At 46.3% G+C, this 72,089-nt stretch overlaps 3 protein-coding genes and 1 long non-coding RNA gene across 4 annotated transcripts; 3 read left to right on the top strand and 1 right to left on the bottom strand.

The window, feature by feature from the left end:
* Window positions 1–2,293: 2,293 nt before the first annotated feature.
* Window positions 2,294–4,924, top strand: LOC100283898 (uncharacterized). The gene is made up of 2 exons (NM_001156796.2): window positions 2,294–2,475; window positions 3,683–4,924. The coding sequence occupies exons 1-2, from the start codon at window positions 2,440–2,442 to the stop codon at window positions 4,589–4,591; spliced, it is 945 nt and encodes a 314-aa protein (NP_001150268.2). The 5' UTR covers window positions 2,294–2,439; the 3' UTR covers window positions 4,592–4,924.
* A 32,427-nt stretch (window positions 4,925–37,351) lies between these two features.
* LOC100280360 (putative AGC protein kinase family protein) lies at window positions 37,352–40,315 on the top strand. The gene is made up of 13 exons (NM_001361063.1): window positions 37,352–37,635; window positions 37,713–37,887; window positions 37,960–38,043; window positions 38,110–38,351; window positions 38,448–38,676; window positions 38,761–38,840; window positions 38,908–38,992; window positions 39,154–39,285; window positions 39,402–39,515; window positions 39,623–39,676; window positions 39,790–39,874; window positions 39,969–40,022; window positions 40,102–40,315. Exons 1-13 carry the CDS (start codon window positions 37,433–37,435, stop codon window positions 40,239–40,241), a joined length of 1,677 nt encoding a protein of 558 aa, NP_001347992.1. The 5' UTR covers window positions 37,352–37,432; the 3' UTR covers window positions 40,242–40,315.
* A 20,849-nt stretch (window positions 40,316–61,164) lies between these two features.
* On the bottom strand, window positions 61,165–64,738 carry LOC103643460 (uncharacterized). Its single transcript, XR_002266408.2, has 4 exons — window positions 64,436–64,738; window positions 63,562–63,603; window positions 63,332–63,483; window positions 61,165–61,441 (listed from the first exon to the last, which is right to left on the bottom strand). It is a non-coding gene; the product is annotated as an uncharacterized lncRNA (long non-coding RNA).
* Window positions 62,846–64,997, top strand: LOC100381827 (uncharacterized). The gene is made up of 8 exons (NM_001174621.1): window positions 62,846–62,908; window positions 63,111–63,174; window positions 63,257–63,341; window positions 63,427–63,553; window positions 63,659–63,735; window positions 63,840–63,900; window positions 63,985–64,127; window positions 64,439–64,997. Exons 4-8 carry the CDS (start codon window positions 63,536–63,538, stop codon window positions 64,899–64,901), a joined length of 762 nt encoding a protein of 253 aa, NP_001168092.1. The 5' UTR covers window positions 62,846–62,908; window positions 63,111–63,174; window positions 63,257–63,341; window positions 63,427–63,535; the 3' UTR covers window positions 64,902–64,997.
* Window positions 64,998–72,089: the final 7,092 nt, after the last annotated feature.

Here is a 72,089-nt window from a genome sequence, read left to right as displayed (position 1 = left end):
GCTTGGGTACGCGTCCGAGCCCCGGACCCTGATCTCGGCTCTCTGTATGGTCAAAGATGCAAATACAAGGATCAGACATCCTCCTCCCAGTTCAAGTCAACAGCAAGTACGAAGGCCGTATCGACGACTATATCGGCTGCAGAGGTTCGGACACATCTCCTCTCCCTTACGCGACAAACCATGGCGCTCCTCGGAGCCCTCCTTGAGTTGAGGCTATAAAAGGAGGAGCCCATGGCTTCATTCAGGGAGGGGAACACTTCGCGGTTTTTACCTCTACGACTGATATTGACACTTGCCTCAATCATCAACAGGAGCTTGAAAACTTCTCCCTCTCCCTACCGGCTTGTATCCCATACTACAACCACTTGTGTGCAAGTAATATAAGTCTCATTCTCCTTTGCTAGAAGGAGGAGCTTCTCTTATCCGAACCAGAATAAAGACTTGTGTCTCCTTGCATCACACATCTAGATCTAGGCACACAGTACTAATTCACTAGTTGGTTGGATCCTCGGATCGAAACGCTAACATCTCTATTGTTAATATTATATTTTACAACAGTAGACACATTGCACATGCATGAAAAATCAAGCCGGCCTGCTGCTGCTTCCTGATACAAATACCACCCGAGCGAGCTGAGCGAGCAACAGCACCCACTGTTTCAGTATATCCTAGCGCTGGTGCGCTGCCCATGGTTTTCGGCTATACGAGCAGAGAGAACTGCGCCGATCGACCGCGTTGAAAGAATGCCAGTATATAGGGGTAGGTGAATTGTTTCAGGCGAATTGAACTGCCCATGGTTTAATTCAAGCGAATTGAAGGCCCGGCGCAGGCCTTTTCAGAGAGGTAGCTCGGCTCGCACACCATCCGCCTAGCTAGCTCTCTCGGCCTCTCCATGCCTGCAGCGCCCAGTTCGCTGATGAGAGACAGGAGGAGCAGGGAGCATCAGGCACATGCGTGCATGGTCTCCTGGTCCAATGGCTACAGCCGTACAGGCTACCGAGGAAGGACGGGCCTACAGTACAATTATTATAGAGCAAGGCAGGTACAATGGCTCGGTTCGGCGCTGGATCCGGCGCCACGGCGGGCCGGCCGGCGATGGAGCCATTGGCGCCTTTGGTTGGCTGGGAGCTGGGACCACGGCGTCCGCACCAGCCATTTGATGCGCTATAAACCAACTGTGCCACGGTACTGCAACGGGTGTGGGAGGAAGGATCCATGGGGTTGGGCTGTGTGTTGCGGGAGACGATGGTGATTGGCTACCAACCATGTCGCGAACTTAACCCAAAGAAGAATGTTTCCCTTCTGATTGTTGCGTCTCTCTGAGATCTTCTTTGACGACGGGAGTGAACCAGGTTTTATAGAAGCTAAAATTAAAGAGTCATCACATATATAACCACTAATCTACTGTGAAATAAACCATCTTACAAAGCAGACCGCGGGACAGAAACAAGCGAACAAAGAAACAGAAGACAAGACGCCAGAGAGGCCTGAACCTGAAGCAACAACCAGAATCAACTACCAATAACTAGCCTACAGAACATCTTCAACATCCATGTCTTCGGCCCTTCTCCAAAACCCTTGAAGCCGCCATTTCATCGTCTTCAACTTATCATCCAAAAATCTGACATCCCACTCTCTCTCTCTCAAAAAAGTGCCATCTCTGTAAAAAAAGTGAAGATTTTATGAAAGTTTTCATTAGAACTCTTCGAAAATGTGATGCTCTATCCCTATTTTGTTTCGTACATTCCACAAACCACATAAAATAGCAGTAGCTAAAATGGAAAGTTCTATATGATAATCTCTACTCCCCATAGCAATCCTGGACTTCATCTAGATCTATCGGAACCCTATCCCGTCCTAAATAGAAAATCATTCACCATTCTCATAAAAGTACCCTTCAACAATGTCCCAACATTCTTGTCTAGACTTAGATTTTCGTCAAGCAAAACATAGGTCTTTTGAACAATCCTATCTTTTTAGCTTTATGATTAGCCTCAAAGTAGCAGCTCTCAAATGTTCCTTTAGTATCAATTCATTTAAGATTTTCTATTCTATTTGCCTCCAAACAATATCACAATCCCTCACTGAGATTCTCTCGCGCCATCTTGTGGAGTGTGCCATATAGGATCCCATCTCGGCCCATCAAGTGCTGGGCCTGGCAAGCGTCTTGCGCCAGGCGCCCAGACAGGTGGTTCGGGTGCAAAGCCCAGCCAGACGCAACAAATTAGAATGGCCCATCCATGGCACCAGCGGGCGCTACGCCATTTGCAGTGAGAGCGGAACTGAAAAGGCCATTTGTAGTGAAAAGCAAGGAGAAGGAAAAACGCGAAAGCTTTCCCCCTGCTCACCACCTGCTGGCTGCTGCTACAGTGCTACTGCCATTACGCCACCACACGAGCTTGCGCGGCGACTCGGCGGCGGTGGACGAAGCGGGACGCCATGGACTCCCGCCAGGGCCAGCAGCCCAACTACAAGGTTCGCATCGCTTCCTCTTGGGCCTCGGTTCACCGTACCGTTAGGTCGTCTGTTCGCGGCGGGTCGGAGTGCGGGTCGCGGCCAGGAGTGGGAGGACCGAGGTCCGAGGACGTCGACACCTCTCGAGGATGCGAGGGGAGCGCGTGCGGGGTGGTGTTCGCGGCCGAATTGGGGTCCCGGTTTTCATGCCCGATCGATCGCTTCTACCATGACGAGGGTTTTGGGTTTAGTTTAGCCTTGTAGGGCGGTATCCATGTTTATCCCGGTTTTCGAGACGGTTTTGGTCGCGGCGTGATACTTTCTGTAACAGAGTACTAGTGGTGAAGCAGGTTTTGTGCGTCAATGCTCTTGACGTCGTTTGCATATTGAGCCTTTTTTGTGAGGATTTTGCTCTTAGGTCTGTTTGTTTTACTTCTAAATTATATAAGTTAGATTATAGTAGAAGAGTAGGAAGATAAAATATCACTTTGGTACAACAAATAAGCTAGCAGCTTATTTGTGATACCAAAATGATATTTTAACATATTACTCTTCTATTATAATCCAACTTATATAATCTAGAGGGGTCTTAATCTGGCTGCCAGGTTTTGGGAGTTTTTTTGTCCAGGACTAAACACAAAGTCAAGGCTTTGATATAAAAAACAGGGTTTTATTTAGATATTCTTTTTTGAACAAGAGCCGTGGAAATTTAGATTACCAGAAAACAAATAGATGATTATGTGAGTCTTGAGTTAAAGGGCTCATAAGCTGGACTACAGTTACATGGTGGTCGGGAGCTTCATCTGAACACCAGGTCGTCTGACGCTGCAACTGGTTCCTCAAAGTAACTGCAGTCGGTGCTGTACAATGTGCACTTGCTCCTGTGCACTAGCATCAACCTTTACAAGTTCTTGGAAGTTATTTAGCACTAAGATTTCATCAGCATTCTTAGCATTAATTGCTATAGTATCAAAAAGGGATAGTGGTACGAGTTGGTTGGATACTAACTATTGCTATACGTTGTGAAGGAAAGTAGGTAATACCAAAAGGGATTAAGGTTTATGTGTGGTGTTTACTGGATCAGTTTTTATTATTTTCTTGTGCTTTGTACAACTACCTGCATTCTTGCTTTGATGTTCTTTTACTGCAAAGTTCGACACATTATATTTTTTATGAAAGATTGAAGATTACTTATTATTTTTTTTTGGTTCCGCTGTCCTCTCTGCAGATTTATATTAGGATGATGAAAACAGTTCTGCTTGACGTGAAGTCCACTGATACCATAGATCAGATTAAGTCTAAGATTGGTGCTTTAGAGGGGATTGACAATAGCCAGCAAGAGCTCTTTTTTGCTGGAAGTCATTTGGAGAAGGACAACAGACTTGCTGATTACAACATCATGACAAACTCTTGTGTCGACCTTTATGTAACTGATGGGATGCAGATCTCTGTCAGTATCCCCTCTGTTTGGAAGACCATCAAGCTCAATGTGATGAAATCCCAGAGTGTTGCTGATGTCAAGGCGATGATCGAACAGATGGGGGGAATTCCTCTGGATGAACAAATCCTGATGCATGGATGCCAAAAGCTTGAGGACAACAAGTTGTTGAGTCAGTGTGGCTTGAGCAATGGCCACACCCTGCATGTTTTGGTCCGCCCCACCGACAGGCTGCATATCTCCGTGGATGTTGATGGTGAAGAAACTCTGAATCTGGATGTCAAAAGCTGGTATACTGTTGCTGATGTCAAGTTGATGATCGACACCTTGGAGGGTTTACCTGCAAGAACACAGATACTCATGCACACTCAACCTGGTGGCGCTAACACAGTACTCAAAGACATTGAAACACTGCAGAATCAAGGCATCAAGAACAACGACATTGTCGCTCTGTATCATAAAGTCAACTTCTTCGTCAAGACATATGAGGGGAGGAATCTAGTGTTATCAATGAGGACTTGTGACACTGCAGAGGAAATCATGAAGGTGATTGAAGAAAAGCTTAAGGTCAACACAGGTGTTTACTACCTGCACTACAGGGGGCGTGTTCTGGCTCTTGGGGATACTCTTCGGAAGCACAAGATCGAGAACAATTGCACGGTCGATGTCCGCCTTCGGAATTCACATGTAACGAAGTGAAACAAAAGGGGGTGCCTTGGGTCTTCTGGGTGCTAGACCATGGGGCAAAACTTAAAAAGTTGCTTAGCCTCAGAGAGAACTATAGCTTTTGCCATTTTGCGGTCGTGGTTAGTTAGTGGATGTTTGTGGCTCTTGACTGGGTAAGGTCTTTTGTTACCTGTCTGGTGGTTGCACCTGCGTAACCTCTCAAGCATGCATTGCCTGTCTGATGGCTGTACTTGTGTAACCTCTCAAGAACGGTGTCTGTCTGGTGACTGGTGGTAAAAATACAGTTCTGTTATATGGTTCTAGTTCTACCCACTCCCTTTTTCTCATAGTAACCATTGATCCGAAAACCCCAGCATGATCCGAAAACCAAGCACAGCTAAAGTTTGATAAATGCGCAAATTGAGACAGGATTTGTACAACAAGGTTCCACCATTACCCTACTTTTATCACCTATCACCGCGAGAAGAGACGGGTACCAAGTAGTCCTACTTGAACTTGAAGCTGCAAGAGAACAATAATGGGATGTGTAAGTAATAATTGTTCATTGCGTCAACCATTGGTGTTTATATACACACTCCGGTTTCTAAAAGAAAGCCGTTTTAGATATGATTTTAGTATAAAAGCCCGTTTGATAGGGCTCCGGCTCCGGCTTTTGTCTAAAAAAGCCAGAGTTTTGCCAAACATCTTTTTTAAAACGGCTTATGCGAAAAGCATCTAAAAGCCAGAGCTACTTTAGTACAACGGAGAAGAAGCTATAAACAGTAAGTAGCTTTACCGGCTCTGGCTCTAAAACTTTAATACAAGGAAATGACTTCAGCTTTACCAAAAAAAAACTGTTTTTCAGGAAAAACCAGAGGTAATTTCCATCACTAACCTCTGGTAGAAGTGATCTTTTCAGTAATGTTTTTTATCATGGTTTTCAAATGGTCTGATTTATCGCGATAAATCAGTCTGGTCAGTCAGCTGTGCTGATCAGGACCACCGACCCAATTAGGTTGGCTAATCGTCCAGACGTCCGACTAATCGTCTAGTAATCGAGATTACTCGTTAGTTCATTGTGCGACTTGAAATCTGGAATGCGAAAGGTCGCCTCTGTGTTTTTTTTGGGCGTGAGGCGCCTCATTTCCATAATGGCGCCGTATTCATTACTGATTGGCAGCGTGGAGCCTCGTTTCCAAAACCATATTTACTTTCCTGTTTTCTTTTGATCTATCTGTCTCATTTCCCACATCTGTCTTCTTCCTGGTGGACGAGGCTCATCTCCGGCTGCTCCTCCTCCTGAGTCCCCGACCAACTGATGTGATTACCCTGTTTGTTTTTGGCTTCTGGCAGTTTCTGGCCACCAAAAGCTGCTGCGGACTGCCAAACGCTCAGCTTTTCAGCCAGCTTCTATAAAATTCGTTGGGGCAAAAACCATCCAAAATCGACATAAACATATAATCGGTTAAGTCGTTGTAATAGTAGGAATCCGTCACTTTCTAGATCCTGAGCCCTATGAACAACTTTATCCTCCTCCACACCTAATCGTAATGATACTCAGATTCTCCTCACAGCCAGATTCTCCCCACAGCCAGATTTTCAGAAAAGCTAGTCAGAAAAAAGCTGAACCAAACAGGCTCATCTCCAGCGACTCAAGCAGACAACACTATCGAAATTCGGTTTTTTCGACACTCGGCAAAGAAGTTTTTTACCGAGTGCCAAGCAAAAAACCCTCGGTAAAAGAAAACACTCGCCAAAGATTTTCTATATATCAAATATATAACACTCGACAAAGAGTCTCTTTGCCAAATATTTTTTTCAACACTAGGGAAAGACAATTTAAAAATCACATTTTAAAGCAGTAATTTAATTTAATTGAAAAAGTTTTTTCAAGTACAAATTTATATAACTAATCATGATGTACAATTTATATTTTGAACATTTCTTTATATTACAAAATAAAAGTAAATGTGTTCATAAAATCTATATCTCTCGTAGTTTATGAAACTACAAGAGAGATATATAAGATTTGTACATATTGTTAAAATCAACATGTGAGATAAACAAATGACCAAACAACAAAAATAAACTTGGTTGATCTTAACAAGTTATAGAATTTTGTAGTTGATAACTTTTTTTATTTTAAGTCATCTTGTCAATTAAAACTACGTCTGAATTTAAAAAATTTAAATTTAAGTTTTGAAAACAATCTCGAAAGGAAAAACAACCAACATGAAAATTGTAGGTATTGAAGAGTTATGAAACTTTGTAGTTGACAATGTTTTGGTTTAAAATCATTTTGTCATGCAAAACTATGTTTGAATTTTAAAATTTGAATTTTTTAAACTACCTCGGATGGAAAAATCACCAAAATAAAAGTTGTAGGTCTTGAAATGTAATGAAACTTTGTAATTGACATCTTTTTATTTGAAATCATCTTATCATTGAAAAATTCGTGTGGAGTTTTCAAATTTGAAATTCAAATTTTGTAAACGGTCTCGGATATAGAAACTATCAAAATAGAACTTGTAGATCTTGAAAAGTTATGCAATTTTATAGTTGGTCACATTTTAAAATGAATTCATTTAGTGCCTCAAATAATAAAATTACTCTCGGTTTGTTATAGTACACGAGGAATGAAAACATAATATAGACCTAATTGATGTAGTAGTGTAGTGGTAGAGGAGGATATGCGTGAGAGAGAGGTTGCGACGAATCTCAGCATTCACAAAACATGTAAATTTGATTCAAATTAATAGTGAAAAATGATAGGGCGATGAGTATGGTAATGGGTAGTGGTTGGAGAGTTGTTTCCATAATTAAAAAATTGTTTTGCTATTTGGGGGGGGGGGGTTTGCGATTCTTAATTTGTCGAGTAGCCGAGTGTCCGAAAAAAATACTCGACAAAAAACTCTTTGCTAATAAAATGTTTGCCGAGTGTAACACTCGACAAAGGCTTTGTTGAGTGTAAAATAGCATTTGTCGAGTGTTTTAGACACTCGACAAAGAACGTGAGTCCGGTAGTGCAAGAAGATGAGTACCTCATCTGAAGGTACCGTGATCAAGACATCAAGTTTCAGTTTGGTTTGGTACCTTGTTCAGTTAGTCTAGTTCATCCTTGTCCAATTTGGACTTTGTAGCTTGTTCATTTTCAATTGCAGTTTGGTACCTTGTCCATCCTTACTCATTTTTCAAAAACTTTTCTCCTTGTTCATCTTGCGCAGTTATCAATGTTGAAGTCCTTTTACCTGGATCACAATACCAAACAAATGAGCAAGAGCAGCCAAAGCATGTCTTCTCTGCTGTGGACATTACGAATCCAGTTAGTTCAACATCCTCGGCTGCTCCTCCTGACTCTGCATTGTTGGCTGAGAAGGCCATATCAGCGCTGCCTCCCGACCTAGCTGCTCAAGCTGTTGATGTGAAGATGAGGACAAGTCATATGACCCTGGCTAGAAATATGGATGGTGGCAAGATCTCGCGAAAAAGAATTATGTCCAGTGTATTTTCTGCATGAAGGTGATTCCTGCCGGTATTAGCCAATTGAAACAACACCTTAGTGGGGGATTCGATGATACGACCGAGTGTGCGAGGAGATTCAGATCAGCAAAAATCCCCACCCAAGTTATGGGACCAAATACATGCAGGCGAAGAAGAAAGCTACTCAGGCTGCCATGAGCTCATTTGTAGTTTTTGCACCGATAAAACAACTACCTAGAAGCAGTGAAAATCAGTGAGTGGTATGCTTTCCAAGACACCAGAGGAAGTTGTTGCTGGGAGGCACAAAGGTAAAGCATCTCAGTCGACTCTTGAACACTGCACGAATAAAGGAAATGAAACCAAACAAATAGTTGATGATCATGTTGCCGACTTCCTTTATGAGAATAAGATACCATTATACGCTGTCAACTCAAGGAGTTGGGAGGTAATGTTGGAGTCCATTGGCCAATATGGACTTGGATACCGAGGATCTTCATACCATGAGGTCATGGTTCCTTGGCTTGAGAAGGTTGTAACTAGGACATCAGAATTAAGGAAGAAGCATGAGCTGGCTTGGAAGGAATATGGGTACTCACTTATGTCAGATGGGTGGACCGACATGAGGCAACACCATTTGATAAACTTTTAGTCAGCAGCCCAGCAGGGACTTACTTCTTATCCTTTGTTGACGCTTTGAGTGAGACAACAAGTGCTACTATGTTGGCTGATTTGTTGGAGAAGAAGATTGAAAAGATTGGGAAATAAAATATAGTGCAGGTGGTAACAGACAATGGGGCCAACTTCAAAGCAGCGGGAAGGATACTTATGGATAGTATTCTCCATTTGTTCTAGACACCATGTGCTGCCCACTGCTTGGACTTGCAACTAGAAGACATTGGGAAGATCAAGAAATTTAACTCTTGCATCAACATGGCCAAAAAGGTGTCGAGGTTTATCTACAAGCATGGTAGAGTTCACCACCTAATGAGAGAGAAGCTAGGCGGGGATCTTGTGAGCCTAGGTGTGACTCGCTTTGCAACTTCATTTCTCACTCTGGCAAGCATTCACATGCACAAGAATGGTTTGAAGCACTCAAGAAGGGAAACAAGTTGGGAAGATTGTCCTTTCTGTCCCCTTTTGGCAAGATTTGGAGTTTTGTTTGAGGACTTCACAGCCAATACTCGTATCTCTTAGGATTGCTGATGGAGATGAGACACCAGCAGCTCCAGAGATCATGGCTGCTATGGACGTTACAAAAAACAACATCAAGGAGGCTTTGAAAGCTAAGCCAAAGTTATTGACAGAGGTGCTAGCATGTTTTGAGAAGATATGGGAACACCAAATGGAGCAAAAAATGTATGGGACAACACTATTCTTGAATTTAGGGAACTTCTTTGCCTTGAGGGAAAAGGATAAGAGGCAAACTTCAAGGCTGAGATCCATGTTCAACGATGTATTATGGAAGATGGCCGTTGATGATGAGGAACAGAGTATTAGCAAGCAGGCTGATGACTACGAGAGGTCCAAAGGTGAATGCTTCTCAAAACTAGGAGCAATAAGAGATGGAGAGAGGAAGAATCCTAGTAAGTTTTTATTGCATTTGTATTAGCCTTTCCAGTTATGATTTTATGATTTTTGAAGTAACAAACTAACAAAATCTGTATTAAAGGCACCAACGGGAGATCACCAAATTTTTTACACACTTGACAACCTTTGTAGTACTTAAAACAATCGCCTATCATGTCAGGCCAATAGTAACTAGATCTTCTTAGAAGCCACTTCACCTTAGGAGGCGATTGGTGGGTACTACAAACGCCTTCATGTACTTCGGCCATAACTAATGTAGCACCATCAGGGACCAATCACTTAAGAAAAGTATCACTAGGAGTTCGGTGATACAATTCATCATCGATAATAACATACTTAAAGGTCGTCCGTCGAACACCCCTATCTGTCTTGACACTTGGATCACGCAGGTACATACTTAAAGGTGTTCTCCAATCCATTCACCTTATTGTACTCTTCCCTGCATAGAGAAGCAAGTAGTACCGTAGTGTCTTGGGAGTTGCAATGAGTGATTTCCTCTACCTCCACCGGATTGTATGTTTCATTATCGCTATCGAGAATGTGCATTCCTGTTTCAACAATGTCCCAAATACTTGGGTGGAGTGAGTATAGATGATTCCACCAAGAATAATCCTCACCATTAAAGTGAGGTGGTTTACCAAGAGGAACATAAAGTAATTCAGCATGTGAATTACAAGGAATGTGAGAATAATTAAAATACATTTTAGAATAATTATGTTTAACTGTGTTTTGTTGATGGCGATGCTTGGAGGTGGATTCTCCTTTGCTCGATGTGGATGACGATGTAGAATAACCAATGTCATAGTAGACGATCTTCTCGATCCTCTTCTTCTTGCCATCTTTTTCTTTTGATGCGAGTCGGTGGGATTTTTGTCCTTTGTCTTATCGATCTCCACCTCTCCTTGGTTGTCCATCACCTTCTCCTTGTTCTTGTGGGTATATTCACCCGACATTGCTTCGAGTTGTTAGACTCGTAAATGAAGCGTCGAGATTCGATACCAATTGATAGTCACCTATAGGGGGTGAATAGGTGACACCTAAAAATTCCTAACTCAATAATCTTGGATCCAAAATTAGTGATTAGTTAAAAAACTAGAACTAAGAGAGTGAGAGAGGAGAGAAGTTCTTGCACTTGATGCCCAACTTGATTTTGAAATTAGATCAAGGGAAATATCACAAGTGAAGAATATAGCAAGAACATAGGGTGAGGGAAAGGAAGAACAAAGTGCAACAAAGATAAAGCACCCAAGTCATGATGATTTTTTATCAAGGTTCAACTTCGAAGAGTCTACTCCCTGTTGTGGTGTCCTAAAGGACGAGAGTTACACTCAACCCTTCCAAAGTGATCGAATGATCAACTTGAGGCCACAGATCTTCATTATAATATTCTCCTCACAAGGATCTCCACGGATTGAAGTCTTTTGTAGCCATACACAATTACATGGGAGCAACAACTCCAATAGAAGCATGAGGGAGGAGGAGAAACACACGCAACCAATAGATCAAGAACACGAGTGCAAAAACCGAATCCGAGTTCTCCTTTGCGAATACTAGCGCTAAGATCACTTTGGCGTGTACTATGGATGCTTGGAGTGTAGCCTATGCTCTTGGGTGAATTGGGGGCTGGTTTGGGGTCTATTTATAGCCCTAAGCCCTCAAGTAGCTGTTGGAAGGAGCATGCACAGATCTACCTCTCGCCGGCGCATCGGACTGGTCTGGTGCACCACCAGACCCCAACAGTAATGCCTTGTCCGGGATCCTAACTAGGACTTTCCATCAGGAGATGGCACCAGACCAATTCGACGCTCCATCAGACCGCCATTTGTCAGCCGACCGTTGAGGTAGCTGTTGGAGACAAAGTAGTCGTTAGACTCCAAGGTCCGGTGCACCACCGGACCAAGTGTTAGGGCGAAGGCGAAGACGCTACCCTTTGCTCGATGCCTTCGTCGCCTCGCTACACCAACGAAGATCGTGCCCGAGCGAGCCGAGAGCGCCGGTCGAATGAGGACCGGCGCGGTTGCCCTTCGTCCTCTCCATTGTAATATGAAGGCAAGACTCCGACGAAGTCTGCTAGTCCCACGTCCTCATTGCGTCCGGAGGCCCATGTGGGATTCGGCCCACTATAACGGTCCCCGCGCGGATAAGCATCTTACGGGCCTCATCTGTAATAGCCTTTTCTGTAATGACGGACTGTAACCTCCACTTGTGGGAATATTCTGAGGATAGTATGGGTACCCGAGGGCATAAACGTCCTTGCCAGAGAACGGTGGGCACTCGGGTGCCTATAAATACCCCCGAACAGTGCCCTTGAGAGGCCAGATTAATAGAGCTATTGACATTCCCCGTTGAACTTTGCGAACACTCTCTCCACTCTCCCGTTGGATCTACTTGCCCAGAAAGACAAGTACCAACATTTGGCGCCTACCGTTCGTGCTACGAACAATCAACCCGTGATGGCACCCAAGCGAGCTAGTTCGAAGGCAGCCCCATCCATCGACGAAGCAGCGAAGGCAGCGCTGCTGGCTGAGAAAAAAGGCAAGGCCCTCGCTGACAACACCCCCCAAGAAGCCTCCAAAGACGAAGCTGTCAGCAAAAGACAGCGTCAAGAGCACCCCACCCCCGAAGGCACCCTACGCACTTGCAGCTCTGGAGGACTACCGCAAGTACCGCCTCCAGGCTTCGCTCCACAAGAGGGCGAAGACGCAATAGAAGACGACGAAGTCATCAGCATCTCAGCCGAGGAACAGCTACAACTGCGGGCCCTGCGCATCAAGAACCACAACCTCCAAAAGCAAAAAGACATCCTCGAGGCCAAGCGCCAACATGTCACCGTGCAGGCCAAGGTGCGCCAGATGATACGAGACGAGGAGCAGAGAGCTCGGGAGCTCGAGCAAGAAATCGCGCTCATGCAGAGCGAAGGCCAGCATGATCTGCAGCACGGATCGCCCCTCCAGCAGTGCGTCCCAGCCGGAGACCTATTCATACCTCAGCGCGGGCCCTTCATCCCGCATGTCACAGCTTTCCAAGGGATCAACTACCTTGATGAGCGAAGCCCCCTGGCTCCGCAACTCCAAGCGTCACCTTGGCCCGCCAACTTTAGGGCAGGGACCTACCCCAAGTACAACGACAGCACTGACCCAACACAATACATCATGAGCTACCAAGTCGCCGTCGCATCATCCAGAGGGGATGACTCCACAATGGCCAAATCTTTTATCATCGCGCTTGAGGGTCCGGCCTTGACCTGGTACACCAGGTTGCCGCCACTGTCCATCGACTCCTTGAAAGGACTCCGGGACAAGTTCCTGCTCAACATCTAAGGGTACCGACCCGATACTGACGCCTTGGTCGAGCTATCACTCTGCAAGCAGCAAGAGAAGGAAACCCTTCGGGAGTACTACCACAAGTTCCTGACTCTCAAGTCACAACTGCCATCGGTCGACGACCACATCACGATCCATTACGCCATCAGTGGCCTTTAGGCTGGCGTCCTATATAGTCACTGCATCAGGGACCCACCCAAAAACCTCCAAGAGCTATATCAGCTATTCGAGAAGTACGCCAGATCCGAAGAACTACATCAGCGAAAGGTCGAATCTCAGAGAAAGCCTAAGGACCCTCCGCAGTCCAGCAGAACCTGGACCAGGCCTTCGCAGCCAGACTCCGGACGAGACAGCCGCAGTCAGCAGCAGGTGCACAACATAGCCAACCAGCACCCCGCCGGTGAGGCCGCTCGCTGTCAGAAATATCCCCCTAGGGCCGCGGTAATGACACGAGAGGGTGGGGCCAGGGACAGACGCAACAACCACGCAGATTTTACTGCCTGTTTCATGGCGAGGATTGCGCACACCCAACAAGAGATTGCCCGGAAAAGAAGGCCACCAGGGACAGGATGTCTCGAGCACAGCTAGCCGACAACCAGAGAGTCGTCGCGCACACATACCACCACCACCAACAACAACCATACAACAACGACCACGTCCAGCATCCACCCAACCACGCATACCAGCACCATCAGGAAGTACAAGTTGTTCCACCCCCGCATCCGCCTCCGCATCACCCAAACCCACACCACCAAAATCACCCCCAAGCACCAAAGCAGGAAGACTTCGCCGAGCAGCCATATCGCGGAGTCATCCACATGATCACCGGAGGGTCCAGCGTCAACTTCGAAACGAAGCGGCAGAAGAGGGATCATTACCGAAGCGTTAACCACGTCGCTCTCACCGGCCTAGCGGTGCAAACAAGGTGGTCAAATGTGCCACTAACCTTCAACGCCAGAGATGTTGATCTGCGCAGCGCACCTCACGTCGACGCCATGGTGATCAACTGCAGCGTAGCAGGCTGGGACCTACACAAAGTCCTGGTTGACAACGACAGCCAAGCTGACATCATCTTCCTGCACGCCTTCGACCGCATGGGTATCAGCCACAGTTTACTCAAGCCTTCGGACAACCCCCTATATGGCTTCGGCGGCAAGGGCACCTTTCCCGTCGGCAAGATAGAATTACCCCTGTCATTCGGCGTAGCACCCAATGCGCGGAGTGAGCAGGTCACCTTCGACATCGTTGACATGGTTTACCCGTACAACGCTTTAATGGGCCGGGGCTCCATCAATAAATTTGAAGCGGCCATTCACGGACTTTACCTCTGCATGAAAATTCCGGGTCCGCAAGGCGTGATAACAGTTTATGGTAACTAGCAGACTGCACGCAATATTGAAAGAGACTTCGTTCCAGGCCAACGGAACGTACACTGCCTCACAGCACAAAACGAAGTCTTGGAAGGGACCCGCCCAGTCACCGACGAAAAAGTAAAGGCACAGCTACAGAGCAACGACGGAACGAAGGCGGTACACCTCGATCCGGCGACGCCCAAGCAAACGGTCGTAATAAGCGAAGACCTGACCTCGCAAGACGAGGAGAAACTCATCTCTTGTCTTTCCCGAAACAAGGACGTCTTCGCTTGGTCCGCCCTCGACCTAGTCGGAGTCAGTCGCACCATCATTGAGCACGGTCTGAGCATCGACCCTTCGGTGCGCCCAAAAAAGCAGCGGATGCGCAAAATGTCCGACGAAAAGACCGAAGCCACCAAAGTCGAGGTGCACCACCTGTTGGAAGCCAACTTCATTGAACCAATCGCTTATCCTACATGGCTTGCCAACGTGAACATGGTACAAAAGAAAAGTGGCAAGTGGCGCGTGTGCATCAACTTCACCAGCCTCAATAAGGCCTGTCCCAAAGACAATTTTCCACTGCCACGGATCGACAAAATAGTCGATAGCGCAGCCGGATGCGAAGTCATGTCCCTCCTCGATTACTTCTCCGGCTACCACCAGATATACATGAAAGAGGAAGACAAGGCCAGCACTAGCTTCATCACACCCTTCGGCACATACTGCTTCATCAGGATGCCAGAGGGACTCAAGAACGCCGGGTCAACCTTCTCTCGCCTCACCAAGAGGGTGCTTGAAAGCCAAGTGGGCCGCAACATTTTCACATACGTGGACGACATCATCGTCGCGAGCAAAAACAAAGAAGATCACCTGGCCAACCCCGCAGAGACATTCGCTAATATGCGAGACGCACGACTTCGTCTCAACCCCGAGAAGTGCGTCTTCGGAGTTCGCCAGGGAAAAATACTTGGCTACCTGGTGTCGCATCTAGGGATCGAGGCAAACCCAACCAAGATCCAAGCAATCATCAACATAACACCCCCGCAGTCAGCCAGGGATGTCCAGCGACTGACAGGCAGACTGACCACCTTGAACAGATTCATTTCCAAATCCGCAGAGCAAAGTCTACCCTTTCTCAAGACACTGCGCGGCGCAAAAGACTTTGCGTGGGGACTAGAGCAGGTGACAACCTTCGAGTCACTCAAGCAACACCTGTCAGACTTAGCAACTCTTGCCAGCCCCGACCCCTCGTTGCCTCTACTACTCTACATTGCAGCCTTGCCATGTGCAGTCAGCGCAGCGCTAGTCCAGGAGCAAGACAGAGAGGGCACGACCCGGCAATGCCCAGTCTACTACGTCTCCAAGGTCCTCATGGCCTCTAAGTGCAACATGACTGAACTAGAGAAAATTTCATACGCAGTTGTCATGGCATCGCGCAAGTTGCGCCACTACTTCGAAGCGTTCAAGGTGCGGGTCACTTCGGACAGGGGTCTGGGGGAACTGTTTAGAAACCTGGAGGCGTCCGTCCGAATCACCAAATGGGCAGCCGAACTCTCCGGGTACTACATCACCTTCGAACCTAGGACAACGATCAAGTCGCAGGTCCTGACAGACTTCATCGTTGACTGGACAGGGCCAACATGGCAACAAGAAGAGTCTCTAGAGAAAGTGTGGACCATCCACTGTGACGGCGTGTGGTGCCATGCGGGGGCAGGCGTAGCGACAATTATCACGTCACCCACAGGCGTCAAGTACAGATACGCGACGCGCCTTAGCTTCGCCTTGGAGTCTGACAGATGCACCAACAATATAGCAGAATATGAAGCCATCATCCTAGGTCTTCGCAAACTGCGAGCACTCGGTGTCACCACATGCATAGTTAGAACAGATTCCAAAGTAGTTGCCGGCCAGGTCGAAAAAGAATACTCAGCAAAAGACCCCGCGCTCATGCAATATCTCACAGCTGTCCGCAATCTCGAGAAACAATTCAAGGGCTTCACCCTACAGCATGTGGACCTCACCAAGAATGAAGAGGCCGACGCGTTGGCTAAGGCAGCGGCCAAAGGTGAGGCGGCCTTTCCCTCCGACGTGTTCTACCACGTCATCGACACACCAGCTGTCCGCAAACCAGAAGGCTTACAAACAACTAATGACGCCGAAGGCCATCGCATTGTCAATCTCATCATGGCTGAAGATTGGCGGGCCCCAATAACTTTGTATCTGCAAGGCCATTACCATCCAAGTGATATCAATGAGGCCAAATGCCTCAAACACTGAAGCCGGGACTTCACACTACTCGGGGGCCAGCTATACAAGAAGGGGATCAGTCAGCCCATGCTAAAGTGCGTGACTGAAACCGAAGGCATTCAAATCCTTCACGAAGTCCACAGCGAAACTTGCGGCTCCCACTCAGGACCTAGGGCCCTCACTGCCAAGGTGATCCGTTAAGGATTCTACTGGCCCACAATAATCTGTACTACGAATCGAGTCGCGAGGTCTTGTGAAGCATGCCAAAAGTTTTCCCCTCGCTCAAGCAACCCTTCGCAATTCACCAAACTAATCGCCCATACATGGCCACTTCAACGCTGGGGGCTGGATATTATCGGACCTCTGCCTACGGCTCAAGGGAACCTCAAATTCACCTTCGTCGTCGTTGAATACCTCACCAAGTGGATCGAGGCCAGAGCAGTATCCACAGTAACGTCGAAGACCACCCAAAAGTTCTTCTGGCAAAACATTGTCTGCCGCTTCGGAGTCCCGTCCGAACTCACAGTCGACAACGGCAAAAAGTTTGACAGCCAAGACTTCAAGGATTTCTGTTTCTTCATCGGCACCAAGCCTGTCTTTGCCTCGGTATACCACCCGCAATCCAATGGCGTCGTTGAGCGCGCCAACGACAAGATTTTCACCGCCATCAAGAAAAGTCTTCTCGACGACAAAAAGGGCAAATGGGCCGACCAACTACCTGAAGTGGTATGGGCCCTAAACACGACAGAATGTTGGGCAACCGGATTCACACTAGTTCGTCTATTGTATGGATCGGAGGCCATGACGCCGCAAGATATAAAGCATGGGTCACCCCGAACAAGCACATCAACAGTCCCTGATGTCGACGAACCAACGTCCAAAGATCTCATCGACGGAGACCGCGTCCTCGCCCTACAGGCCCTCAACAAATATCAGGCTCAAACCAAGGCCTGGCGTGACAACGCGGTTGTCCCAAGAGAGTTCAACAAAGGAGACCTCGTACTCGTCCGGACCACCCAGACAGAATCATGGGGCAAGCTGGAGCCGAAATGGGAGGGTCCATTCATCATCAAGTCGAAGGCATCCCCCAGCACGTATAGGCTAGTAACGCCTTCTGGCGAAGACTTAGAGCACTCCTGGAACATTGACAACCTCCGAATTTTTTTTGTTTAACCCTCAGGGCCCACACGCCCTTGTAATTCAGCAAACAATGTTATTCCGGCCCGCACTCTTTTCCTCCCGGGGGGTGAGGTTTTTGACGAGGCGAAGCCATGTAATATACCAGCAAAAGCCCTCGCAAAAACAAAAACTCAGGTGCAACATGTCGAAAAAGACCGCTTCGACGGTCTTCGGCATTTGACCAATTCGAAGTCACCGCGACAGGTAGCGTAGACTACCCTCGCATGCGACACACTCTGTCACACCCGGTTTTAGAAGGCAAACCGAATGCGAACCATGTACGTGCCAGGATCAGTTATTCACGTACACAACAGTTATATAACATGGACATCATCACACAGTGCTCAAAATAGTATTAAAAAGGGAAATAATAGTCAATTACATCATACGTCTGAGACGTCCATATAGTCCTTACAATAAATCAAAGTGCGAAAAAGAAACGTAGGTAAACGCGGCCTTCACAGGCAGCCGACTGGGGGTTGCTGCTAACCCACGCCTAGAACTCGTCGTAGTCTTGGAACTTCTGGAAGTCTCCTTCCACGGCTTCATCTTCTCCTGAGCAGTGGTTGCAATGCTGACAACCTGGGGATGGGGGGGGTTGGTGTGTAGAGCAAGGGTGAGTACACATCAACATACTCAGCAAGTATCCTGTTTGGCTGTAGTGGACTAGCTTTATGTGGGGATAAGTCAAGCAGTTGCTTTTAGTTGGTCAGATTATTATTTACTAATAGAAAGCCAGGTTTTAGCATTAACCCAAGTTATTAGCCCGATGTACCCTTTCCAAACGGAAAGAATACCACTTACCAGAACCATAGTCATAACCAAAACCATCAGTCTCATAGCCACCTGTAAACCAAAATGTCTCTGATCAAGTACCACTAATCACTGGAGCTCCCTTGGCCGCTCATAACCGCGAGCATGGCTGATATATCAGTTTTCAAACACTCTGCAGAGGTTGTGCACTTTACCCACAAGCCGTGATCCCCATTCTGCCCGGAGATCATGACTCTCCATTGATCACTACCAAGGTGACCCAGCAGGGCATCACTACGTAGCTTTTACAAAGATTCCCCGGGGCTGTTAGTCGCCCGTTAGGTTTCCTAAATGTACCGCACTCCTCCCCAAGGGACGAATCAACCTTGGCAGAGCGAGCCGCATACACCGAGCCCCATTGACGGCACGACGGCTAAGCGAACTACACCCCGGATCCTCTAATTATTCAGCTAAGGGCACCCCATTCCACCCTCATGGTTGCACTATTTTCTCGGGCGGTCATCCATAAAACAGGTCCTTACGGAGAGGCACTCGAGAAACCGCTCGAGCCCCCTTGAAGACCACAAGTATAACATCATAATAAGAGAGGGGAAAACAGCGTATCATAGATAATCTCATCATGTTCATTGATTAGAGTTGAGCAATAGCATAACGCTAAACAATAATAATCCAACCCAAATAGGTAAACAAGGACATGGATAACAAAAGCTAGTCAATCCTTAGGTATACATGTGTAAAGCGGGAGGTGAATTAAAGAATGAATAGGACAGAGATAGGTCAAAGGACACTTGCCTCCACCAACCGACTGCTGCTCAGGGGCTTCTCTTGCGAGTTCCTCGGGCTCTTCAACCGGATCGTTCTCTATGCAATTGCAAGCATACATACATCCATCCATTCAAATTAGGAAACAAACAGTACACCATACAAGAGAACAAATAAAGTAAATATGCATAGAATATCACATACGATAATGAATTTACCTTGGTTAGAAAGAAATGGGGAAAGGTCTCACGAGAGTTAAAGCTTATGCCCGAGATGCACTATGGGTTGATGAATAACTAGACGTCACATGCTCTAATTCCAATCGGTTCTAACAAAAGAATTAGCTACATGCACTAATGTAAACATGACCACTTTTAGTAGATTAACATTGAATGAGTTAGACAATTAGCTATACAAATTTACTAACGTAACCAATTTCCAAATTGAGACTCCTATCTTATTAATATGAACAACGGGATTAGCGCGCATAGGACACGGGGGGGGGGGGGGGGGGGGGGGGTAGACGGGGCACGACGAGTCGTGCCAAGGCACGCGCACTACGCGAGCACGCGCGCGAGGCCGCATGCACACGTCACGAACTAGCCATGCGCACGTCGGGGCCGTGCGCTAGCCGAGCTCAAAGCCGCGCGCCATAGGCACGCTGGGCCGAGCTCAAGGCCACGCCGGGGCCGTCACGACGCGAGCAAGGCACGGCGGGGCGAGCGGGCAAGCATGCCGGGGCAAGCGAGCACGGGCGAGCGAGGATGCGGCCGGGCGAGGACACGGCCGGGTGAGGCCGGGCGTGGGGCGGCCGAGCTCGCCGGGGGGGCGAGCCGGGGCCGAGCGGGGCTCGCGCGGGGGCGGCCGAGCCGGGGCAGCCGGAGCGAGGCGCGCCGGGGCCGGGGGCGGCCGAGCCGCGACGAGGGGCGGGTGGCCAAGCGGGCGGCCGGGCGCGGAGCGGACGGGGGCGGTTGGGCGCGGGCGGCCGAGCCGGGGGCGGCCGGGGGCGGGGCCGGGGCCGAGCTCGCCGAGCCGGGGGCGGCCGGGGCCGGGGCCGATATCGTCGAGCCGGGGGCGGCCGGGCGCGCCCATGGAGCGGGGGAGGGCGCCAACAGGAGGGAAGGAGGAGGAAGGGGGAGGAGAGGAGGGAGGAGAGGGGGAGAAACCTCACCGGAGGGGGAGGACGGCGCGGCGGCTAGGGTTAGGGTGAGGGAGAGAGAGAGGGGATGACGAGTGGGGCCCGCGGGGAGGGGATTTTTGGAAAAAAGAAAAGGGGAGGGGACGGTTGGGCCGGCTGGGCCCAAAGGGGGGGGAGGGGGCACGCGGCTGGGCCGCTAGGACGACACACGGCGGGGGGGAGGGGCGGCTGGGCCGCCGCGGGGCCCACGCGGGAGGGGAGGGGGGGGGCGGCTGGGCCGCTTGGGCCAAGGGGAAGGGGCGGTTGGGCCAAAAGGGGAGAAGGGGGGAGAGAGAAAAAGAAAAGGCTTTTCTTTTTCTAATTTTCCATATTCTCTATATGCCTAATTCTCCAATTCACTCAACCGCAAACAAAAGAGTGCATAATCCGGCATGATGCAACAAACAAAAATAGTTCTAGGTTTTGGTTACACAAGATGTCGAGCTAATTCTCGCTATAACTTTTAGAAAAGATCAAGGCTTAGCGAGAAGAAAAGGGAAAAAGGAAAGAGTAACGCCTGAATTTGGTGAGAGAAAAGAAGAAAAAATTCTACCCCCAAATTCAGGGCGTTACAAACCTATCCCCCTTAAAAGAATCTTGCCCTCGAGATTCAGGGTTGGCTAGCAAAGAGCTCAGGGTATTTAGCCATCAGATCATCTTCACGCTCCCAGGTTGCTTCTTCCTCAGAGTGGTGATTCCATCTGACTTTGCACATTCTGATGGTCTTCCTTTGGGTGACTCTGTCTGCAACCTCAAGGATTTGCACTGGCTTCTCAACGTAGGTCAAGTCCTCCTGGACTTCGAGACCTTCCACTGGCAACTGCTCTTCTGGCACACGCAAGCACTTCTTCAACTGAGACACATGAAAGACATCATGCACGGCCGACAAATTCTTTGGCAGACTGAGCTGATAGGCCACTTCTCCACGCCTTGAGAGAATTTGGTACGGACCAATGTAGCGGGGTGCTAGCTTGCCTTTGACTCTGAACCTTCTGACTCCTCTGATCGGTGACACTTTCAGATAGACAAAGTCTCCGACTTCGAAACTCAGCTCTCTTCTTCTTGTGTCTGCATAGCTTTGCTGCCTCGATTGCGCTATCTTCAGATTCTCTCGGACCATCTTGATGTTCTCTTCAGCTTCAAGTAGAATGTCTGGCCCAAACACCTGCTTCTCTCCAGGCTGATCCCATTGCAACGGAGTTCTACAACTCCTTCCATAGAGCGCCTGAAATGGTGACATCTTCAAACTGGCCTGATAACTGTTGTTATAGGAAAACTCTGCATAAGGCAATCTCTTGTCCCATCCGGACTGGTCTTGCAACGCATAGGCTCTCAACATATCTTCAAGGATTTGATTGGTTCTTTCGGTCTGGCCATCTGTATGCGGATGATAAGCTAAACTGAAATTCAGATGTGTGCCCAAGGCTTCATGCAACTGCTGCCAGAAATGAGAGGTGAACTGCGTTCCTCTGTCTGACACTATCTTCTTTGGCACACCATGAAGACAAACGATCCGAGACATATACAACTCTACCAATACTGCACTGCTATAGTTGGTCTTGACAGGTATGAAGTGGGCTGACTTGGTCAACCGGTCCACTACTACCCAAATGGAATCGTAGCCGGCTCGAGTGCGAGGCAATCCGACTATGAAATCCATACCGATTTCATCCCATTTCCACTGAGGGATCTGCAACGGTTGCAACAATCCAGCTGGTCTCTGGTGCTCTGCCTTAATTCTTCGACAACTATCACACATAGCCACATGCTCTGCGATTTCCCTCTTCATCCCGTACCACCAGAATTTCTTCTTCAGATCCTGATACATCTTCTCACTGCCAGGGTGAATCGAATAGGCTGTCTCATGAGCTTCCTTGAGAATCAACTCCTGAATAGACTGGACATTGGGAACACATAAGCGATCTTTGAACCATATCACGCCTTCTGCATCTTCTCGAAAATCTTTGCCTCTGCCGTCTAGAATCAGTCGCCGGATCTCACTGATCTTCTCATCATTCTTCTGCGCTTCTTTGATTTCTCGCTCCAAGGTAGGTTCCAACTCAACTGTGACTCCTCGCATATTGTTCAGAAATCCAAGACTCAACCTGTCAAACTCTTTGGCCAACTCATAAGGCATCGGACGAGCGACCATCAGATTGACCTGACTCTTCCTGCTCAAAGCATCTACCACTACGTTCGCTTTACCTGGATGGTAGTGAATCTCCAACTCATAGTCTTTGATCAGCTCTAACCATCTTCGCTGCCTCATATTCAGCTCTGACTGAGTGAATATGTACTTTAGACTCTTGTGGTCTGTGAAAACATGGCATTTCTGTCCATACAGATAGTGCCTCCATGTCTTCAGTGCGTGAACTACTGCTGCCAACTCTAGATCATGGATTGGGTAATTTTTCTCATGAACCTTCAACTGCCGGGACGAGTAAGCCACAACTCTTCCCTCTTGCATCAATACACATCCCAAACCTGTGTAGCAAGCATCACAATACACCGAGAAGGGCTTGTGCACATCAGGCAAGACTAGGACAGACGCTGTTGTCAACTTCTCTTTCAGCGCTTCAAAGGCCTCTTGACATTTCTGGGTCCACTTGAACTCAACCTTGTTGCCTAGCAACGCTGTCATTGGTTTCGCAATCTTCGAAAACCCTTCAATGAATCGCCGATAATATCCGACCATTCCAATGAAGCTCTTGATTCCTCGAGCATCTGTTGGCGCTTTCCATTTCAGAATGTCTGCCACTTTCTTCGGATCCACAACCAATCCTTCTTTGTTGATTATGTGACCCAAGAACAGGACTTCACTGATCCAAAACTCACACTTGCTCAACTTGGCATACAACTGGTGCTCTCGCAATCTCTGCAATACCATCCTCAAATGATCTGCGTGCTCTTCTTCGCTTTGAGAATAAATCAGAATATCATCAATAAATACCACCACAAACTTGTCAAGATAATCCATGAATACACTGTTCATCAAGTTCATGAAGAACGCGGGTGCATTGGTCAAACCAAAAGACATCACAGTGAACTCATACAAACCATACTTGGTAATGAATGCCGTCTTCAGAATGTCCGAAGGTCGGATCCTGAGCTGATGATAACCTAACCTCAGATCAATCTTGGAGAACACACTGCTCCTCTCAACTGGTCGAACAGATCTTCTATTCTGGGCAAGGGGTACTTGTTCTTGATCGTGACTTCATTCAAAGCTCGATAATTGATACACATCCTTTTGGTGCCATCTTTCTTATCCACAAACAAGACAGGAGCGGCCCAAGGCGAGGTGCTTGGCCGAATGTAACCTTTCTCTGACAGCTCATCAATCTGCTTCTTAAGTTCAACCAACTCTGGTCCGGATATTCTGTAAGCTCTCTTAAAGATACAGACGGTTCCAGGAAGAAGCTCTATGGCAAACTCAACTTTCCACTCTGGTGGCATACCCGGTAAGTCCTTTGGAAACACATCTGGGAATTCGGACACAACCTTGATACTCTCAATTGGGTCTGCTTCACTGCTATCGACAGCCATCTGGTAACAACTTCCTTTCTTTGGCTCAGGCGGGATTAACTCGGTCACCACTTCCTCTCCTAGTGAGGAAACCAACTTGATTGTCCTCTTATCACAACTGATAACTGCCTGGTACTTATCTAGCCAATTCATCCCTAGGATGACATCTATTCCCTGAGTACCCATTACTATGAGGTTGGTGGGAAACGCTATCCCCCTTATTTCCACACATACATTCAAACAAATGCTATCGGTTCGAATTCTACCACCGGCTGAGTCAATTTGAATGGGGGTTGACATGGTAGTAATTGGAAGATTATGTGCTTCTACCCATGATGCAGTAATGAAAGAATGTGTTGCTCCAGTATCAAATAACACTTCTGCAATATGGGAGTCGACTGGGAACATACCTACTATCATGCCGGGGGTCTCCTGAACTGCTTCAGCCTCCAAGTGATTCAGTCTTCCATGATTGTAACGCGGCTGAGAGCGGTTGCCTGCTCCAGGCTGAGACACATTCTGCTTTGCTGGGGCATTGGGGCCTGACTGCTGCTTGGCTGCCTTCTTCGGACATTGCATCACCCAGTGGCCTTGCTCTCCACAGTGGAAACATGCTTTGTTTCCAACCTGAGCTGGTGCTGCCTGACTGTTCTGCTGGGTTGCTGGGGCAGGAAGACGAGGTGCCTGCTGATTCTGCCTCTGAAACTGACCCCCTCACTGATTGCTCTAACGGTTCTGATACTGGTGCTGAGGATACTGCCTCTGGAACTGCTGATGCTGCTAAGGTGGACGCTGGTTCTGCCTGAACTGCTGAGGTTGATTGCCTGAGAAATGAGGACGATTGCTACTTCCAGGCTAGGGTCCACTGATCTTGCGCTTACGATCTTCCATCTCCTTACGCTTCCTGTCTGTCATGATTGCTCTGTTAATCAGGTGCTGGAATGTCGGGAAGGTATGATTCATCAGTTGGTACTGAAGAGGGTCAACCAAGCCTCTCAGGAAACGGTACTGTCGCTTGGCATCGGTGTTGACATCTTCAGGAGCATAGCGAGACAACTGCAGAAACCTGTCCCGGTACTCACTGACAGACAATGGCCCCTGCTTGAGGGCCAGGAACTCCTCCTTCTTCACTGTCATCAGACCTGTCGGAACATGGTACTGACGAAAGCTTCCTCTGAACTCTTCCCAGGTGATGGTGTCGGGGTGGGCATGGGTGGCGAGGTAAGACTCCCACCATGACTGAGCTGCTCCTCTCAACAGACGGGGACCATACAAGACTTTCTCCCTATCATCACACTGAGCGGTATGCAACTCCCGCTCCACAGTGCGCAGCCAGTCTTCAGCATCCATGGGGTCAAAAGAATGAGCAAACGTTGGTGGATGACCTCTCATGAATTCAGCACGCTTGTCTCTGGGCATCTGGGGCATCTGAGGCTGAGGTGGGGCCTGCTGCTGTTGCTGCTGCTGCTGCTGAATGGCGGCCAGAGTCTGACCGATGGCTTGGACTGCCTGAGTCTGCATCAGAAACATCTGCTCGATGGACATCGGGGGCGGGGGCGGCAGGTGCTGTTGCTGGGGCGCCTCATCCTGCTGAGCGGCTCGCTCCTGCTGAGCACACCTTCCTCCTCTGCGCATGTTCTCTGACATCTGCAGAATGCAACCACACATCAGAACTGATCTGGCAAATCTTGCAGCATAAGAAAAGAGTATAGAATCCTTCAACAACACTGAACAGATGAGCATCTTCACTGGTCTCCAGCACAGACCACACAACTTCTCAGATAAAGAGGAAAGTGGAATAAAAGGTTTCCCAACTATATAGCTAACTCCATTAACATATAACAGGTAAACCAAAATGCAGGGGATACCCACACTCTGGTGACAGTCATTACAAAGATCCAAACCAAACATAGTTCATCATGACAAACATAAATGCACAGGATATAGCAAACTACCCTGTCTAACTAAGACTAACTAAGAGCGAGACTAACGCTAAGACTGAAGCTTCTACGTATGTATTTTGTATTAATTACAAGATCCAACCCTAACGATCTATAGTTCTAGATTTATCTTGGTCTTGCAGTCGGGGTTGCCATAAGGCTGGTGTCCACGCCGAGGTGAGTGGTACGGGTGCTGAGTCCCAACGGGAGCGGGGGAACCGTCATCCAGGTGACGACGTTCCGCGCGCTCAGCCCGCAGCAGGGCGATCTCAGCACGAGCCCTACTCAGCTCGTCTAGTGCATGGTCCAACTCCGTGTTTAGCACGGCGGCTAGGTTGACTGTGCTGCTCAACCTAGGATTGTCCTCACCAACAGGTGAGACAATCACACCTCCTGTGCTGCCAGATGGACGGTGGGGGTAATACTTCAGGTCGAGACCGTCAGCTACCCCACCGAGAACCGAGCAGTAGTGCGAAAGCGCACGCCGTGCAACATCTTGCATGGCCGCCTCAGCTGAGTCCCGCTCAGAGATAGAATAGTGCTCTGAGCAGGCCTCCACACCCTGGAGACTGTTCTCCGGACGGCGCACCAAGCTGATCGCCTCCCAGCGGTCCGGGTAGACCCCGCGACTATGCTGGTAGACCACACAGCGATACTCGATGGACCAAGTACGCCGGTTAAGTGCCCGACATAGCAGGGTGTCGAGCGCATCGTCGAAGTGACACCCGCGAGCAGCGTCGCGAGTGATGGGTCGAGCAACCCATCCTTCCGGCTCCTAGTCAGCAGAGAAGTCGGTGTCGTGGCTCGAGCTGTCGTCGCCACCTCCATCGTCTGGGTCTCCTCCAGCAGCTACTCCAGAGGCTGGGGCGTCCAGTGGTGGTGCAGGGGGCGCCTCCAGGGGAAGCACAGGGGAGCAGCTCCTCACGGACTCTATCTCCTGCTAAAGCGAGAAAGAAGAGCCCTGCTGCTCCTGTCGTCGACGTTCCTGCTCCTCATGCAGGCGGTGGTGCAGCCTCTCCAACTGGCTGGACTGTCCGGCCATGGGACGGTGAAGCGGACGCTCAGCAAGGCGGGAGGGTAAGAAGGGGATGAGGGACTTTCGTGCAGTGTGTCTAAGTCGAGCCATCTACAAAAGACACCACAAGCAAAAGAGTGAGAACAGAATTAATATGACCAGCAAGTAATGAACCATAAATAAATGAAGGATTAGAATAAAACACAATTTTTAGCAAGGTATAATATATAGTAGAACATAGGTTTGGTCGGTATGACCAACTTTTGAAGAGATATCAAAGTCAAGGCAGGGACAGAGGTCTATAGTCCTTAGAACGACCATTCTATTCTAGGTTAGCGGTCCTACAGTCAGCACGGCTTTGATACCACTTATGTCACACCCGGTTTTAGAAGGCAAACCGAATGCGAACCATGTACGTGCCAGGATCAGTTATTCACGTACACAGCAGTTACATAACATGGACATCATCACACAGTGCTCAAAATAGTATTAAAAAGGGAAATAATAGTCGATTACATCATACGTCTGAGACGTCCATATAGTCCTTACAATAAATCAAAGTGCGGAAAAGAAACGTAGGTAAACGCGGCCTTCACAGGCAGCCGACTGGGGGTTGCCGCTAACCCACGCCTAGAACTCGTCGTAGTCTTGGAACTCCTGGAAGTCTCCTTCCACGGCTTCATCTTCTCCCGATCAGTGGTTGCAATGCTGACAACCTAGGGATGGGGGGGGTTTGGTGTGTAGAGCAAGGGTGAGTACACATCAACATACTCAGCAAGTATCCTGTTTGGCTGTAGTGGACTAGCTTTATGTGGGGATAAGTCAAGCAGTTGCTTTTAGTTGGTCATATTATTATTTACTAATAGAAAGCCAGGTTTTAGCATTAACCCAAGTTATTAGCCCGATGTACCCTTTCCAAACGGAAAGAATACCACTTACCAGCACCATAGTCATAACCAAAACCATCAGTCTCATAGCCACCTGTAAACCAAAATGTCTCTGATCAAGTACCACTAATCACTGGAGCTCCCTTGGCCGCTCATAACCGCGAGCATGGCTGATATATCAGTTTTCAAACACTCTGCAGAGGTTGTGCACTTTACCCACAAGCCGTGATTCCCATTCTGCCCGGAGATCATGACTCTCCATTGATCACTACCAAGGTGACCCAGCAGGGCATCACTACGTAGCTTTTACAAAGATTCCCCGGGGCTGTTAGTCGCCCGTTAGGTTTCCTAAATGTACCGCACTCCTTCCCAAGGGACGAATCAACCTTGGCAGAGCGAGCCGCATACACCGAGCCCCATTGACGGCACGACGGCTAAGCGAACTACACCCCGGATCCTCTAATTATTCAGCTAAGGGCACCCCATTCCACCCTCATGGTTGCACTGTTTTCTCGGGCGGTCATCCATAGAACAGGTCCTTACGGAGAGGCACTCGAGAAACCGCTTGAGCCCCCTTGAAGACCACAAGTATAACATCATAATAAGAGAGGGGAAAACAGCGTATCATAGATAATCTCATCATGTTCATTGATTAGAGTTGATCAATAGCATAACGGTAAACAATAATAATCCAACCCAAATAGGTAAACAAGGACATGGATAACAAAAGCTAGTCAATCCTTAGGTATACATGTGTAAAGCGGGAGGTGAATTAAAGAATGAATAGGACAGAGATAGGTCAAAGGACACTTGCCTCCACCAACCGACTGCTGCTCAGGGGCTTCTCCTGCGAGTTCCTTGGTCTCTTCAACCGGATCGTTCTCTATGCGATTGCAAGCATACATACATCCATCCATTCAAATTAGGAAACAAACAGTACACCATACAAGAGAACAAATAAAGTAAATATGCATAGAATATCACATACGATAATGAATTTACCTTGGTTAGAAAGAAATGGGGAAAGGTCTCGCGAGAGTTAAAGCTTATGCCTGAGACGCACTATGGGTTGATGAATAACTAGACGTCACGTGCTCTAATTCCAATCGGTTCTAACAAAAGAATTAGCTACATGCACTAATGTAAACGTGACCACTTTTAGTAGATTAACATTGAATGAGTTAGACAATTAGCTATACAAATTTACTAACGTAACCAATTTCCAAATTGAGACTCCTATCTTATTAATGTGAACAACAGGATTAGCGCGCATAGGACACAGGGGGGTAGACGGGGCGTCTGGGGGTAGACGGGGCACGACGGGTCGTGCCAAGGCACGCGCACTACGCGAGCACGCGCGCGAGGCCGCATGCACACGCCACGAACTAGCCGTGCGCACGTCGGGGCCATGCGCTAGCCGAGCTCAAAGCCGCGCGCCATAGGCACGCTGGGCCGAGCTCAAGGCCACGCCGGGGCCGTCACGACGCGAGCAAGGCACGCCGGGGCGAGCAGGCAAGCATGCCGGGGCAAGCGAGCACGGGCGAGCGAGGACGCGGCCGAGCGAGGACACGGCCGGGCGAGGCCGGGCGCGGGGGCGGGCGGCCGAGCCGGGGCGCGACGGGGGCGGTCGAGCCGGGGCGCGGGGCGGCCGAGCTCGCCGGGGGTGGTGGGGGCGGCCGAGACGGGGCCGAGCGGGGCTCGCGCGGGGGCGGCCGAGCCGGGGCAGCCGGGGCGCGGCGAGGGGCGGGCTCGCCGGAGCGAGGCGCGCCGGGGCCGGGGGCGGCTGAGGCGGGGCGGCCGAGCCGCGGCGAGGGGCGGGCGGCCAAGCGGGCGACCGGGCGCGGGGCGGACGGGGGCGGTTGGGCGCGGGGCGGCCGAGGGCGGCCGGGTGCGCCCATGGCGCGGGGGAGGGCGCCGACGGGAGGGAAGGAGGAGGGAGGGGGAGGAGAGGAGGGAGGAGAGGGGGAGAAACCTCACCGGAGGGGGAGGATGGCGCGGCGGCGGCGCCGGGGAGGGGCGGCGGCGGCGCGGGGGTTGGGAGAGGGCGGCGGCAGCTAGGGTTAGGATGAGGGAGAGAGAGAGGGGATGACGAGCGGGGCCCGCGGGGAGGGGATTTTTGGAAAAAAGAAAAGGGGAGGGGGCGGTTGGGCCGGCTGGGCCCAAAGGGGCGGAGGGGGCGCGCGGCTGGGCCGCCAGGACGGCCCATGGCGGGGGGAGGGGCGGCTGGGCCGCCGCGGGGCCCACGCGGGAGGGGAGGGGGGCGGCTGGGCCGCTTGGGCCAAGGGGAAGGGGCGGTTGGGCCAAAAGGGGAGAAGGGGGGAGAGAGAAAAAGAAAAGGCTTTTCTTTTTCTAATTTCCATATTCTCTATATGCCTAATTCTCCAATTCACTCAACCGCAAACAAAAGAGTGCATAATCCGGCATGATGCAACAAGCAAAAATAGTTCTAGGTTTTGGTTACACAAGATGTCGAGCTAATTCTCGCTATAACTTTTAGAAAAGATCAAGGCTTAGCGAGAAGAAAAGGGAAAAAGGAAAGAGTAACGCCTGAATTTGGTGAGAGAAAAGAAGAAAAAATTCTACCCCCAAATTCAGGGCGTTACACACTCCACGCAAAGGCGCCTAAGGGTGCAGCCAAAATAGCAAAACAGTGCACAACACAAAGTCTCACTCCGCGCAAAAGTCGCCTAAGGGTGCAGCCGGATAAGCACAACAAGTGCACCAATCGAAGTCTTTTATTAAAAAGACACTCCGTGCAAAAGTCGCCTAAGGGTGCAGCCGGATAAGCACAACAATTGCGTCGTCAATCGAAGTCATTTACTAAAAAGACACTCTGTGCAAAAGTCGCCTAAGGGTGCAGCCGGATCAGCACAGCAAGTGCGTCGTCAATCGAAGTCTTTTACTAAAAAGACACTCCGTGCAAAAGTCGCCCAAGGGTGCAGCCGGATAAGCGCAATAAGTGCATCAATCGAAGTCTTTTTAAAAGACACTCCGCGCAAAAGTCGCCTAAGGGTGCAGCCGAATTAGCAAAAGTGCGCGACAACCAGTCTCTCACCCAAAGACGGCCAGCAGGCCACATTACAATACAAGTTGCAGTTACATACACTCAGCGAGGGCACCACATACTACATTGGCTCAACCTTCGGGATGATGCCCGCCTCCCTATAATTGAACAACATTATTTTCAATTCCTCACCCTCAAAAAGATTACGCAGATCCCCCTCACCAATGCTCGTCCCAATCGGCGAAGACAATAGCTCTCGTTTACCAAACCGATCCACTCAAAGACGGTCTCGCTCCATCCCCATCCGACGGCGCCTACCACTTTGCGAAACCTCGCCCACGCTATGCTTCGACACCACCCTTCGTCGCCGGCACTTGGTCCTCGCACTAGGAAGATCAGCCACCTTGCCAACCTCCACCCGCGGCGAGGACTCCACCGCAGCCACATCTAACACAGCAAAATAATCCAAGTCTTCATCTGAAGACTCTTCGGTCCAGGAAAACGGACTCCCAAACTCACCATCAGACGAAAAAGACCCAGATCCAGAACCAGATAAATTGTCATTGGCAGGCACTACGGTTGCGGCCGCCACAAAATTAGTATCGTCAGCAGCGGTTGCTTGCGCAGGCCCATACGTCGAAACCTGTGCAGCAACCGAGTTTCAGTATCACAAAAACAAAATCTTACACCTGATAGCCCTAGCTCCTACCCCGCCACCTGCGAAGGGCCGGCCGACGCTGCAGGGTCTTTGGCAGCTGGTTCGCCCGCCACCACCGAAGTGTCCTCACCAGTCGGCGCAGCGGCCGGCACAGGGTCCTCGCCAGCACAGGTCAGCGCGGAGGTCACCATGGGGCCTTCACTAACATCGGACGGCGGCGCCAGCTCCCCCTCAACCCCCTCCTTCTCACCCGACGCCTCGGGCAGCGTGCTCTCCAAGTCCTCGAGGTCTTCGACCTCCTCATCACGCGCCATCTATAGAAATAGCATACTCATTCAACAAAACCACATATAAATACACAAATACCCATATATATAATCACAAAAACAACTCCATACCTGCTCCATCACCCGGTCTGACCTCTCCCGGACAGTATCACGACCGTGAGGGCCCCACATCCTATCATAAAGTGTCCGACCGATCGCTTCAGCACCGGGTCCTCAACCTGGAAGATTCCGCGTTCGAAGTCTTCGTCCGATCGGTCAAAGACTTCAAAGTGCCCGCATCCCTCGTGGGACAAGGCATTCACGGCCAATTCGCAGGTGATGAGCGAGGCAAATGACATGAGGCCTGTCACAATCGTTGGGAGCACCTCCAACTCGTCCTGCAGCCATCCGAGGAAGCGGAGGCGCACCTCCTTACTGGACGCGTCAAAGGGAGCGGTCCCCGCACCAAGCTGCCGATACGCGTCCGTCAGCTGCGCCTGCGTCCGGTTGACCTCTACGCGGGTAGAGGCCTTCGCTTTGTCCAGGCGGTCACGCAAGCTGCTGTGGCTCGTTTCCGCCTCCTCGGCGCGTTGGCGAGCAAGATTGGCCTCCGCACACGCAAGTTTGGCCTCGGCATGTGCAGCCTGCGCCTCAGTGTAGGCCCTGTTTGCGTCTTTCCTCTCCGCCGCCAGCTGACAGCTGAGGTCCTCCTTCTCGACCTCCATAGCCACCAACTTCTCCATCAGCCTGCGGCTCTTGTTTTCCGCAGCTGACTTGTCTCGCACAACTTCCGTATGCTGCGTTCGGAGGCGCTCAATCCTGCCCTCGAGTCGTTGCTTCTCGGCAGTGAACTCCGAGGTCAGAGCGCCCGACGCAACATGTTCGACGAAGGCAGCCGCCTGCCATGAAAAGTCCATCAAATTCGCAATCACATAAACACAACAAACTGATGAAGTCCAAGACAACTTACATGCTTCAGCTACTGCGCAACAGAACCCGCCACGTCTTTAGCAGCAGCGGTCGAAGTAATCTCGCTGCTGGCGCAAAAATTGGACCATGGGTCCTGCGAAGCACCCTTCGCCTCGGCCGCCACCGCGGCCGGCGCGGCCGCCACTGGAGCCGGGACAACAGCCAGTTGCCTAGGATCTGACCCTGCATCACAATCTTGTCCAAGACCCAGACTCCGTGAAAAAAACTCACCGACAAGTCCCCGCCCCGTGCGGGCATCAAACATCATGACGCTACCCACGCGGTAGTCATCCACGCAGATGTCCATGGAGAGGTCGGCCCCACCCGCCGCCGCCTCGGCAGTATGCAGCGGAGACGGTGGCCCTTGCTCCTGCGTGGGCTCCGCAGAAGGCGGTTTGCTCGAGCCGGGAGCGACGGCCCTCGCACCCGATGAAGGTTTGCTGGGGCCGGGGGCGGCAGGCTTTGCAGCCGGCGGTGGCTTGCTGCTACCAGGGGCGGTAGACTTCACGATTCCTCGTGCCTTCTTGACCTCGCGACTAGGGTCCCTGACCCTAGTGAACGCCCGACGCTTCCGCGTCGCATCTTGGTGATCCTTGTCCATCACTGCCGATACAATAGCAACAATATTCCGTCCATAAGGAAAAAATCTTCATCTCACGGGCTAAGCGAGACGTAAACATGTCCTCACCGGCCTCCCGGGGGATCAGAACGTTCCTCGGCTAGCGACCCCCGGTACCCTCCAGCATTCGCGCCGAAGATTCCCGGAGCTCGGGCGAAGACATCCTTCCTCCGGGGGTCGCACAAGTTCCCATTAAATCCACAGCAAAACGATCGAAGACCCCCAACCCCTCAGCTGCAGTACCTAGTTTTCTCTTTTTAGTGGTCGACAGCTCCACGTGAAGGGCCTTCCTCAACCGCAGCCGCTGCCTTTTTTCCCCGGCGATCGACAGTAGCAGCAGCGTCGTCTCCCGGGTAACCGCCATATGGCAGACGGTTCAATTCGAAGACACAGTTCAAACGAACAGTTCAAACGAACAAACGCAGCTAGGTTTCGGCCGCGCAAATCCAAAGCGAAGGTAAGACTTCGCACCAACTGCTCGCCCAAGGTAGGCATCTGGCGAGGGCACACTTCGCCAAGCACCTAGCCGTGCACCAAGGGCCATACTCCATAACCAATGAACTCCTCAACCAAATCACGCCCGCTACTCATGCGGGCATCATACCGGAGGGCCCCTTCGTCCTCATCATCCTTCGCCACCTCAAATGGTGGGAATGCCATGTAACAGTGGGAGCACATGACGGCCGCAGGGAGCCCTGGGAGGTAATCGACTTCCCCTCCCGAGACATAAAACCAATAGTCCCACCAGTTGCCCCACTTGTTCCGAGCGCAGGGGACTATTTCCACGACTTTCGCCGAAGTCTTTCCAGTCCTCGGCGTGAAGGTGCACGATCCAAATTGTGCAATCTTATTTCCAATTTTCCTCTTTTGCCAGTGCAGATAATAGTTCTTGGCGAAGACCTCCACGGACGGCTGACCGCCGTACGAAGTCACCGCCCAGACATACTTCGCCAGGGCAACCACGACGTTAGGTGTCAATTTGTGGACCTAGACGTCGAACCTCTGCAAGACCTCCACCACGAAACGATGCGCTAGTAGGCGAAGGCCAGCGACGAAGAATGCCTCGAACACAACTAATTCGCCCTTAGGCTCAGGAATCTCCTCAGCGCCCGGGACGCGCCCAACACCGTCACCAAAGTACCCTAGCTGCTGCATCTCCTGCACGCGAACCGAGGAAATCCTCGAGGTGCTGAACTCCACCGTGTGGCCCGACTGCAACTCCATCGCCACCAAATCGCTCAGGGTATCCTCGGACGATAGATCGGCCGATGACGCACTCGTAGCAGATGAGGAAGAAGACATTGCTACGTACCATCGGCGGCGGCGCGCAGTCTGCTTGACTCAGGCCAGATCTCCGAAGTAGAAGAACAAGGAGGGCAGGTGAGCGGGCGAGCGGTTTGAAAAAGTTAGGGTTTTCCGGCGCACGCAAGGGTAAGCAACAGCCTCAACCGTGCCGCCTTTTTATAGACAAGACGCGGCGCTTCGGGAAACACGCAGTCCAACAGTGCCACGTCCATCAATGGTCACCTCAAAAACCCCCACGGGACCACTTCGAGCGAGGACAGCGTCTCCACCATCTAGCGACGTCTTCGGCACCAGATGACTCAGTCGAACTGGTCCCTTGGAGGGCAAATGTTGGGGCGAAGGCGAAGACGCTACCCTTCGCTCGATGCCTTCGTCGGCTCGCTACACCAACGAAGACCGTGCCCGAGCGAGTTGAGAGTGCCGGTCGAATGAGGACCGGCGCGGTTGCCCTTCGTCCTCTCCATTGTAAGACGAAGGCAAGACTCCGACGAAGTCTGCTAGTCCCACGTCCTCATCGCGTCCGAAGGCCCATGTGGGATTTGGCCCACTGTAACGGGCCCCGTGCGGATAAGCATGTTACGGGCCTCATCTGTAATAGCCTTTTCTGTAATGATGGTCTGTAACCTCCCCTTGTGGGAATATTCTGAGGATAGTCTGGGTACCCGAGGGCATAAACGTCCTTGCCAGAGGACGGTGGGCACTCGGGTGCCTATAAATACTCCCGTACAGTGCCCTTGAGAGGCTAGATTAACAGAGCTATTGCCATTCCCCGTTGAACTTTGCAAACACTCTCTCCACTCTCCTGTTGGATCTACTTGCCCAGAAAGACAAGTACTAACACTAAGATCCGTTGATTTTTAGCTAAAAAACCAAGGGTCGCTCCTTTGCTAAAATTCGAGGTCTGGTGCATCGGACTCGGGGTTCGGTGCGCCAGGCCTCTAAGGCCTTCTGGATGCGCCTCTAGTATAGTGGTCCGGTAGCGCACCTGAGTGGCCCGGTGCACCCTAGACAGATGTACTTGTCTTTTTCTCTTGATTTTTTCCAAAATATTTTTACTTAATTCAAGGGTGTTACCATGACTTATAAGTCAAGTATTTAACTTTATTTGCTTCTCCGACTTAATTTCTCATATACATGTATTAAATATCTGCATATTCACAATTAACAAACATTTTAGTTCATTTTGTTGTGTTGGGCATTAATCACCAAAACATTTTATAGAAATGGCACAAAGGCACATTTCCTTTTTAGCTCCGCCTTCACATGATGTGCCTCTTTCTTCTGCTCTAGATTTGGTCGCTTGCAATCTTGCTTCAAGTGACTGTAGATACCACAATTACGACATCTTTCCTTCGGCCTCGGTGTTCCCTCGGATGTCAGGTTGACGACAGGATCCTCCTTGTCACTGCACCCGCTGCCCTTCGGTTTGGCCTGGTTAGATCCACCTTGTTTCTTGCCTCCTCCTGTCAAGGATGACTCAAGGGTAAGTCTCTGGCAGTACTTTGACAGCCACTCCTCCTCTAACAGCATGAGGTGCCCTATCTTTTCGTTGATGGAGTCGATCTCGAATCGATCTTCAATGGCATGCTACTCCTCATTTAGGATGAGACACCCCCATCTTCTTGGTGATGGAGTCGATCTCGAATCGATCTTCAGTGGCCTTCAAGCTTCCGACCAAGTCTTCCACCGTCAATGTCTTTAGATTGAGTAGAATCTCAATCGAGAATGCGATAAGGGAGTAGCGCTTCGTGAGCACGCGTAACATCTTCATAACACAGGTGTCATTGACCGTTTCCCCGAGCCCGTGCAGGTCCTTAGCTAGCGTATTGATACGTAGCACGATGTCATCTACACGCTCGACATTCTTGAAAGAGATATTCTTGAACTCATGCCATAGGCACTAGGCATGGGCTTCCTTTACACAATCAGCCCCCCCACACACACACATGTTTTTCATCGCCTCCCACACCTCCTTAACCGTTTTCTTACTCCCCAGCGTCGCCCGCATCTTCCTTGGCACAGAACACAGGAGAGCACCTAATACTTGCTGGTCATGAGCGCGCTTCACGCCAGCACCGCTGGACTCGATGACCTCCCATATTTCTAGGGCTTCGTAGTTGCACTACATTAACATGGTCTAGTCCGAATAATTGGAGCGGGTGAACATCGGCCACATGAGGGCTTGTTCGCTTTGGAGTGGATTGAGGGGGATTGGAGGGGATTAAATCCCCTCCTATACAAATTTGTATAGGAGGGGATTTAATCCCCTCCAATCCCCCTCAATCCACTCCAAAGCGAACAAGCCCTGAGTGAGCTCTCTCGCACGCCGCAGGCCATGATGCTTGATGAGCCATTGTCGCCCATCTCCTTCGCTATTCGTCTACAACGTCGCCCATTTTTACACATGCAAACACAGGAATTTGGTTTTTTTTATTACTCTTATACTGGTGTTTATACAGTCTGAGCCCCATAATCCCCGCTAAGTGTGCTCACACGATGCGTCGTGCCCGCCAAGCGCGACGTTTCATGCACGACGTAGCGATAACCACTCATTGTCACAGCATGGTTCTAGCTTCAACACCGCTCATTCTCACATGCAGCTAGCTAAAAATAGTTAAGCAAATATGCACTGTCTAATTACGTGAATCAGAATGCAAATCGTGCACGGGATTAACTAACAAGATAGATGGCACTGATCTGTGTACTTCCGTAATTCCGTTTAGATTGGTCTCCGGATGCATTTCCTGTATGGACGATTAGTTGGGATCGTAGCTCAGCAACTGCTTCCTTCTTCCGTTGCCCGCAATGGATTCAGCGAGGAGCTGGTTCACCAAGCTCCAAACGAGGGAGAAATCCATTGGCAAGAAGAAGGAATTGCCTCCCAATGGCAAGGAGCCCGGCGACGATGCGCCGTCGAGCGCAACCAAGCAGAGGGTTGCGGCGGCCAAGCAGTACATCGAGAAACACTACAAGGAGCAGATGAAGCATCTGCAGGACAGGAAAGAAAGGTAAGGAAAGGGTATCAAGCTCTTCAATTCCTCAGAAGGATTTTGTCATTGCCGATGGTATCTCGTGATGCATGCAGACGGTGTAGTCTAGAAAAGAAACTAGCGGACGCTGATGTGTCCGAAGAGGAGGTCAACAACATCCTGAAGCAGTTCGAGAAGAAAGAGACGGAGTACATGCGGTTGCAAAGGCACAAAATGAGCGTCGAGGATTTCGAGCTGCTAACAATGATAGGGAAGGGAGCTTTTGGCGAGGTGATGATAAACCGAATGATCGACTCTGTTGCTACAAAATCGTCTCTGCTTGACGCAATGGTTCCCTTCTAGGTCAGAGTCTGCAGAGAGAAGACCACAGGAAACGTGTATGCGATGAAGAAGCTTAAAAAGTCAGAAATGCTTCGTCGAGGTCAGGTACGGTAGAGCTGTTTCTGAATTCCCACTCCCTTCCCTGGGTGTGCTTGCTTATTGGTTTGGTAGGTTGAGCATGTGAGAGCCGAACGGAACCTTCTTGCCGAGGTGGACCACCACTGCATCGTCAAGCTGTACTGCTCGTTCCAGGACAGCGAGTACCTGTACCTGATCATGGAGTACCTCCCAGGAGGCGACATGATGACGCTGCTCATGAGGAAAGACACGCTGACGGAAGACGAGGCCAGGTTCTACGTCGGCGAGACGGTTCTTGCGATCGAATCGATCCACAGGCACAACTACATCCATAGGTATACCGTACCATACAGTACACCATGGAGCAAACGCGGTCATGCCGTCGTTTTATAGACGCGTGATGCGTGCCAGTACGTGCCTGAATTCCGCAGAGACATCAAGCCTGACAACCTGCTACTGGACAAGCACGGGCACCTGAGGCTGTCGGATTTCGGGCTGTGCAAACCGCTGGACTACTCCAACTTCCCGGACCTGAACGAGAAGGACGTGACGCCGCCTACGAAGTCGTCGGCGATGCATGGGGACGGGAAGCAGCAGTCGATGCCGAAGCGCTCGCAGCAAGAACAGCTGGAGCACTGGCAGAAGAACAGAAGAACCCTGGTCAGTAATCATTTTTTTACCACTTGATGACTCGATCTCTTGATATGCAAATCTTTTTGACAAGTGATCATTCTGGCTGCGCAGGCTTACTCGACCGTCGGAACACCAGACTACATCGCTCCAGAAGTTCTTCTGAAGAAAGGCTACGGGATGGAATGTGACTGGTAAGCATCTCCTTGCACCATCGATCGCATTGATGAGTCTAGTCTCAAACAAATCCCATGTTTCCAGGTGGTCCCTTGGTTCTATCATGTATGAGATGCTAGTGGGTTATCCTCCATTCTATTCTGACGAGCCTATGACTACTTGCCGAAAGGTAACAACACTACACGTTTTAAGCTTTCTCCGGTGATCGGAGCACTGAACTCTAGGTTCAGTCGTCGTCGTCTCGATCGGTTTCGTTCCAGTGTCGTCCTTCATTTAGACCATGCATGCTGCCTCCTGTATCTGCAAACACACACACACACACACACACAGATCGTGAATTGGAGAACACACCTGAAATTTCCCGAAGAAGCGAGGCTAACGGCAGACGCCAAAGATCTTATAAGCAAGCTGCTCTGCAACGTCGACCAGCGCCTCGGGACAAAGGGCGCAGAAGAGATAAAGGTTGTCATGCGCTTGCTGAGCATGCTAACATGGCCCCAAATTGACAGATGCTACTGATTATTAATATTTTTGTTTTTTTGGCTCATATATAGTACTCTCTGATCTGAACTTATTAGGAGCACCCCTGGTTCAGTGGACTAGAATGGGGAAAGCTATATGAGATAGAAGCCGCGTACCTGCCTCAGGTCACAGACGAGTTGGACACCCAGAACTTTGAGAAGTTTGAGGAGGTAATAAATGCATGGTGCTGTCGTTTACAAAGAAACGTGCTTTAATTTCTCACTCACTCACCGGATACTTATTATCTGTGTGCGTGGTGTTTTAATTTGTTTGGCAGTCCTCGGACGGTAGTAGCGTTCAGGGTTCAGCAAAGGCGGGCCCTTGGAGAAAGGTACTAACACATAATACCTTATTAACTTGTCAGACTTGTTTACATTTTTTCTGCTTTTGAACTGTCTTTAAATCTTATTCTGTTTTTGTGTGTGTGTGTGTTTTGAACTCCAGATGCTTTCTTCAAAGGACCTGAACTTTGTGGGCTATACCTACAAGAACTTTGAACTTGTGAACGATCACGATGTCCCCGGCATGGGTACTGCACCGTACCATTCATTCAGACCATATATGCTGTTGTTGTGTTTTTCATCCTGATACATGCATGCATGCAACCTTGCGCTCCTGCGCAGCTGAGCTGAAGAAGAAGGAGAAGGCAAAGAGACCAAGCGTCAAGTCTCTGTTCGGTACGTATCCATGCATGCGTCCGCGCTGAAACCCTTGGTCATTTTATGCTTACATTTAGCTGTGCACGCGCGCGCGCAGGCGCAGATTCACCTGAAGGAGACGGAGGGAGAGGGGAGCCGCAGCCTGAAGTCGACGACGAAACAGCCTCCGCGGAAGGAAGCGCCCGGAAACCAGCAGAGCCTGAACTGACCAGAAGCCTCAGCTCGCCATCCACGTGAAACAAATGTGTGCGTCATGTTGTATGTACTCTTTGTTAATTGATTCACGAGCTAATAGCGATCGTACCGTGCTGAAAATGAGTAGTGTGTGTCCGTGGAATGTATACGCACCGATGTGTTGACGAAGCGGAACTCGCAAACGCGTTTTAAACACTGGAATTCACGTGGAAACTACAAAAAAAAACAACAACAACGTCTTCTACAACTTATCAATTTGGCAAGTAGCAGCAGCACATGACTACGCACGAAGAATACGCCTTGAAGAATTAATTACATGGAACACAGTGTATAATAGGAATAAAAAACAAATGTGCTTTTACATATAAGGCTAACTTCAGCAAGCTCCTGTAAAGTCTCCTGTCCATTATATCTAGGGGACGCAGCGTGGTACTGCTCCAGCAGCAAGTGCTAAACCAAACGCTAAAATATACCGGACATTGCCCATCTGCTATATTTGACGGATCCTCTATTGCTCGAAGCCGCAAGACAACAAGGCGAAGTGGTAAATACAGAGGATGAGATATAGAGGATATTATTGGAGAAAGTGAAGATATAGAGGACAAAATCTTTTAAAGTGATTTGTAAAGGACAGAGAATATTTATTTAGAGGGTGAAATTTAGAGGATTTTGTTGGAGACAACCTAATGACTTTAGTCACACTTGTTTTTCCTGGTTTGCATGTTTGCGAGTCCCTTTCCCAACGACAACAACTAAAAATTTTCTATGTACCGGATCCAAACTCATCCCGTTCGAGCACCTCACATTCATGAACTGCATGTCCACATGAACTGTTCATGTGGGCCTGCAATTCACGAGTGTGAGGGGCGTGGCTCCAACAAGATGGGATTTGGATCCATGTGCATAGATTTTTTTTTTCAAATTATGTGATATTCTGGCCCCTGGGACGGTGATATCCTAGCCCAAGCCTTAATATAATTAATAGAATATTCATACAAACAAGGTACATCTTCTTTTTCGAAAGCCTGTCTCGAAAGAACATCCAAGTTAAGCGTGCTTGGCTTGGAGCAATTTGGGATGGGTGACCGACCAGAAAGTTTTATTGGGTGCGCATGAGTGAGGACAAAGTGCACACAAAAGACTCGTGTTGGTCTGTGAGGACAATATATGATCATAGAGAGTTGCCAGGAGTAAAAATCGCTGCTCCAGGGATTGAACGTGGTGTTACAAGTTGTATCAGAGCCGATCCTCGAGGTTTCACGGGCGTGTGTGGGTTAGGGGTTCGGGTATATGGCGCATGGCGCATGTGGGCCCAGAGTGGTCACATGGCATGACATATGACAATACTAGACACACAGATGTGGCTAAGAGGGGAGGTTTCTAGATTGGGTTCGACGAGAACGTCGGTCTTCTAAGGGGGTGGATTGTGATATCCTGGCCCTTGGGATGGTGATATCCTGGCTCAAAGGTTAATAGAATTAATAGAGTATTAATACAAACAAGGTGCATCTTCTTTTTCGGAAGCTTGTCTCGAAAGAAACTCTAAGTTAAGTGTGTTTGGCTTGAAACAATTTGGGATAGGTGACCGACCGGGAAGTTTTCTCGGGTGCGCATGATTGAGGATAAAGTGCGCACAAAAGACTCGTGTTAGTATGTGGGGACAATATATGATCTTAGAGAGCTGACAGGAGTAAGTACCGTTGGTCTAGGGATTGGATGAGGTGTTACAAATTATCAGCATTACATGTTTAAATAAAGTTGGAAAAGAAAATTCGTAACTCCAGGAATTCTTACATAAATCTAAAATTATAGAGATATACCAAGAGAATTTGGATGAATTATTTTTGTTTATAGTTGAAACTAAATACCATACTTAAATCACTTTGTTTGAGCCTACAAATTAAACCATGTATCCAATCTAGATCCTCTGGAGGAGTTGGAGATATGACAAACGGATTCACACTTGGATTTTGCTAAACTTCTCCATCGCATCTTGGCCTTTGCAACAATGGACTACTGCTCTCTCTCTCCTTCCCCTTAGGTGACTACCCTCCACTTAATGCACCACTTTTTTTTGATAGCAATATGAAAACTTCATTAACCTTCGCACAACATTAAGTCACTGGCGACCAAATCTGATACAACGCCTGGAAAATTATACATCCAAATCAACTCTTGAATATCAGAACCAATAGCAGTGAGATGATGTGCTACCTTGTACACATTCTAGGCGCAAACAACACCTTAACATTATTGAAACAGGACAAAATCAGGAATTTAAGCTCCCTAATAATCACTCCATCATGTGAATCATCCCAATCATTTGATGGAGGGCATCTCGAAGACACTTACAATTTGTTTCAATCTCTAGAGTCATCATACCTTGGTTTGAGGCAAAATTCAGAGCTTTTAAATATGCAATCACTTCATATTGGAAGGGGCTAGCAACTACAGCTATGAAACCTGCTCTAGCAGCTATACCTTCCCCTTGATCATTCCTAATCACAAAACCCCAGCCTCTAAGATTTGCATCCTTCCGGTAAGAACCATCAATATTTATTTTTAGATATCCTAGGCTCAGTTTTGACAAGATTTGGTTGACATGGCGAGCTGATATATGTTTGTTTGGTTTGCTTCACTAATAACCTAATCACATAGTTCGAACACACATCTCACTCCTGTAACCCTCAAACTCGAAATCATCCCTAACAATGTGTTTGTTTGGTTTGCTTCACTAATAACCTAATCACAGTTATCCAGTCCAAGATACATATATATACGTGCCAAACTGAAATATATGTTTTGGTGTCGCATCATCAAATCGTTTGCTCCTCGTTGCCTCATCCACTCACTATGGTACACTTTGTTTTTGTTTTTCATCTACTATCCACCAACCATTGTTGGTTGTAGGGATCTCGTTGGTCTTCCTAAATTAAGAGATCAAGTTTGAAAGGTCCTTGAACATTAAACCCTTAAACTTATTTTCTAGTTCAAAAAGTTTAATTGATGCAACGACCGCAGAGGAACCAAATTGTAAAAAAAAGTCGATATGCAAGATAAACCTAATCTGAAAGCCGAGACAAGTTCTTGAAAATAGAAGTCAACGACTTTGGATGTTGAACCATGTTAGCTATTCATTTATGGAATATGTTTTTTCGATAAGTGAAGTTTTATTAAATCAAGATCGTTAAATTGACGTGATACAAAAACCTTGAGGTCCTCCAGACCTCTGCCCATCTATATGGAGCACACAACCTTGAAAAAAAGAAAATAGAAGGAAAGGAAAACATTACGTATTATGAATCTGTTGTCTAGACCGCCACCCATGATCTCAGGTAAAAAAATTATTGACCAATCGCGTCAATCGCTAACATATGATTGCAACCAAATCCGGAGAAGGATGCTTCTGCATGATATTCCATGTACGAAGCCACTGGATAACTAGGTAGATAACCTGTAAAGGAGTAGCAATGGTTCATTTTTGAAAAAACCATGTCATTTCTGCATAACCACATTGATCAACAAAAAAATGTGGCTCTAAGGAGAACGGTAGATTTAATATTATTTGGAATCCCTCTCAACCAAGTCCCATACATATTGGCAATACTGCAATGAGGTGTTAGACATGTTGATATATAAAATCACTACCCAAACTAATTTAGCAAAATGGCAATCGAAAAAGGTGTTTAATTAAGAAGGCACTATTTTTGATGGCCACCAGAGAGCCGTCGGATGTTATCCATTTATGTATGATAGCCACGGTCGTCGGAAATAAGTTTACCCTTGGAAATAAATAATAGCAGGGAGGTCAAAATCATGTCTATTTTTTTGTTGATTCTCACAATTCAAAACATAACAGATTACATAGATATCAGATTCATCCAGAATATCAATACATACATCTACTCATATATTCATCAATTCACATTCGCATTCACAACACACATTTATATTTACAAAGCGACATTCACAACCACAAACCACATTAGCATATAGTTCAACATCATCATATCACATTCACATAGTCTAAGGTATATACAAATTCACATAGTCCCATATCATTCAAATGTCGACATACAACTACTAAAGTTCTATAGTCCAATACAAGGAAAGTAAATAACCTTACCAATCGTCACTTGGTTGGTTAGAGTTATGCCCACTACCTCCTACTGGACTCTAGTTGGTGAAGAGGTTGTTTGCCCATGAAGCCACTACGTCGTCTTGGGCAGATCCATCTCCAGGTGCTGTAACCGTTGGAGGACGTGTTTGTAAACCCTGTAAAACAAATTTATATATTATACTAAGTATCGCTATATTGATATACAACAATTTGCTAAGTTCCCCATTTTTACACACATGAATGTACATATAAATGAAAATTGTTGTGGACGAAGCCAAGAAAATTGTTGCAGAGGTGGAGGCGGCGATGCAAATGCTAGAGGCAACATCCCAAATGTTGGCAGATAGACGTCTGTTTGTTGTGCCACTTGCTATAAATTAGATGCAAGTCACTATTTAGGAAGTACAAAATGAAAACATGTTTCTAGTTGCTTAGAATGACATATTTGTTCAACTTACCGAGAGAAAAGCCTGCTGCTGGGCCCATACATTTGCATTGTACTGGTTCCGTTGCATTTTACCCTCATATAATACCCAATCAATCAAACGCCTATATGGATATGACATATAATACACCTGCTCACATTGGTGAGCAATGATTATAGTGTCGTGGCCATGTATTTTACCCTCGTGTTTGACTTCCACCATGCCATATTGGTTTTTTCACGTTCTACTATTGGGAGTAACCCAATCACAATCAAAGAACACCACTTTTAGTTGTTTATCCCTAAAAACATGTACTCCAATATTTCTTTAATGACTACATAATAATTAGTCACCTTCCCTTGATCATCAATAGCTCTAGTTATAATTCTAGAATTAGTTGCGGCTACAAGAGGATGGACATTTTTAATCTGGTAGAACAGAAACAAAAACATTGACATCATACCGACCATAGCTTCTGACAGTTACAACTTCGAGGGATAGTTGTCATAGGTCTGGGTGTAAATTGGAACTCCTATCTACAAATTCTTGAAACCAACAAAGGAAATTAAACCTTCCATCTTTTCCGTCTTGACGCATCTGACCACATTGATTTGGTGTTGGTTCACGAACACACATCCAATACTGAGAATCAACCCCACTATTAGTACAAGGAAACAAACCTATTAGGACAAGATAAAACAAGCTATAGACAATGACTACTTAGATAACTACAAAGTTTACACTTACAAGAGGTACTGATTCATCTCTTCCATGTTGTTATACATGTAGAGCGAAGCAGTCTTCCATTGTCATCAGTGAAATAGTATTTTGTGCAGGGACCTATAGTTCTACCCCTACATTGAAACATTTCAAAATCACTGCAAGAAGGATCTTCATCCACATGGCACCACAATGTAGGTGCGTTGATGGTGTTCCTCTACAAAGTACAGACCCATGAACAATGCCATATCTTTGTATTTGAATTCCTTAATGATGCACCCTTCATCTCTCTTCTCATTATTAACCATTGCATGAAGCTTATTTAGTGTGATACATCCACTCATACCGAATAGGACCACCTACCTTAGCTTCGTATGGAAGATGAATAAGTAGATGTTGCATTGGATTGAGGAAACTAGGGGGAAATATTTTTCAAGCTTACATATGAAAACTAGTATTTGTTGCTTCATCATCTCCATCATCCATTTCTTTATTTCTTTAGCACAAAGATGTCTGTAAAAGTAGCTTATCTCTGCTATTGTCTTCCACACATCATCTTTCATGTAATCACAAAACATAACGAGAATAAGTTTTCCATTATTATGTGGTAATCATTACTCTTCAACCCAGTTAACTTCCTAGTCTTCACATTCAAATATCTTCTAAAGTCTGTCGCGTAACCATTAGGGAATTTTAAAATTTTCAAAAATGATTACTTCTTTCTTCTTTTTAGGTTTCATAATATAAGCCTTGGAGTTGTCTTTTGTTTTGTCAGTGATATTCAAGCAAGTACTGGCAAGGCTTTCGCCAACATTTTGTTCCTAGTGCATGATATCAATGTTGTGCATTAGAATCAACACCCTCACATAAGAGAGCTCCCACAATCCACATTTGTGAGTCCAATTATGCTTGGTTCCGAAACCTTCAAACCAGTTTCCATGTTTATTTAATTTCAAATCATTTAGCCTCACGAGAATCTCTGAACCACAAAGACGCTTTGGTGGTCCCCTAGTAATAATCGTGTCCTTTCTAAAAGCGTTTCTCTAGAACCTGAACGGGTGATACTCAGGCAAAAAGCATCACAACAATCGAAGTAAGGGATCTTTCCACCAAACTTAAGCCAGAAACAATCGGTATCTTTAGCACATACCAGACATGTCAGAATTTTAGGAGAACTCCATCAAGTAGCTCTCAAGTTAAACTATTGTTTCTTATAACAATTGTACGCTTCGAATCCTTCCCACAGCAGTTTCAAGTCTTGAACCAAGGGTCTCATCATAACATTGATCTTTGTTATAGGATGATCCAGACCGGTTATGACAATACATAAGAATATACATCATATTTCATGCAAAGAGCTGGTGGAAGGTTGTATGAAATAGCAAACACGTGTCGGCATGAATATGATGGCACATTTAGATTGAAAGGCGAGAAATCATCTGTTGCCAAGCCGACGTGAACATTTTTCACATCTCTAGCAAAACTAGAATCAAAGGAATCTAGTGCCTTACATGCATCTATATCAACTGGGTGTGCCATCACATCAGGATTGTCATGTACACCTCCTTTGTGTCATCTCATTGTTTGGTTGTAATCTTCACAACTAAGGTACAAGAGGCATGTAACGAAGTTGCTTACATGCTACCTCTGTTATCATGGTCACACCATCATCGTTTATAACCTCTACAAATCATGCCTCACTACATTTTGCACATTTCTTCTCATTTGTGGTCTCTTTCTAGAAAAACATACAATTATTATCACAAACATCAATTTTGTGTAGTTTATACCGAGACATGAGAGCAATTTCTTGGACTGGTACATGACTTAGGGCATCTTGTGATTCTCCAGAAGTACATCATTGATCAAGTTCACAAGCTCCTTGTGACGGTTGTTTGAGAATACAACTTTGGACTTAATAGACATGAGCCAAGTCACGAAACAAGGACAATCACTTTCGTGTGCTCGTGTGACGGCTCTTCACAAGGCTTAAGGAGCTCAAAAAACTTCATAAGCTCAGGCGTTGATGATCCTCAGAATCGAGGAGTCGAGGTGGATTCTCATAATCGTTGGGTAGAAGCTCATGACGTACATCGTCAAACATATCTTATGTCCTATCATACCCCCCTTTTCATCTGACTGAACTTTCAATACATTCTGACGAGGTAGTTCCTCATTGTGGTGCACCCACACCTCATAGCCAGTTATATAGCCGTTCTTACAAAGATCTATTAACATAGTCCTCTTTTCATGAAAATAAATGTTTTGACACTTGCTACAAGGGCACCTAACGTCAATACTAGTATCTGACCTACCAAAAGCACGGTTGAGAAATACGTCGGTCTTGGCAACCCACTCACTAGATAAAGTCGCTCTCTTCTTCTAACATTTATACATCCATTAACAGTCATCAGTCATACTAGATGTGAAACATTAACTTAGATAAGTCATGCACAAACCGTCTATTGTTATGAAGAAATCACGTCCCTATATCTATAGGAATTGATAGATCCTAAATCCACCCAAGAGTGACCAACAGTAACATATTTATAACAAGTCATGAGCCCCAACAAATTTCGGCGTCATAACCCTGCTATTCTCCATTTGCACGCATGAAAATGGTGCAATGGAGAATAGTGGAGTTATGTTGCAGAAATTTCGTTCGAGCTCTGAGAGCACCTAGAGGGGGGGGGTGAATAGGTGATCCTGTAAAAACTTAAACTTATAGCCACAAAACTTAGATTAAGCGTTAGCACAGTAATTGCCAAGTGGCTAGAGAGAACTCAAAACACGATAACCACAAGAAAGCAATCACAGAGTTGACACGGTGGTTATCCCGTGGTTCGGCCAAGTACAAAACTTGCCTACTCCACGTTGTGGCGTCCCAACGGACGAGAGTTGCACTCAACTCCTCTCAAGTGATCCAATGATCAACTTGAATACCACGGTGTTTTTCTTTCCTTTGATCTTTTCCCGTTTGCGAGGAATCTCCACAACTTGGAGTCTCTCGCCCTTACAATTGAGTTCACAAAGAAATACGGAGTAAGGTGGGAATGAGCAACGCACACAAGACTCGAAAATCAGAGCAACAACACGCACACAAGTCGCAACAAGAGCTCGCAATGCAACACAAAGAGTTCACAACTCCACAAGAGCTCTATATGCTATCACAATGAAACGAATGCGTGAGATTGATGTCTTGGTGCTTAGAAGAGTTGTAGGAATGCTTGGTGTTATCCTCCATGCGCCTAGGGACCCCTTTTATAGCCCCAAGGCAGCTAGGAGCCGTTGAGAACAATTCTGGAAGGCCATCCTTGCCTTCTGTCGTCGGGCGCACCGGACAGTCCGGTGCACACCGGACACTGTCCGGTGCCCGATTTCTTTCCTTAACAGGCGCAGCCGACCGTTGCCGGCCACTGCAGATCTGGCGCACCGGACAGTCCGGTGCACACCGGACAGTCCGGTGCTTCCTTCCGACCGTTGGCTCGGCCACGTGTCGCGCGGCGATCGTGCGGCCGACCGTTGGCCCGGCCGACCGTTGGCTCACCGGACAGTCCGGTGCACACCGGACAGTCCGGTGAATTTTAGCCGAAGTCGCCGGAGAAAAACCCGAGAGCGGCTGGTTTGCTTCGCGCTGGTCTGGCGCACCGGACACTGTCCGGTGCACACCGGACAGTCCGGTGCCCCAGCCCGAAGCAGCCTTTGGCTGCACACAGCCACTCTCCACTTCTTTTCTTCTTCCTGTTTCTAACACTTAGACAAGAATATTAGTACACAAACCAATGTACTAAGGCTTAGAAACATACCTTAACTTGTGTTTTGCACTTTGTTCATCCTTGGGCATATTTTCACATTTAAGCACTTGTGTTTGCACTCAATCACCAAAATACTTAGAAATGGCCCAAGGGCACATTTCCCTTTCAATCTCCCCCTTTTTGGTGATTTATGCCAACACAACATAAAGCAACTAGAACAAGTGCAAAATCACTTCAAATAAAAACTGACTTTGAGTTTTATTCAATTTTGGCATATATGGATCATCCTTTGCCACCACTTGGTTTGTTTTTGCAAATCAAACTCAAATCTCTATTTCTATGTCAAACACACATGTTGAGGTATAAAGAGAGTCATTCCAAAAGAGATTGATCAAGAATTTCAAAAACTCCCCCTATTTCCCATAATCAACACTTCTCCCCACAAGAAGCCACCTTTTGACAAAACAAAAACTCTATTCTACTATTTTCAAAATCGCTCAAGTGGTAGCTGATCCATTTATCACTTTATCACTTTGGCCTTTATTTTCTCCCCCTTTGGCATCAAGCACCAAAACGGGATTAATCTTGGCCTTTTAACCCCATTGCCTCACCAAAGTCTTCAATTAAGAGCAAATGGCAATAAGATTTCATGAGATGAACTTGGAATTAGTTACCCTCTCATCGGAGTGCAGTGGAAGTCTTTCATGGTCCAAGTCCACCTTTTCCCTTTCAATCCTCCTTCGAGACTAAATTACCAAACTCAAGCACATGGTTAGTCTCAAAGGGTCAAGTTGTAACACATCTCCCCCTAAACATGTGCATTACTTTGCAACGGACTTGTGAGATCCAGGGAGTGTTTGTACAACTTGAGCACCACAATAAGCAACAAAATGCAAAAAGGAACATGATCAAAAGCATAAATACATGGATGCTACAATTCAATCCAGGTTCCGCGAATCTAAGACATTTAGCTCACTACGCAGCCTGCAAAAGGTCTTCTCATCTAGAGGCTTGGTAAAGATATCGGCTAGCTGGTTCTCGGTGCTAACATGAAACACTTCGATATCTCCCTTTTGCTGGTGGTCTCTCAAAAAGTGATGCCGGATGTCTATGTGCTTTGTGCGGCTGTGTTCAACAGGATTTTCCGCCATGCGGATAGCACTCTCATTATCACATAGGAGTGGGACTTTGCTCAGATTGTAGCCAAAGTCCCTGAGGGTTTGCCTCATCCAAAGTAGTTGCGCGCAACACTGTCCTGCGGCAACATACTCGGCCTCAGCGGTGGATAGGGCAACGGAGGTTTGTTTCTTAGAGTTCCATGACACCAGGGACCTTCCTAAGAATTGGCACGTCCCCGATGTACTCTTCCTATCGACCTTACATCCAGCATAGTCGGAATCTGAGTATCCAACTAAGTCAAAGGTAGACCCCTTTGGATACCAGAGCCCGAAGCAAGGCGTAGCAACCAAATATCTAAGAATTCGCTTCACCGCCACTAAGTGACACTCCTTAGGATCGGATTGAAATCTAGCACACATGCATACGCTAAGCATAATGTCCGGTCTACTAGCACATAAATAAAGCAAAGAACCTATCATTGACCGGTATGCTTTTTGATCAACGGACTTACCTCCTTTGTTGAGGTCGGTGTGTCCGTCGGTTCCCATCGGCGTCTTTGCGGGCTTGGCGTCCTTCATCCCAAACCGCTTTAGTAGATCTTGCGTGTACTTCGTTTGGGAGATGAAGGTGCCGTCCTTGAGTTGCTTCACTTGGAACCCAAGGAAGTAGTTCAACTCGCCCATCATCGACATCTCGAATTTCTGCGTCATCACCCTGCTAAACTCTTCACAAGACTTTTGGTTAGTAGAACCAAATATTATGTCATCGACATAAATTTGGCACACAAACAAATCACCATCACATGTCTTTGTAAAAAGAGTTGGATCGGCTTTCCCAACCTTGAAAGCATTAGCAATTAAAAAGTCTCTAAGGCATTCATACCATGCTCTTGGGGCTTGCTTAAGTCCATAGAGCGCCTTAGAGAGCTTACATACATGGTCGGGGTACCGTTCATCCTCGAAGCCAGGGGGTTGCTCCACGTACACCTCCTCCTTGATTGGCCCGTTGAGGAAAGCGCTCTTCACATCCATTTGGTACAACCTGAAAGAATGGTGAGCGGCATATGCTAGCAAGATACGAATGGACTCTAGCCTAGCCACAGGAGCGAAAGTCTCCTCAAAGTCCAAACCTGCGACTTGGGCATAACCTTTTGCCACAAGTCGAGCCTTGTTCCTCGTCACCACCCCGTGCTCGTCCTGTTTGTTGCGGAACACCCACTTGGTTCCCACAACATTTTGCTTCGGACGAGGCACCAGTGTCCAAACTTCATTGCGCTTGAAGTTGTTGAGCTCCTCTTGCATGGCCAACACCCAGTCCGGATCTAGCAAGGCCTCCTCTACCCTGAAAGGCTCAATAGAAGAGACAAAGGAGTAATGCTCACAAAAATTAACTAATCGAGATCGAGTAGTTACTCCCTTGCTAATGTCACCCAGAATTTGATCGACGGGATGATCCCTTTGAATCATTGCTCGAACTTGGGTTGGAGGTGCCGGTTGCGCTTCTTCCTCCATCACATGATCATCTTGTGCTCCCCCTTGATCAAGCGCCTCCACTTGAGGTACCTGTTCGTCACCTTCGGTTGGGGGATGCACCATAGTTGAGGAAGAAGGTTGATCTCGTTCATCTTGTTCCTGGGGCCGCACTTCTCCAATCGCCATGGTTCGTATAGCGGCTGTCGGAACATCTTCTTCATCTACATCATCACAATCAACAACTTGCTCTCTTGGAGAGCCATTAGTCTCATCAAATACAACGTCGCTAGAGACTTCAACCAAACCCGATGATTTGTTGAAGACTCTATACGCCTTTGTATTTGAGTCATAACCTAACAAAAACCCTTCTACAGCTTTGGGAGCAAACTTAGAATTTCTACCCTTCTTCACTAGAATGTAGCACTTGCTCCCAAATACACGAAAGTACGATACATTGGGTTTGTTACCGGTTAGAAGTTCATACGACGTCTTCTTGAGGAGGCGGTGAAGGTAGACCCTGTTGATGGCGTGGCAAGCCGTGTTCACGGCTTCCGACCAAAAACGCTCGGGGGTCTTGAACTCTCCAAGCATAGTCCTCGCCATGTCGATTAGCGTCCTGTTCTTCCTCTCTACCACACTATTTTGCTGTGGTGTGTAGGGAGCGGAGAACTCATGCTTGATCCCTTCCTCCTCAAGGAACTCCTCCACTTGAAGGTTCTTGAACTCGGACCCGTTGTCGCTCCTTATCTTCTTCACTTTGAGCTCAAACTCATTTTGAGCTCTCCTGAGGAAGCGCTTGAGGGTTCCTTGGGTTTCAGACTTATCCTGCAAAAAGAATACCCAAGTGAAGCGGGAAAAGTCATCAACAATAACTAAACCATACTTACTCCCTCCTATGCTCAGATAGGCGACGGGTCCGAAGAGGTCCATATGCAGCAGCTCTAGGGGTCTTGAAGTGGTCATCACGTTCTTGCTGTGATGCGCTCCTCCCACTTGTTTACCTGCTTGACAAGCTGCACAAGGTCTATCTTTTTCGAAATGTACGTTAGTCAAACCTATCACGTGTTCTCCCTTTAGAAGCTTGTGAAGGTTCTTCATCCCCACATGTGCTAAGCGGCGATGCCACAGCCAGCCCATGCTAGTCTTAGCTATTAAGCATGCATCTAGATCGGCCTCTTCTTTTGCAAAATCAACTAGATAAAGTTTGCCGTCTAATACACCCTTAAAAGCTAGTGAACCATCACTTCTTCTAAAGACAGACACATCTACATTTGTAAATAGACAGTTATACCCCATATGACATAATTGACTAACAGATAGCAAATTATATCCAAGACTCTCTACTAAAAATACATTAGAGATAGAATGCTCATTAGAAATCGCAATTTTACCTAACCCTTTTACCTTGCCTTGATTCCCATCACCGAATATAATTGAATCTTGGGAATCCTTATTCTTGACGTAGGAAGTGAACATCTTCTTCTCCCCCGTCATATGGTTTGTGCATCCGCTATCAATAATCCAGCTTGAACCCCCGGATGCATAAACCTGCAAGGCAAATTTAGGCTTGGGACTTAGGTACCCAACTCTTGTTGGGTCCTACAAGGTTAGTCACAATTTCCTTAGGGACCCAAATGCAAGTTTTGTCTCCCTTGCATTTTGCCCCTAACTTCCTAGCAACAATTTTCTTATCCTTTCTACAAATAACAAAGGAAGCATTTAAAGCACAATAAATTGTAGAAGGTTCATTTACTACTTTCCTAGGAGCATGAATAACATTCTTTCTAGGCATAGCATTTTTCCTAGACATATTTCTACCATGCACAAAGGAAGAACTATGAGCATCAAAATCATCATAAGCATTATAACCCCTATAAGCACTTCTATCATGATACAAAAAAGCATGGTTCTTTTTAGTGTTACTAGCCATAGGAGCCTTCCCTTTCTCCTTGGCGGAGATAGGAGCCTTATGGCTTGTCAAGTTCTTGACTTCTCTCTTGAAGCCAAGCCCATCCTTAATTGAGGGGTGTCTACCAACCGTGTAGGCATCCCTAGCAAATTTTAGTTTATCAAAATTACTCTTGCTAGTCTTAAGTTGAGCATTAAGACTAGCTAATTCATCATTCAATTTTGAAATAGAAACTAAGTGTTCGCTACAAGCATTAATATCAATATCCTTACACCTAGTGCAAATTTCAACATATTCAACACAAGAGTTGGATTTATTTGCTTCTACTAGTTTAGCATTTAAATCATCGTTTATGCTCTTTAAGTTAGAAATAGAATCATGGCATGTTGACACTTCACAAGCAAGCATTTCATTTCTCTTAATTTCTAATGCAAGGGATTTTTGAGCCTCTACAAACTTATCATGTTCTTCATATAACAAATCCTCTTGCTTTTCTAAAAGTATATTCTTTTCATTCAAGGCATCAATTAATTCATTAATTTTGTCTATCTTAGATCTATCTAAGCCCTTGAACAAACATGAATAATCTACTTCATCCTCATCACTAGATTCGTCCTCACTTGAAGAAGCATAGGTAGAGTTGCGAGTACATACCTTCTTCTCCCTTGCCATAAGGCATGTGTGACGCTCGTTTGGGAAGAGGGTTGATTTGTTGAAGGCGGTGGCGGCGAGTCCTTCATTGTCGGAGTCGGAAGAGGAGCAGTCCGAGTCCCACTCCTTGCCTAGATGCGCCTCGCCCTTTGCCTTCTTGTAATGCTTCTTCTTTTCCCTCTTGTTTCCCTTTTCCTGGTCACTGTCATTATCGGGGCAGTTAGCAATAAAATGACCAATCTTACCGCACTTGAAGCATGAGCGCTTCCCCTTCGTCTTGGTCTTGCTCGGCTGCCCCTTGTGACCTTTCAGCACCGTCTTGAAGCATTTGATGATGAGAGCCATCTCTTCATCATTAAGTCCGACCGCCTCAATTTGTGCCACCTTGCTAGGTAGCGCCTCCTTACTTCTTGTTGCTTTGAGAGCAAAAGGTTGTGGTTCGTTGATCGGTCCATTCAAGGCGTCGTCCACGTACCTTGCCTCCTTGATCATCATTCGCCCGCTGACGAATTTTCCTAAGACTTCTTCGGGCGACATTTTGGTGTACCTGGGATTCTCACGAATATTATTCACCAAATGAGGATCAAGAACGGTAAATGACCTTAGCATTAGGCGGACGACGTCGTGATCCGTCCATCGCGTGCTTCCGTAGCTCCTTATTTTGTTGATAAGGATCTTGAGCCTATTGTATGTTTGTGTCGGCTCCTCGCCCCTTATCATCGCAAATCGTCCGAGCTCGCCCTCCACCAACTCCATCTTGGTGAGTAAGGTGACATCATTCCCCTCATGAGAGATCTTGAGGGTGTCCCAAATCTGCTTGGCATTGTCCAAGCCGCTCACCTTGTGATACTCATCCCTGCACAGAGAGGCTAGCAACACAGTAGTAGCTTGTGCATTTTTATGGATCTGTTCATTAATAAATGAAGGGCTATCCGAGCTATTAAATTTCATTCCACTTTCTACAATCTCCCAAATGCTTGGATGGAGAGAAAATAGGTGAGTACGCATTTTGTGACTCCAAAATCCGTAGTCCTCTCCATCAAAGTGAGGAGGCTTGCCAAGTGGAATGGGGAGCAAATGAGCATTTGAGCTATGTGGAATGCGCGAATAATCAAAAGAAAAGTTTGAGTTAACCGTCTTTTGTTTGTCGTGGTCGTCGTTGTCCTTTTGAGAAGAAGAGGACTCGTCGCTGTCGTAGTAGACGATCTCCTTGATGCGCCTTGTCTTCTTCTTCTTCCCATCTTTGTGCCTGTGGCCCGAGCCCGAGTCGTTGGACTTGTCATCCCTTGGCTCGTTCACGAAGGACTCCTTCTCCTTGTCGTTGATCACAATTCCCTTCCCCTTAGGATCCATCTCTTCGGGCGGTAAGTCCCTTTGTGAAGAGAACGGCTCCGATACCAATTGAGAGCACCTAGAGGGGGGGGGGGGGTGAATAGGTGATCCTGTAAAAACTTAAACTTATAGCCACAAAACTTAGATTAAGCGTTAGCACAGTAATTGCCAAGTGGCTAGAGAGAACTCAAAACACGATAACCACAAGAAAGCAATCACAGAGTTGACACGGTGGTTATCCCGTGGTTCGGCCAAGTACAAAACTTGCCTACTCCACGTTGTGGCGTCCCAACGGACGAGAGTTGCACTCAACTCCTCTCAAGTGATCCAATGATCAACTTGAATACCACGGTGTTTTTCTTTCCTTTGATCTTTTCCCGTTTGCGAGGAATCTCCACAACTTGGAGTCTCTCGCCCTTACAATTGAGTTCACAAAGAAATACGGAGTAAGGTGGGAATGAGCAACGCACACAAGACTCGAAAATCAGAGCAACAACACGCACACAAGTCGCAACAAGAGCTCGCAATGCAACACAAAGAGTTCACAACTCCACAAGAGCTCTATATGCTATCACAATGAAACGAATGCGTGAGATTGATGTCTTGGTGCTTAGAAGAGTTGTAGGAATGCTTGGTGTTATCCTCCATGCGCCTAGGGACCCCTTTTATAGCCGCAAGGCAGCTAGGAGCCGTTGAGAACAATTCTGGAAGGCCATCCTTGCCTTCTGTCGTCGGGCGCACCGGACAGTCCGGTGCACACCGGACACTGTCCGGTGCCCGATTTCTTTCCTTAACAGGCGCAGCCGACCGTTGCCGACCACTGCAGATCTGGCGCACCGGACAGTCCGGTGCACACCGGACAGTCCGGTGCTTCCTTCCGACCGTTGGCTCGGCCACGTGTCGCGCGGCGATCGTGCGGCCGACCGTTGGCCCGGCCGACCGTTGGCTCACCGGACAGTCCGGTGCACACCGGACAGTCCGGTGAATTTTAGCCGAAGTCGCCGGAGAAAAACCCGAGAGCGGCTGGTTTGCTTCGCGCTGGTCTGGCGCACCGGACACTGTCCGGTGCACACCGGACAGTCCGGTGCCCCAGCCCGAAGCAGCCTTTGGCTGCACACAGCCACTCTCCACTTCTTTTCTTCTTCCTGTTTCTAACACTTAGACAAGAATATTAGTACACAAACCAATGTACTAAGGCTTAGAAACATACCTTAACTTGTGTTTTGCACTTTGTTCATCCTTGGGCATATTTTCACATTTAAGCACTTGTGTTTGCACTCAATCACCAAAATACTTAGAAATGGCCCAAGGGCACATTTCCCTTTCAAGCTCATGGCTTGTTATAAATACATTCTCTACCGGTCACTCCGAGGTTGTCCAATAAAAGGACAATTTTGGACCAACACACATCACATGTGAGATATGTTGGTCCAAAATGGGTGACACATAGGTTCTATTCCTTAACACTATGATACATACATTTACGCTAGAATCATCATTCTGTATTACATAATAAACTTTACTTTCTCATATTAAATATCCAATACAATATTTTATATAAAAACATTATTTCGAGTGACAAATACTATTAAATTATCTTGTTTCCGTTGGTTTAAAATTACCTTGAAAAATAAAACTTTAAATTATAAAAGGACCATTCAATGAACTAAAACAACCTAAATAAAATCTATAATAACATTCTGGTCTTCCGAAGTAACTAACACAGAATAATTTATAATATAGAATTCAATTATTTATACACAAATTAACTATACGCAATTAAAGTATATCAAAATGTATAAGCAAAATGCACTCACTTAAACGGTTGAGATGGCGGCGAGGAACGACGTAGTGAAGGACTCGGACGCACGGAGGCTGACGGAGGTGCGAGCGTCGGCCATCTCTGCTACCGGGGTACAGGTTGTGGGATTCACGGGCGTAGCCGCGTGCGTCGGTGGCGGCAGGAGGCGGCGATGGCAGGGTAAGACCAATTCCAGCAACACTGGCTATCTTACTCCGCATCCTCTAAATCATTATTTTGCATTCCAACAGCCTCTGTATCTATCTCCATAAAATACATGTTCGATCTTTCACTCCTAATTCTCACATTGTCTCTCTGTGTATGGCCAACGAATGAAATGTTTAAAAATCAGACGTCGTGTACCCAAGCTATCATACACACGAATACAGATGGTGATTGAGAGACTGCTGAGCGACTTTAACGATACGGAGGCTATATAACATACAAAATAGGGATACATATTGGTATGTTGCTGGAGTTGGTGTAAGGAGGCGATCGAGCTCCCTACGCAGGCGCGCAGAGGCCATGGCAGCGCACGCGCGAACGCAGCGCACGACGGCGGGCGTTTTGGCGTGTGTGGACACGTGCGAAATGAGACGGCTGAAACGGTATCCCTGGGATTAATTTCCCTTATTTCTGATGGTTTATATGACAGTCGTCTGAAATTAATGTTATGCATGACGACAGTCAGATAAGGCATAGGACATTAATTTGGTTTCGACGAGTATTGTGCACCGTTGTAAGTAAAGTTAATCTCCGACGACTGTACCGAAAGCTATTGAAAATTAGATGGCCGTCCAATTTCTTGTGGTTTTCTGTTGTGGCTGTTGTGCATATGTTACGTTCCAGAAAAACAAAGTACATACGTTACATCAAGTATATACTTGTGAAATCACTTATGGCATGTTCGTTTTTTATCTTAATCTATGTGGATTTAAGGGGTTGAGTGAGTTTAAATTTATAACAAGTTAAAATCTATAACAAATTAAAATCCCTACTATTTTTTAATTCTATCTAATACATGTGGTGTAGAAATAACTAAAACATGTCCTTAGATCTTGTTCGGTTATTCTAATTACATGTAGATTAGGGCCTGTTTGTTTACCCCCATGGATTATATAATCTGGATTATTTTTGGAGGATTATATAATCTGGATTATATAATCTGGATTATATAATCTCGGTAGTCCTGTTTGTTTACCCAGATTATTTGAGTTGTTAATAGGATTCTTTTGTATGAGAAAGACAAGAATACCCTCTATATTTGTACTAGGTTGAAACTCATATATGAAAAAAAAATCAATTGACATTGGCAAATATTGCATTAGCAATATTATCACGAAAGGCATTCATGTCACCTTCTTCATCCTCAAATTGACTAGTACTAGGCGCAAAAACGATTCGGTGGATTATAATGGCAATGGTGGGTAATTTCTAGGAAACTTGAAAGGGTAGTGGGGAAGTGGGAAAAAAATAATCTGAAATAAGCACCTCCTCACTTGCTTATGGATTATCATAATCCAAGGGGTTAGATTATATAATCTAGGTAAATAAGCTGGACTGTTTGTTTGCCTCTTAGGATTATTTAATCCAGATTATATAATCTGGGGGATAAACAAACAGGCCCTTAGAGTGTATTGAAATGGATTGAAATTAGATTTTAACTTGCTATGGATTTAAACCGGCTCAATACCACAATCCACATGGATTAAGGGTGAAAAGAATAAGCCCTTACCCTTACGTAGAAAAAACATGCTAGGCCCATTGTTATGCCACATATATATGTGTCACTATCAGTAACCGTAACCGTAAGATCCATCTCACGAGTAAGTTTATGCACATATAAACGTTTGTCGTGACAACAAAATTAGGACATGTCACGCAGTACATGTGACCCTATCCGAATTTAGCTTGCATGCGAACCATATCCGATATGATAGGTAAGTTAGATCTGAAAGAAAGATAATGTAGCTATTTTTCTAATTGAATAGGAAGGGGATTTTTTCCTCGTGGACCCCCTTCGTATCTTTGTACATCAAACCATCCCAAAATAGTATTTATTTTAGAGTGCTAGTGGATTCATACAATATTTGATGTACGTGTGTTTTTTATATTTTTTATATGTGTCTAGATTTATTGTCATCCATTTGAATATGGACTAAAAATAAAGAGCTAAAATAAACAATATTATGTAATTGAGGGAGTATGTGATAAAAATCATCTAGATAGACGATACCTTAAACACAATAGCTCCATTAACTTAGGGGTTTAAATGCACTAAAATTAATAGTTAGTGCCTAAAATTAGTTGAGATATTTAAATATCTAGTTAATAGTTCAGCTATTAACTATTTTTGATAAATTAGTTAATAGTTAGATAGCTATTTATTATCTAGTTAATTTCACTAATATTTTTTAATCAACTAACTATTAATTCTAGTGCAGGCTCCTTAGTCCTTGTCCTGCATGGGTGACTAGCTGGTAACAGACGAAACCTGTTTTTCCGACAATCGAGCGCCGAAAAAGGACTGCCACCAACCGCTCGCTTTCCCTCACCTCCCCACCTCTCTCGCTCCCTCCCTCCCTCCCTCCCATTGCAGGATCGGCACCGATGCGATTCAACCGCGGCCTCGCATCCGGTGCGGAGGTCTGCAATTGGGGGGAGGCTCCTCTCCGCCGTTGGAACCGCTGCGGCGTCGCAGCCTGTGCGACTTTCCTGCTGGTTCCTCATCCCTCAGGTACGCGCTTCGCGCCCTGGACGTTCTCTTGTTGCCATCCACATTTGAGTGTGATCCTGGCCCCGCTGGGCAATGTTACTCTGTTCTTCTTCTCTTTTTTTTTTGACGGAACTGTAGTGACCGGATCCTCTACAGGAGGAATTAATTAAAGAAAGAAAGCGTTACAGGGAATGCTGGTCTGTCTGTGGATGCTGTTTGTGCTAATGTGGCTGATTCAGGTTTCATTTTCTCTGTGGTTTTCAGGGACAGATTTTGCATTCTTTGGCATTACTGTTTGATGGCAGACAGTAGTGCTCCTTCTCTGTGGAGGCATTGGGGCAAAAGGCAGTTGAACTGAACGGGCACATCAATAGTCTCTGGCCTCCAAGGGAAATTGGGAAATTCAGATTGAACGTGGCTGCATCATTTTTCCTTTCATTGGTCTTTTCAGCAACAGCGATCCATTCTCGTAGGGGGGAGAGAGAGAGAGAGAGAGAGGGAGAGAAATCAAAGAGGAGAGTGATCATGGAGCATGTGATCGGAGGGAAGTATAAGCTTGGGAGGAAGATTGGGAGCGGATCCTTCGGAGAGCTATATCTCGGTACATTCTGTGTATTTTATGCATATTATGGTCGTGTTTTGTTAGCCCCATAAATAAATTTTTATTCTTTCTAGTGTGACTTTTCTTGATCTAGGTGTTAATATACAGAATGGAGAGGAAGTGGGAATAAAATTGGTATGTGCAAAAAAACCAGGCTGGAACGTATATACTGTTTGCATTTAATGTAGTATAACATGTCTCTTATCTAGAGTCTGGATATACCTTTGCTGAAGCGTTTGGTTCAAGGCCTCACCTTTTCTTTGGTTTGATCTGTCAGGAGCCTGTGAAAACAAAACATCCACAGCTGCACTATGAATCTAAAGTTTATATGCTGCTGCAGGGTGGAAGTAAGTCGATTGTAATTTATATGATTATTTGCAGTAATTTGTGTCCACGCCTTCTGGTTGCTTATTTAGTCACTCATTTTTGACACAGACGGTATCCCACACCTCAAGTGGTATGGTGTTGAGGGGGAGTACAATGTTATGGTGATCGATCTTCTTGGCCCAAGCTTGGAAGATTTGTTTAATTCCTGCAACAGGAAATTTTCTATGAAAACGGTGCTTATGCTTGCTGATCAACTGGTGAGTTTATTCATTCCATATTCAACCTTACGCTGCCCTGCAACAGTTAGGAGGCAAGTCAACTTTCTGGAATTTGATAACAGCTATTGGTTGGGAGTTACATGTTCAGAAGTTTCATGAGCATTCTGCCATAAGTGTTGCCTTCTTTTGTGGGTTTTAATTCCAAAGTATTAGATCATTGATGGTACAAATGGATTTCATGAACACCGTATGTTGTTCTAAGTGTATCGCAGGCAAGCTTTGCAAGATTGTACATATTTTAAGTTTGATTCTTTTTCCTTAGTGGGTGTTGGAAGGAGAGCGAGATTTTATTATTGTCCTGGACTTACATTATTAAATCTTCCATTTTTAGATAAACCGAGTGGAATACATGCATTCCAAGGGATTTATTCATCGTGACATCAAGCCAGACAACTTCCTTATAGGCTTAGGTCGGAAAGCTAATCAGGTTAAACCCCAAATGTCATCTGCTTTTGTTATTTTCAGTATAAAAAGAGCATAGTAGTTACTTCTCTAATACTAATAATATCTGGTAATAATCCCCGAGATTCTTACTCGTCAATGAACAATATGTGAAGACATATCCTTTTTATTCTGCAGGTCTATATCATTGATTATGGGCTTGCTAAGAAATACAAGGACCTTCAGACTCATAAACACATCCCATACAGGTGAAGCATATTAATGAAGTTTTCACTTATAACTAACCCTGGACTTTGTTGGGCCAAACAATTATTCCATTAAATTGCAAGTTCATAAGCAGAAACTGGGATGTGATAATTCGTGCAACCTCTATACTGCACCTATGTGATAATTCGTGCAACCTCTATACTGCACCTATGTCACAACTTCCTAGGTGTTGTTTGGTTTATATATTTGTAACGTAATAGGTAACAGATAATGTTAAATTATATTTGTTTAAATCCAACCGTAATCATATACCACACTACAAATTGATACCGGTCTATTCAAGTGTGAATCGTTATCATTGTCATTTACGTTACATTTCGTGAATCAAATGGCACCCTACATTTTGTCAAGAGACACTGGCTAATGGTACACTGTTGGGCAATCCAACTGAGGTTTTGTATATTAAATATAGTATCGGATCATGGTAGAGAGGCAACCTGAGTGGATTGTTTGATCTTGCGATATTTACATGTAAATTTCAGAAATAAAATGACAAATTACTCAAAATGTTCATGTCCAATCGTGTCATGTTGTTGTGCATTAGTATCTTCTTGAAAGCCCAAGAATAAGTTTTAACACCAAGGTTAAAAGTAGTGTCACATCACATGCAAATATTTAATGCGTTTTCTGTGATATTTGCAAACTAGGACGCTAGGTTCAAATTTAATCGATAGATTAGACATAAAGTGAACCTTTTCATTTTTGTGACTACTTGTTTTTTATGGTAAATGATTAATTTTTTTTATGCACAGGGAGAACAAAAATCTGACTGGAACAGCACGTTATGCTAGTGTGAATACTCATCTTGGAATAGGTGAGCTCAATGAGCAAATCAAATATGTTACCATGTGTCTGCAATTGCATTAAAATCATACGCTTTTTAATTCTTGGATGCTTGGTCATGAAATAAACTTAACCTGACGATTGACGAAGGAGAAGCTACTTAATCTAATGCTTTCAAAAGGAGGGAAACACAATGTATTTGTTTTTCATGTACCTGTACTTGTTTCATCCAGAACAAAGCAGGAGAGATGATCTGGAGTCTGTTGGCTATCTTCTGCTATATTTTTTAAGAGGAAGGTTTGTCCCGAAAATCTGTATATTTTACTGTATTTCCTCTTTTACTAATACTATACTTGACATGCTTTTACGTTATGCTTAGCCTCCCATGGCAGGGCCTTAAAGCTGGCACTAAGAAACAAAAGTATGATAAAATTAGTGAAAAGAAAATGCTTACCTCGGCAGAGGTACTTCTTTTTGCCAACACGAACATTGTAATCCTGTCATGGTAGCTGTTGCAGACACTGTTTGAACTAACATTGTCTTAAACAGATTCTGTGCAAATCTTACCCGCCGGAGTTCGTCTCATATTTCCACTATTGTCGCTCCCTGCGATTTGAAGACAGGCCAGATTACTCTTCAATGAAGAAGCTCTTTCGTGATGTATTTATACGGGAAGGTACACACCTTTCTTCTGAGTGACCCCGCTAATGTGACCATTGTTCTCGCCTGCACTATGATCCGGTGTTAGGAAACTGGGTCTCATTATAGATTAACACTGTAGGATACCAATTTGATTACGTATTTGACTGGACTGCACTCAAGTACCCTCAAATGGGCTCCAACAACAAGCTTGTTCAAGTATGTCTCTCTAATCTTATATCTATGTCTTGTCTACATTATTGGTGAATTACTATTGTCTTTTCGTTTCACTAAAATGCCATTATGTTTCTTAAATTATCTAGCAACCAAGTGCAAGAATGGCTGGAGTTGGACCATCAGTTGAGAGAACAGACAAAGCTTCCAGTATGTCTCCTGGTAGTTAATTGCATTTGGACCATTGCTATGTGAAAATTGATCGATTGACCTAATTAGTTGCGTTTTTGCCAGTGGGACAAGAGATCCGGGATAGGTTCACTGGTGCTGTTGAGGCATTCGCCAGAAGAAATCCAGGCTCTGGGCGCCCTGCAGATCATTCCAGTCATTCCAGGCACAAAAGCTTTGCAGATTCCTTTGGAACGTCCAACGAAGCAGTAAGTATCCGATTTATTGCTCTTGTAGAAAAAAAGTATCTGATTTAGCTGTGGTAGCTAGTAAACATGAATGGAGGTATTAACTTTTTAAACGAAAATATATACTTAGTGTCAAATCCACTAAATAAAAGATGAGTCTAGTGAATTGAAAATAAAGGGCATTTCCTCTTTTCCATGTTCTTAGTATTTTGCTGAAAATCTTTCTGCTAACTCAGATCAGTTCTTAAGAAGTGTATTATAATATTTTCATAGATTTTTTTTGATGGAAATATAATACTACTGTACTAACTTACTTATCTGGCACGCACCAGGTTGCCGACTCATCAGAGAAAACGCGCATCTTGTCCCGGGGAGGGAGCTCGTCGAAAATGCCCGCAGCTCCGTCCACCCGGCCGACCTCTTCGGGGGACTGCAGTGACCAGAACCGCCGGTGGGTCTCCGGCAGCAGTGGCGGCAGCGGGCGCCCGTCCCCCGCGCAGAGGCTCCACCACTCGGGAGGCGCCGAGAACAGCAGGTCGTCCCCGCGCTCCCCCGTGGCCCGGAACGCGGCCGGGAGGGGAGGCTCCGCCTCGCGGGACAACACGACGTTCCGCAGCCTCGAGCGCCTCACCATCACCACCAGCAGGAGGAAGTGAGCTGCCGAGGACCACGCCGACGAATTCTGAGAGTGGAAGGCGGTTACTAGGCCGAGGAACTTTTGCGGGATCCTTGCTCTCTGCAGCTAAAGCAAATCGGCAAATAGATGATGGATGGATGGTTACAAGGCTGCCATGAAAATGCACCCTTTCCCCAAACCCCAGCGTATAGTATAACGCTCTCCCCAAACTCCAAGAGGGAAGACAACTCCAAAGTACAATGCAATCTTGATTCTGTCGATCTGGCACTAGTTTTAAGGTGTTATTGCAGAATCCCTCCATTTGACCATAAATTTTAAAAACGTATACAAGAATCTGAGTTAATTTTGTTTACCGGGTATTTGGCTCGAAGAATCGAATAACCTGTCACTTTCTCACAACACATTTTCTCTGCGGGGTTTGAAGAAGGGTTATTTGAATTGGCATCACAGACATTTTTTAAAACTTTCCACAACTTACTATTTGCTTCTTTGAAAATACACCATGGTGTATGCTTGGAAGACTTACACCGTGTTCAACGCATTTCCTCACTGTAGTCTCTAGCGAACTTGGTGGCTACAGTACACCGCTATGTGCCCATGTCCTTGAGACTACCTGCAACGCATGTGGCCACAATCCCCCTCCCTTTTACTGTAGATGGCGTTTGGTTCACATGTGGTAACGTAATGAATAACCGATAACGTTAAATAATATTTGTTTAAGTTCAACCGTAATTAATATCATACTACAAATGGATATCGCTTTATTTAAATTTGTTATCACCGGTATTCAAGTATTAATCGTTACCATTACCATTTATGTTACATTTTAACCAAACGGCACCATAGTCTATAGGTGTTTAGCGTATCGTCTAGCGCTTCAGCCTCCCCTATCGGCTACAGTAGTAGCGACCAGATCTGGCGGTGTGATATGCAAATTCTAGTTAACTAGCTGAGTGCCCGTGCGTTGCAACGGTAATATATAATACCAGTATATTACGATAACTTACATATAAAATATGTATTATATTGTTATGAGAAAATGTTTCATAATCAATTTGTGATCCTAATCATACATAAATTTTGTTATTTTAATCTAGTTGTTTCACCACTACATTGCAACCATCAGTATCATGCAGACTTCGATATATGACACGATTTGTATGGTCTCATCATTGGAGAGCACGTTCCACATATGCTAGAAAAAATTTCCTCGTACATCGTTAGTCATCAGACACGCACCACCATACGCTCTTGCTTAAACAAAAAGGTAAATGTGTGTGTTTGCAAAGAGAATTAAAGGCAGGTCGGCACAAAAGCTACCCTGACGGTGGCGAGGATGACTAACTGATCACTGTTGTCGATCCTCCTCTGCGTCACCTCTGACGCTAAGATGATGCCACAATCCTCGATATAGTAGTCGTCGAACGCGCGCGACATGACGAGTACCGATATGACTCTTGGTTGGGCTGCCAAACGAAGTGTACCCCGGGCTCATCAGCGAGGTAGTACCCCTGGCCGTTGCACCACCAGATGCGCTACTCCACTACATACATCATGTTCGAGGACACTCACACAACGTCAGCAACATCCATCGTCCCAGCACACAAGAATTCATGTCCGGTCAGTAGCGACTTACGTGGTAGGTTGGGCTTCAGGTGGACGATGAGCTAGACGACGTGATGGCGTCGTCGTCGGATGCAGTGTCCAGAACAACCCGAGAGTCGTCGATGTTGGCGACAACCATGAGGCCTCCCTGCTTAACGATGGACAGTGCGGTGCAGCTGCTCTGGACCGCGTCCAAGTGGTGGCTTCGCGGGAGCTTGTCGTACACAGCGGCGCATGCGACCACGTAGGACTGCTTTTAGAGGTCGAACTGACAGTCGCTAAGCTTCTTCTCGTCATCGATGAGCGACGCCAACGTGGGTGCCTCCTGCTCATAGTGTTTGTTCGGGGTTTCAAGTAAGAAACATGGATTCATGCTTGGCGTTGGTTTATGAAAATGACTCAGAAGTCTGATCTATGGAAAAAAATATTACGGAGAAAAATGTCACGCATGCAAAAAAAGGAATTTAAGTATAATACATTATTCAAACAAAAGAAATTTCATGCAAAGCTCTTCTTTAAATAATATTACCTCCATCCAAAAATCTAATTCAAGAATCTCGGTGATACTTATCTACTACTACGTATTGTGCAAGGGTAGCAAGTGAGCTTGGTGAGAGATGTAGTAGATGTGTTTCCTGTCATAGACATAGACATAAACACATATGTGGTGTAGTGGTAGCTACTCTTGGCCTTTGCTTAAGAGGTCACGGGTTCAAATCCCTTTGAGGACATGTGTTTTTTTAATTTTAGCTAGATGTGGGCTGTACGGGGGAATGAGAATGGGAATGAGCTTTGCGGGAGGAGGGAATGAGAAAGACAGAATAAAGAATGAGAATGACAGACATGGGAATGGGAACGGTGGCAGAACGGGAATGGCCGACTACTCTTGCAGCCTTAATAGTAGTAGAGATAAAGGAGATGGAGTTTTGGTTGTGCGTTATAATAACTTTGCATACAACACACGCATTAAGTTAGCAATAGTAGCCTGCCTTTTATGTTCTGCCATTCTGCGATCTCAGCCGTCCATTTTACCGTTCTACAATCTCAGCCGTCCAATCTCGCACACCAGTTTTCCGCGCCCAGAAAAAAAATTAAACCATGGCTGTCTAGGGATCGAACTTTGGATCTATTGAGCAGAATGCCTAGCCTTCCACCCTCTAGCCAACATGACTCATGTTGAATTGTGTACAACTTCAACTAAAACGTTATTTGTGTTTAACCCACCGTCCACTCTGTATGCTCACTGAGTCTAGAAAAACATTTATAGCTTGGCCCCTAATCTTTCTGGAATTTGGGGCGCAGTCCATGAAATAAAGAAAATAGGGAAAAGGAGTTTAGAAATTGATTTTTAGTTTAAAAATAATTGCAGAAACCCATTTATTTCATGGAAATTTCATATTAAATCCAAATGAGTTCATTCCAATTTCTATAATTCTATAATATTATTTTTCTCTACTACTTATTAAGTTAGCAATAGTAGTCTGCCTTTTTGTGTTCTGTCATTCTGCGATCTCAGCCGTCCAATCCCGCAGCCTAGGGATCGAACCTTGGATCTATTGAGCAGAATGCCTAGCCTTCCACCCTCTAGCCAATATGACTCATGTTGAATTGTGTACAACTTCAACTAAAACGTCTTTTGTGTTTAACCCACCGTCCACTCTGTATGCTCACTGAGTCTAGAAAAAACATTTATAGCTTGGCCCCTGATCTTTCTGGAATTTGGGACGCAGTCCAGGAAATAAAGAAAATAGGGAAAAGAAGTTTAGAAATTGATTTTTAGTTTAAAAATAATTGCAGAAACTCATTTAATTCATGGAAATTTCATATTAAATCTAAATGAGATCATTCCAATTTCTATAATTCTATAATATTATTTTTCTCTACTACTTATTAAGTTAGCAATAGTAGTCTGCCTTTTTGTGTTCTGTCATTCTGCGATCTCAGCCGTCCATTCTACCGTTCTACAATCTCAGTCGTCCAATCCCGCACACCAGTTTTCCGCGCGCAGAAAAAAAATCAAATCGTGGCTGTCTAGGGGTCGAACCTTGGATCTATTGAGCAAAATGCCTATCCTTCCACCCTCTAGCCAACATGACTCATGAAAAATCAAACCGTGGCTGCCTAGGGATCGAACCTTGGATCTATTGAGCAAAATGCCTAGCCTTCCACCCTCTAGCCAACATGACTCATATTGAATTGTGCACAACTTCAACTAAAACGTCTTTTGTGTTTAACCCATCGTCCACTCTGTATGCTCACTGAGTCTAGAAAAACATTTATAGCTTAGCCCCTGATCTTTATAGAATTTGGGACACAGTCCAGGAAATAAAGAAAATAGGGAAAAGGAGTTTAGAAATTGATTTTTAGTTTAAAAATAACTGCAGAAACCCATTTAATTCATGGAAATTTCATATTAAATCTAAATGAGTTCATTCCAATTTCTATAATTCTATAATATTATTTTTATCATATAATACCTCTGTTTTGTCATGAAAACAACAATAAAATTGATTTCCTAATTAATCCTATATCAAATACATAGAAACTTTGGAAATTCGTAACTTCCCCATTTTAATTCCAAATTGAATCGTTCTAGTTGTGTTAGTCTCGTATGAATATTTACTACGCAGTAACAACATTGATTATACCATGTTTCATACTTTTATAATTAGATATTTATTTATCCTATGTTAATTGGGTTAATCTATGTCTATTGGATTAATTTATTTAGTATATTAATATAGTATTCTAACTTTGTGGTTATACGATGTTTGACCATTAGTCTTGCAAACACACACTTACCTTTTTGTTTAAGCAAAAGCGTATGGTGGTACGTGTCCAATGACTAACGATGTACGAGAGAATTTCTTCCGGTATGTGTGAAACGTGCTCTCCAATAATGAGACCATACAAATCGTGATATATCAAAGTCTGCATGATACTGATGGTTGCAATGTAGTGGTGAAACAGATAGATTATAAATAACAAAATTTATGTATGGCCAGAATCACAAATTGATTATGAAACATTTTCTCATAACGGTATAACACATATTTTGTATATAAGTTATCGTAGTATACTGGTATTATATATTCCCGTTGCAACGCACGGGCATTCAGCTATCATGTATAGAAGTCTGCACGATACTGTTGGTTGCAATGTAGTGATGAAATAGTTAGATTGAAATAACAAAATTTATGTATGGCTAGGATCACAAATTAATTACGAAACATTTTCACATAACAGTATAACACACATTTGTTCATAAGTTATCATGATATTAAATGTTTCCGTTGCAACGCACGGGCACCCACCTATATGTGTTTATGTCTACATCTATGACAGGAAACACATCTACTACATCTCTCTCCAAGCTCACTTACTACCATTGCACAATGCGTAGTAGTAGATAAGTATCACCGATATTCTTGAATTATATTTTTGGATGGAGGTAATATTATTTTTCGATGACGAGAAGAAGCTTGGCGACTGTCAGTTCGACCTCTAAAAGCAGTCTTACGTGGTCGCATGCACCGCTGTGTACGACAAGCTCTCGCGAAGCTGCCGCTTGGACGCGGTCCAGAGCAGCTGTACCGCGCTGTCCATCGTTAAGCAGGGGGGGCTTCATGGTTGTCGCCAACGTCGACGACTCTCGGGTTGTTCTAGACACCGCATCCGACGACGACGCCATCACGCCGTCCAGCTCATCGTCCACCTGAAGCCTAACCTGCCACGTAAGTCGCTACTGGCCGGACATGAATTCTTGTGCGCTGGGACGATGGACGTTGCTGACGTTGAGTGAGTGTCCTCGAACATGATGTATGTAGTGGAATAGCGCATTCGGTGGTGCAACGGCCAGGGGTACTACCTCGCTGATGAGCCAGGGGTGCACTTCGTTTGGCAGCCCAACCAAGAGTCATCGGTACTTGTCATGTCGCGTGCGTTCGACGACTACTATATCGAGGATTGTGGCGTCATCTTGGCACCGGAGGTGACACAGAGGAGGATCGACAATAGTGACCAGTTCGTCATCCTCGCCACCGTCAGGGTAGCTTTTGTGCCGGCCTGCCTTTAATTCTCTTCGCAAACACATACACACTTACCTTTTTGTTTAAGCAAGAGCATATGGTGGTGCGTATCTGATGACTAACGATGTACGAGGGAATTTTTCCGGCATGTGTGGAACGTGCTCGTGCTCTCCAATGATGAGACCATACAAATCGTGGCATATATCGAAGTCTGCATGATACTGATGGTTGCAATATAGTGGTGAAATAACTAGATTAAAGTAACAAAATTTATGTATGGATAGGATCACAAATTGATTATGAAACATTTTCTCATAACAATATAACACAAATTTTGTATATAAGTTATCGTAGTATACTGGTATTATATATTCCCGTTGCAACGCACGGGCATCCAGCTAGTATATATATATATATATATATATATATATATATATATATACTAGGTGAGTACCCGTGCGTTGCAACGGGAACATATAATGCCATAATAACTTATATACAAAATGTGTTTTATATTGTTATAAGAAAATATTTCATAATTCATTTGTGATCCTAGTCATACATAAATTTTGTTATTTTAATTTAGTTGTTTCACTACTACATTGCAACCATCAATATCATGCAGACTTCAATATATGTCATGATTTGCATGGTCTCATCATTAGAGAGCACGTGCCACACCGGTAGAAGTTCCGTCGTACATCGTTAATCATCAGGCACGCACCACCATACACGCTTGCTTAAACAAAAAAATGCAAGTGTGTGTTTGCGAAGAGAATTAAAGGCATGCTGGCACAAAAGCTACCCCGATGATAGCGAGTGGTCATTGTTGTCGGTCCTCCTCTGCTCACCTCCAGCGCCGACATGACGCCACAATCCTTGATATAGTAGTCGTCGAACGCGCGCGACATGGTGAGTACCGATGACTCTTGGCTGAGCTGCCAAATGAAGTGCACCCCGTGCTCATCAGTGAGGTAGTACACCTGATCGTTGCACCACCGGATGTGCTACTCCTCTACATACATCTTGTTCGAGGACACTCACACAACAACAACGATGGTCGTCATCCCAGCGCACAAGAATTTATGGCCGGTCAGTAGCGACTTACGTGGCAGGTTGGACTTCAGGTGGATGATGAGCTGGACGGCGTGATGGCGCTGTCGTCGGTTGCGGTGCCCAGAACAACCCGAGAGTCGTCGGCATTGGCGACGACCATGAGGTCCCCATGTTTGACGATGGACAGCGCGGTGCAGCCACTCTGGATCGCGTCTAAGCGGCGGCTGCGCCGGAGCTTGCCGTACACAACGGTGCATGGGCCACGTAGGACTGCTTCCTGAGGTCGAACTGGCAGTCGCCAAGTTTCTTCTCGTCGTCGATGAGCGACGCCAACGCGAGCGTCTCGTGCTAGTGGTGTTTGTTTGTGGTTTCCAAGTAAGAAACATTGATTCATCTTTGACATTGGTTTATGAAAATGACTTATAAGTCGGATCCATGGAAAAATATTACAGAGAATAAATGTCACACATGCAAAAAAGGAATTTAAGTTGAAAACATTATTCAAACAAAAGAAATTGCATGCAAGACTCTTCTTTAAATACTACTCCCTCAATCCAAAAATATAATTTAATAATCTCGGTGGTACTTATCTACTACTACTACACATTGTGCAAGGGTAGCAGGTGGGCTTCGGGAGAGATGTAGTATATATTTTTA

Source organism: Zea mays, chromosome 1, assembly GCF_902167145.1.
Source record: "Zea mays cultivar B73 chromosome 1, Zm-B73-REFERENCE-NAM-5.0, whole genome shotgun sequence".
In the NCBI taxonomy this organism is placed as follows: domain Eukaryota; kingdom Viridiplantae; phylum Streptophyta; class Magnoliopsida; order Poales; family Poaceae; genus Zea; species Zea mays.
The sequence above is the reverse complement of the archived record's forward strand: the minus strand, read 5'-3'. Positions and strand labels throughout refer to the sequence as shown.

Bases quoted from the DNA above. Each gene is read 5' to 3' on its own strand.
- LOC100283898 (NM_001156796.2), top strand. From the start codon at position 2,440: ATGGACTCCCGCCAGGGCCAGCAGCCCAACTACAAG. The intron at 2,476-3,682 runs GTTCGCATCGCT...TCCTCTCTGCAG, and splicing joins GCCAGCAGCCCAACTACAAG to ATTTATATTAGGATGATGAA.
- LOC100280360 (NM_001361063.1), top strand. From the start codon at position 37,433: ATGGATTCAGCGAGGAGCTGGTTCACCAAGCTCCAAACGAGGGAGAAA. The intron at 38,352-38,447 runs GTATACCGTACC...TGAATTCCGCAG, and splicing joins AGGCACAACTACATCCATAG to AGACATCAAGCCTGACAACC. The intron at 39,677-39,789 runs GTACTAACACAT...TTTGAACTCCAG, and splicing joins AGGCGGGCCCTTGGAGAAAG to ATGCTTTCTTCAAAGGACCT.
- LOC100381827 (NM_001174621.1), top strand. The intron at 63,736-63,839 runs GTATGTCTCTCT...TAAATTATCTAG, and splicing joins CCAACAACAAGCTTGTTCAA to CAACCAAGTGCAAGAATGGC. The intron at 63,901-63,984 runs GTATGTCTCCTG...CGTTTTTGCCAG, and splicing joins GAGAACAGACAAAGCTTCCA to TGGGACAAGAGATCCGGGAT.